This window comes from Ornithodoros turicata, chromosome 6 (assembly GCF_037126465.1).
Source record: "Ornithodoros turicata isolate Travis chromosome 6, ASM3712646v1, whole genome shotgun sequence".
In the NCBI taxonomy this organism is placed as follows: domain Eukaryota; kingdom Metazoa; phylum Arthropoda; class Arachnida; order Ixodida; family Argasidae; genus Ornithodoros; species Ornithodoros turicata.
Window position 1 is genome coordinate 44,458,867 of NC_088206.1, and position 71,895 is coordinate 44,530,761.

Sequence of the window (71,895 nt, forward strand, 5' to 3'; positions counted from 1 at the left end):
ACTGAAACGTTCGGGTGAAAGTAAATGTGTCGTGCAGCTGACCAATGCCACCTGAGCGTCCAAGCATTCCTCGTCTCCTTCAGTATGATCTGGAAATGCTGTGTGCGGCCATAAATCTGGCTGACTCAGCCATCGTGGGCCTTTCCACCAAACTTCACAGTCACGCAGCTCATGCCCCTTAATCCCTCTCGTGAGAAAGTCTGCCGGATTCTCTTCACCAGGACAATGACGCCATCTTTCAGGAGAAGTCAGCTCATGTATCTGGCGCACCCGGTTTGCCACGTAGGTCTTCCATCTGGATGCCGATCCCTTGATCCAATGCAAGGTGATTAAGGAATCTGTCCAACATACATAATCGAACTCTGTCTGCAAAGCAGTGGATACAAAGCGATATAATCTGGCAGCAAGAAGAGCTGCTGTGAGTTCAAGCCTCGGAAGTGTCTGGCGCTTGAGAGGTGAGACTCTGCTTTTGCTAAGTAGAAATGCCATGCCGCGAGAACCGTCGTCGGACAAATGCTCGAGGTAGACTACCGCACCATATGCCCTTGGGCTGGCGTCTGCGAAAATATGCAACTTGCGCAGCCTGTCGACGAATGAGTTGCTCGCTATCTCCCTAGGAACAGATATGTGCTGCAGTTCCGCGACTCCTTTGCACCACTCTCTCCACTCTGCATCGATGTCTGAAGGTAACTGATCATTCCATTGCAATCCTGCCTCCCAAATCTTCTGGAGCATGATCTTGCCCGAAATAGTGAAGGGTCCTAACAGGCCAAATGGGTCGTAAATCCTGGAAATGGTCTGCAGTACATGTCTCTTGACACTCTCCTTTTCCGTCATGGAGTCCAGGACAGACGCAACTGAACATCGTAACTGATCATGTTGAAGATCCCATATGACCCCCAAAACCTTCTTAGTCTGATTCTGTGTAGTCTCCGTTGTAGAGTTCCCCTTTGTCCTGTGTCCTGGCATTTCCTGAGGTGCTGACACTGACCACTAAATCGTCCACGTAAAAGGATTGCTCCAAGAGCGTAGCAGTCTGCAAGTAATCCTTCTCTACTTGCTGTAAATGATGCTGAATGGTCGCGGACAGCAGGAACGGACTAGATCGTGCTCCGAATGGCACTCGTGTCATGCGCCATGTCTCAATAGACGGTAGAGGCTGTCCTGCGATCGGCATCGAAGTGTACCATAAGAAGCGCAGAGCGTCTGTATCCTGTTTGTGAAGTGCAATCTGCAAGAAAGCTTTCTCGATGTCTGCCACCATGCCTATGCGATGCATTCGAAACCTTAAGAGCAGAGAAAGGATGTCAGAGTTCAAGTTTGGACCGGCGTGCAGAACTTGGTTCAGGGATAGAAAACCCGGAGCACTCGATGAGGCGTCGAATACAATTCTAACCTTCGTAGTCTCCCTCTCGCGTCTGATAACTGCATGATGTGGCATGTAATATTCCGGGGCAGCAACAGGTGTTGGTGATGCTGCATCAATACGCTCGGCATGACCGTTAATGAGATACTGTCGTATCACCTGATCGTATTCGTTCATGACCTCTTGATCTCTCAAAAGAGTACGGGTGGCGCTGCGTAAACGCTGCTCCGCTACAGCCTTGTTGTTTCCCAGTCGTGAGACGAGGTCTTCATTCCACGGCAGGCGCACTGTATAACGACCATCTTCAAATCTGGTTGTGTCCTGAAACCTCTGGAAAACTTCATGCTTCTTGCCCTCCGACTCTTCACTGTCAACAATACCAAGGTGCTCTAACTCCCAGAAAGACTGCAGCGCATTGGAGACCTCGTCGTGGTTAACGCTGGACACTTGCACATGTAGAGCGTTAGACTCGTAACCTGATTGCTTTCCCGTAGGGCCTTGTAGAGTCCATCCGAAAATGGTTTCCATACCGATGAGATTGTCACGAACTCGTACTTGTCTCCCTGCTACAACGGACCCATAGAAATCTGCTCCTACAAGTATCAGTATTTCAGGTGACGCGTCAGCGAACGTAGCTTCATCTGCTAAAGACATTCCCTCGGACTTCAGCTGAGCAAGAGATTTCCGGTCAATATTAGGAAGATTGCCGATGCAGATTTCTGGTATCTCAAGAGCTTCAATGCAAACTTCCTCGGAAGTATACTGCGACCGAAGCCTGACTTTCACTCTACGATGCAACGATTCGGTTCCGGCCTTGCCTACCGTATTGATGACCAAATGCTCTTTCCCAACAGTCGGTAATTGCAACTTCTTGGACAGTGCTCGCTTAACGAAACTTCTTTGACTTCCCCCATCTATGAGGATACGGACGCACTTCTCCTTTCCTCCGGCCGCGCAAACGACTACTTGCGCAGTCTGCAGCAGGACTATGTCCTGTCGCAAACCTGTACGTTGCCACGTGCCACTTGCGAGTACCGTCCCTCCATACCTTGGTACTGTACTCTTCTGCTTGCACAGCACAGTTAAGTGTCGTCCATTACATTTTCTGCATTTGAGGCTACGAAATGATCGGCAGACCTTTGCTGTATGATACTGTTTGCCGCATCGGAAGCATCTGTGGCTGCTACGAAGCCTTTCTTCCAACTCTGCCACATTTGTTTGTAAGTTGCAATTCAGCATCTCGTGATCATTCCCGCAAAAGAAGCAGGGCTCCGTCTTGTCACGAGTGGTAGTCGGTTTCCTGGCTTCGACGCCAAGAGCGGAGGCGGACGATAGTCTTTCAGAAGAAGTTTGCCGTAACTTCCTCTGGGTCGTCTGAATGGGCCTCCTCGTGTCGTAGACACTATCTCCTGTAGCCAGTGGCAGTTGCTCCCTGCACTCAGCTTCCATCTTGATAAAGTCTAGCAACTTCGTGAGAAGTATCTCATACCGATCTTCTGCCGATGTAGTTCCAAGCGATTGTTCGTCGCCGTGAACTTTCCTCTGGAAGCTGAGAATCATATCTTGCGGAACCGCTTGTTGTAGAACAGGAAACAGTAGAGAGCAAAACGACTTTGAGGTAGTACCCAGCGCTTCTAAACTCCTCATATGAGCCTTCACTGTGTCGTGAAGACGTCTCAGTTCGAGAACATTGCGGGAGAAGCGTACTGGCTGAAGACCTAGCAACCGCTTCAGATGAAACTGTACCAGCATGTTTGGATTTCCAAATCTTTCCTTAATCATCTTGACCGCAGTGTCGTACATATCTCCCGTCAGCTGGAGGCCCTTTATTGAAGCTGCAGCCTCGCCAGTAAGAAACGCTGTCAGGTAGGACATCTTCTCGTTGTTCGACAAGGAAGCATTGCTGTCTACCAGGGATTCGAACCTTATCCAAAATTCCTGCCAGTGCTCTTGACTGCCATTATATTTGAGGAGTTCCAACTTCGGTAACTGCGGTCTGTGACGGCTATCTCCTACAGTTCGACTACGTTCTCCAATGGGAAGCGCCAGCTCACCAGGATTTCTGGACTCCAGTATGGAACCAGCTCTCAAAGACTGCGCGACGATATGTTTCTTCAGTAAGCAGGTGATGGTGGTTACCCGGTCTTGATAGTCGATCATTCTCTCAAGTTCCGCTTCAACCTCCTCGACCGTAAACATAGACTCCAACTTTCTGTCCACGTCATCCAGGCTGGCTGAGAATTTGACGATGCGCTCAAGCAGTACCTCACAACGAGTGGTGTGATCCTGAGAGCTTCCAACGACCTGCATAGCTTGCTCGGCTTCATTCAGTACAGTGGTCAATCTCTGCCGAAACGACTTCCTCTTTTGCAGGAGGAAAACCCTCGAAGTCGATTCCTGTGACGCCTCCGTCATCGTGCTGGCCTGTGAATGTCCTCCACTCTCAAGTCCCTAGCAGGGGTTCCCGGGTTTCGGCACCAAATTTGTGTAGAGGAAGAGCCAGACGATCGGAGCCAGAGCAAAACGTTTACTGAACAAAACCCAAAAGAATAATAGTGCACGCCCTCTTAGCTCGGGGATTAGCACGAGCCCAGCTGTTAATCCACCTCTTCCTTAACAGATATCATTCGGTATGATGGTTGGCTAGGAACGTGCTATGTGGTGAAGTTCTGTTTTAACAGTGTAGGAGTGTCGGAAGGTGGAGGCGAAGGTGGGAGACCCCTCATCTCAGGCTGTGAGTCGCCCTCTCCCCTTTCATGCACGGAAACCGGACAAGGTGTCTAGTACTTTTACAAGCAGAGTTTTACGCTATTTGTATAGAGGTGTGCACACAACTTCACCACATATCACGCTCTTAGCCGACCACCATTCTGAATATCATTCTGTGTCCTGATTTGTTCAAAAACAAGGAGAGGCGTCTATCTGGGACGTGCATAATATCCCAAATGTGTCCAAATAGGCGCCTCCTCCCATTTTCAGCAAATCAGCTAGGACACAGAATGATATCACTCGGAATGATGGTTGGCTATATAGGAGCGTGGTATGTGATGAAGCTCAGTTTTGACAGTGCAGGGGTGCGTTTTTCCCGCGGTTACCCACAGATACCCACACAGTTTTACGATTTGCGGATAGAAATTCGGTGTCGCTGCGGGATGCGGGTAAAATGCGGTTGTGCCCGAAATGCGTCCGCGGATAGTGCGGGTAAAGCCGCATTACCGGCATCCCCTAAACTAACCTTTTGCGACCGTACACTCTTAAAAATGAACTTCACCACATAGCACGCTCCTAGCCAACTATCACCTCGAATGATATCGTTATCAGCCCTGATTTGTTGAAAACGGGAGGCGTACGCCTTTTTTGTGACACTTATGCTGTTCATAATTGTCACAAAAAAGGCGTACGCCTCCCGTTTTCAACAAATCAGGGCAGATAACGATATCATTCGAGACGATGGCTGGCTAGCAGCGTGCTATGCGGTGAAGTTCATTTTTAAGAGTGTATATCTTTTGTGAATTGTGGCATTTTCTCCAGGCGTTATCGAGAACAATACTCAAATAAGTAAACTTTCTCACATAATGCATGGTAATTTGACATTTCGCCGGATCACATGTGGCTTTCTCTTTTCTGATTTGTTTCGCTGTTTTGTTCCCGCATCAGGCGCCGGGGGTGGCGGATGCGGGTAGGAATTCACTCACCCTGTTCACAGGAATTCGCAACTCCTGTTACTTCGCAGAAACATTCACTGCAACCCTCATTGCCCCTCTGTCACGAAAAATATGTCTGTATCTGCCATTCACATAGGGGGCGTATAGCCACAAGTTTAAAAGCCGTAACTTTAAGGTATTTAACATATTTGGAGTGATTCTGCCCTGCGTGTAGCATGTGTCATCTTTCAGTACACAGAAAGTTCTTAGTAGTTACTAATCCCTCGAACTTTAGCCCTCTCCCCATGTAGCGTTTAGAGTCACTGTATATAGGTCACTGTATCTACAGGATGTTTTAGAAAGGTACTGTAAAGCAGTAGACAAGCATGATATGCCGGTGATGTGATAGAGACTTTGTTGCTTCTAAATACCATATGCGGAAGCATACAACCGACAACGCGCTATAAATATTTTTAATTTGCCATGAAAGATGCGGCGTAGTGGAGGGGTGCGACGCTTGGTGTCAAACAACCCCCTGCACAGCGGGCAACACTGAAAATTGGTATTACACACTATTACATCGAAACTTCGTTATTTTAGTAACCATATTAATAGTTTGCCTGTTTACCTATGCATTCTGAAACCCCTGTTAAAGGGACAGTCGCATCGACCACAGATCGATTCCGAAACCACAGTGAAATGAGATTCCCCGTACTTCACTGACCATGACTCCGAAAGTCCCATTCCGATCGACGGAATACTTTTTGCATAATTCGTGTGTAAGCGGCGCTACAGCAGACGACGGATGCGGTCGTCAAGCGGAACTCCCTGCTGAGAATCTTTAGCAACGTCACAAGGAATCTGACCAATAAGAACGCGGCGAGTCAGAGGAGTCCCCGCGGCTTGCAGCTTGCATGAGCAAGGTCAGGGAGACGAAGGCGAAGGCACGTGCGGAGATGGCGGACTCGGAACGCGGAAGTGGCGAATCATGCTGTTCAAATGCCTTTAGTAATAGCTCCCGTGACGAATATACATGTTTGATGACGGCCCATATTCGACGGATCCGCTTCTTCTGCAAGTCGCTGGTGATGTACGTGCCGCAGCTGCGTTAGCGCAATAGAACGAGCCTCAGGACCACTGCTTTAGGTACGTTCATGATCGGAGTGCTCAATACTTAATCCCGTGACATTCACACTACGACGCAGGAAACAATCAAAGTGTTTGTGCGGCGTCTGTGCTCCCCAGGAACCGGATGAGCGCCTATATGCTGCAGTGCTGGTGAAGTGGCAGAGTTGTGCAATGACGGCACGCACCACACGCACGCATCACAATTTGTTCCCAGCTCTCTGTCATCGGCCAGAACTTCTGGTGGTGTATCTACCGCAGTATTGCACCGACGATCACAGTCTTCGCCTACTGTGCCCACGATAGATAGGCACGTCGAGCAATCCTTATTTTCGTAGTTGTCGTCGTTGTTTGCACACACGACGAATGCCCTATGAAAGTTACGAAGGCTCTAACCAACTGTGCAACTCAAGGGCCGGGTTAGAATTGGAATGATTGTCAGGAAATTACTGTGCTACGTGTTTAGGAAAGTCTCCTTTCTTTTTACAGCTACGTCAGGTTCACTGCTTATTGTGTGTTTACAAGCTGAGTTTGGAGATTCCTTGGACAGAGAAACAGACGACAGATACCTGGATATGTCGTCCGCATGATTCGCCAACGTTTTTCCATCCTGGTCCTATCAGGACTATCATCTTTTGTGTGCCTCATTTCATGTTCACACCTACACCATAACAGACTTGCCTAGTTTCCAATTGAGAAGTGTGAAACAGAATCTGTGTTACCACAGTAATCCCGAGAAGTGCAGGGGAATAGGCAGGAGCAATAAGTGACAGTTATACTTTTAATGGTAATGTAATACTTCTTATCGTTGGGAGTATTATAGCATGTGAGGGATATAACACGTCAAATAATTTCAGGTAACATTTCGTAACTCACTAATGGTACACTTACACCTCATTGTCATAGTAAGTGATACATCTGTCTGGGAATGTCCAAAATTTGTCATTCCCACGGAAGATTGTTCTGTCTTGATACAGCAAAACAAATTTTGATACCTGCCATTGATCCAATTTTTTTAGCACCACTGTTTTGAAAACAGCTTTCAAGACTGTAACTTCAGAGATCCTTGGCAGAGCATTACCTCTTGTCTATGTATTATAATAATTATTCTAATGACAGGCAATAAGTTACGCAAATGTGAATAAATCTTTGTGTTGACTGAGTGTTATCCATTCAAGAGCCATCGCACAAGTCCACATCCAACTCTTCACGCACAGACATTTATTATTTGCTATGCACAGACATAGTTATCAGCGTGCACCACACTGGCAATGTCCCTTGGGATCTGAAGCGGGGACTCACAAAAATAAAATTAACAGTTTCGTAAGTACTTCAATTGCAATGAAAACGGGACGGTTGGACAGTAAATTGGACGGTTTCATTATAACAGTGGTACACTGGAAAAAAACACGGGGTGTTGGGGGGGATCTGGATTGATCTCTGGGCACAACCAAGTGTAAAATTTTGGAAGGGTTAGCACATCCTGAAATGACCCTCATGCCTCAGACCCCACTACTCGAATAATGCACCTCCCTTTTTCAGTAAGAGGCCTCTTACTATCTACGGCATATCCTATCAAAGCTCACAGGACAGCAAATTTGGCCAATGCTTATGTGACAGTGCCTTGTAGAACATGCAGCTTTTCTGTTGAATTGACACTACATCTCTGGTAGCCCCTTTAATGTCTGGAGGTAGATGCATCATTTTACATTTATCCAGCAGTAATGTGTAGCATTGCAAAAAAGGAAACAAGGGCTTAATCTCAACGCTGCATCAGCATCATTCATCATCTCACAATAACGTTGTTGTTGTCAGCCTCTGCACAAAGATTTGGGTGGACCTGAAACGGACATTTTTTTTCTGTTCATTTCCTGTTTTCAAGTTATTTTGTCTTGGCATGTAGCTGTGAGATGTCAGTAGAAGCCATGAAGTCATTCTCTTTACTTCTTGAACTTGGATGAAGAAAGCACTGTTCTAGAAGATCCTAATTTGTCACAGGCGTCGTAAAGGCATTAGTGTAAAAACCAGGTCTCTCAGCCAAATTGCCGTGCACACACGTACGTTGTTTGATGCCGTTTCATGGATGGATGGGACTTGGATCAGCAGCACCTGGTCCTTCTATAACACAGAACGTCAAAAGTGCATCTCAAGTTGGCTATGACAACCGCAGCACACAAACAGTTCACAAACAGAGAGATAAAAGGAAACTGGGAAGTGGTTTATGGCGCTTATGTTACGGACAGAGGTACTGCTTGTATATAGTGCCTGTTTCTAACACCAGCACACAAACAGCGTCAGTTCTTCCTTTTAGTGATCGGGGTTCATAGTTTGCGAATTGTTCTGTGTCCAAAAATTGTAAACACATTATATGTATTTAAGTAATATACGTATCACTTGCGCTTGACCCTGTCGAGCTGCCTGCAGCTGTAATACACATGAAAACCAATCATGTCTACCACATTCCACAAACGTCACAGGTTCAGTAACAGGGAAAGTTTCATGATAACGCGTCCGACAACGAGAAAAGCCAACACGTTCATATGAATGGCATCATGTTCTTTTACTTGTTTATTGTATTTTATTTATCTAGTTATTAACCATAGGTTAGGGGATACCTTACGTTGTACCGATTTCGTCTTTTGCTGCTAAGTTATACTCACGCGCAAGAGTGACAGATCCGATTGGGAAACTACATAGACATTGTGACTTACTGTCGAAGTTGCTGGCTCGCTTTGTTCGTGGAACACTGTCGGAACGGCGTCAAGTTCGTTCCTTTTTTGTGTCAATCCAAGTTGCACTTGCACGATGTTCTCATCCAGGTACACATTATCGGTGAAATGCGAGGAGCGTACACGGACAGCATGAACACTCCTTGCTTCTTCTGCATACCCGCTAGTGACGTAGCTGCTTCCAACTTTCGCTTCGTCTGGGGTCTGGCTGTAGCTGTATCCTTGGCGTGCGATATCAAACATCGCGGTTTTCGAAGGAAGTTTTCCTGGATTCAGGAACGCTGCGTCGGTTTCCAAACGACATCTCACGCCAAGGATGCAAGCGTAGAGATAGTATGCGCGTCACTAGAAAGTGTCACATGTGAATACGGGCGACGTGCCGAAAAAAACAAAAAACAAAGCAGCCCCAGACTTGGCGGCAGACGACAGCGTCCTTCAAAGCGGATTAGCCAGATTCCACCTTGCGTCACGCGATGTTGTTGGCGCTGGCGCTTTCGAGGATCAAAACGAAACCGGATCTTTTAAATTCGATTCCTCATCGCCCGGCCCGTTTTGGAAGGAGAAAATTTGGCAAATAGCTCGGTGGTAGTGTACCGAACACGTTGGTATTGGATTCGTAACCACGGTTCCGGATGCGACAGTCCCTTTAAGAGGTTTTTTGCGAAGTAACCCAGCGCTGGCCGCTGTTCGATGGAGGCTCTCCCTACTTCTCTGCTGCGCCTGCGCGCTCCTTCTGTTCGCGACCTCTGTCGAACGAACAAACTCTCTCTGTGAATCTGTGGACAAACAAGTCCTGACGCTGTCTGGCTTCTTGAACGTCTGACACATTTTTTTCAACGGCTCAGCATTTCATTTCAGTTCGCTTATCCGTTTATCCTCAGATGTGGATCGTTGTGTGGATTACAGGGGCGGATTTTTATGGTGGATTGTGGTGGATTGTTATGTCGAGCCGAGTGTTATACGCATGCAATGTGGTTGCCGCCGTATGTGTGAGGAGTACGAATTCATTTCGAATACCTAGTACAGTGTTGCCCGTAATCTTTAATTGTAATTTTCTAATTAATTGCACCGTTGATTGGAATGAAACTTGCGCAGTTTTTGTCCTGGTGGCTTGGACTATCGAATAGCCACACCAAATGACATTTGATCGGTGTTGCTTTACAGTACCTTTAAAGCGAACGCGTAAAATATTAGCGTTAACAGAACGTGTGAATGAGCTTCCCACTCTGCCTGGCGTCCGCTATATATGTTCTCGTATGTCCCACTTTCAATGTGCCTTTGGCAGATACAGGGTGTTTCACCTAACATGATAAAAAATTCTATCTGGCGACGTACTCGCCTGAGGATTGTGGGACTATCGGCAATGACCTTCTGGAAACTTTTGCCACCATTAAGGAAGGCTTTGGACAATTTTTAATTGTGGGAAATTTATTTTTTCAATTAAACTTCGAAAATTGCCAAGCGACCCTCACTTTTTTTAACAGAAATATGAAGTCCTCCACGGATAACCACAGCCCTAACAAAAACTGTGCACAGTATCGCAACAGAAATACTCGAAAAAAAAAAGAGTCAGTTTTTCGCTTTAGCCCCGCCTGCTCGATTGTCGCAAAGAAGAACGCACGGGGGATGCGGTTAGAGGAGGAAGTGTTCCCGCCTCTTGGTTCCGGCTTCTTGGCCCGACGCTGTGGCCCGACGCTGTCTAGCTTCTTGAACGTCTGACATATTTTTTTCAACGGCTCAGCATTTCATTTCAGTTCGCTTATCCGTTTATCCTCAGATGTGGATCATTGTGTGGATTGCAGGGGAGGATTTTATGGTGGATTGTGGTGGATTGTTATGTCGGGCCCAGTGTTATATGCATGCAATGTGGTTGCCGCCGTATATGTGTCAGGAGTACGGACTCATTTCAATACCTACACTCTTAAAAATGAACTTCACCACATAGCACGCAACTAGCCAACCATCACCTCGAATGATATCGTTATCTGCCCTGGGGGCTTAATCGCTTCATCGTCGTTACGGTCGTTACAAGCTAACGAGTGGCGGGACATTCAAAAAGGCGGGCTGGAAATTTAAAAAGGTGGGCACGTGATAAAACACGTGCACGGCGCTCTTCGCGCGATACGTGAAGGCCGTGGTACACGTCACGCGCAATGTGTCACGTGCACACCTTTTTGAATTTCCCGCCACTCGTTAGCTTGTAACGATCGTAACGACGATGAAGCGATTAAGCCCCCTGATATGTTGAAAAGGAGAAGCGTACGCCTTTTCAACAAATCAGGGCAGATAACGATATCATTCGAGGTGATGGTTGGCTAGTTGCGTGCTATGCGGTGAAGTTCATTTTTAAGAGTGTAGTACAGTGTTGCCCGTAATCTTTAATTGTAATTTTCTAAATAATTGCGCCGTCGATTGGAATGAAACTTGCGCAGTTTTTGTCCTGATGGCTTGGACTATCGAATAGCCACACTAAATGACATTTGATCGGTGCTGCTTTACAGAACCTTTAAAAGTTTCAGGATATCGCCATGTCTGTGGAACAAAAACCCCTCACCCCTCCGCGCCAGGGAGGAGGAAAACAGAGAGTGACAAGTGCGCGCGCAGGCATGTAAAGGGAAAGCGACGCAAGAGGGCGACAGCTGCGTGTGTGGCAGGGGAATCAAAAGCAAGCGCACATTAGGGAGCTTTAGCACATCAGTAGCGTTCCAGGGAAACAAACCAAAACCAAGCAGGAAGCTTTCCAGTCCAAGATCAGCAACGTGACGCCGACCACTTCAAAGGAATCAGGTGCTTGGCGTACCATATTTTCTGAACCATAGTCTTAAAGTTCTTCCAGTCTGCTAAATCTCTTCTAATCCTTCCAATCATTCCAATCCTCGCTACTGTACCGGCGCCGCGATAAGTAAGCAAACGAGGGTGGTCAGTGTGATGCTACAGAGACACCGACGCCCCAAAAGTGCGTTTTTGGAATTACCTTGATACCATTACGATAATTAAAAGTTGAACGGGATGAGCTGCAGAACTGTCGAAATGAGGGGAGACTACACGCGCGAACCACAGAACACACTAAAAAGACAGCAGACCGAGGGAATTAAGACGTTTTCAACTTGAAGTTTCCATTTCCAGCCAATGTTTGAATATTCGAATTCTCGACGTCGCCAACCGCTCTAAAAACGCTATTTAGCACTGTTTTCACGATCTAAGACGTTTTAAACTTGAAGTTTCCATTTCCAGCCAATGTTTGAATATTCGAATTCTCGACGTCGCCAACCGCTCTAAAAACGCTACTTAGCACTGTTTTCACGATCTAAGACGTTTTAAACTTGAAGTTTCCATTTCCAGCCAATGTTTGAATATTCGAATTCTCGACGTCGCCAACCGCTCTAAAAACGCTACTTAGCACTGTTTTCACGATCTAAGACGTTTTAAACTTGAAGTTTCCATTTCCAGCCAATGTTTGAATATTCGAATTCTCGACGTCGCCAACCGCTCTAAAAACGCTACTTAGCACTGTTTTCACGATCTAAGACGTTTTAAACTTGAAGTTTCCATTTCCAGCCAATGTTTGAATATTCGAATTCTCGACGTCGCCAACCGCTCTAAAAACGCTACTTAGCACTGTTTTCACGATCTAAGACGTTTTAAACTTGAAGTTTCCATTTCCAGCCAATGTTTGAATATTCGAATTCTCGACGTCGCCAACCGCTCTAAAAACGCTACTTAGCACTGTTTTCACGATCTAAGACGTTTTAAACTTGAAGTTTCCATTTCCAGCCAATGTTTGAATATTCGAATTCTCGACGTCGCCAATCGCTCTAAAAACGCTACTTAGCACTGTTTTCACGATCTAAGACGTTTTAAACTTGAAGTTTCCATTTCCAGCCAATGTTTGAATATTCCAATTCTCGACGTCGCCAACCGCTCTAAAAACGCTATTTAGCACTGTTTTCACGATCTAAGACGTTTTAAACTTGAAGTTTCCATTTCCAGCCAATGTTTGAATATTCGAATTCTCGACGTCGCCAACCGCTCTAAAAACGCTATTTAGCACTGTTTTCACGATCTAAGACGTTTTAAACTTGAAGTTTCCATTTCCAGCCAATGTTTGAATATTCGAATTCTCGACGTCGCCAACCGCTCTAAAAACGCTATTTAGCACTGTTTACACGATCTAAGACGTTTTAAACTTGAAGTTTCCATTTCCAGCCAATGTTTGAATATTCGAATTCTCGACGTCGCCAACCGCTCTAAAACGCTATTTAGCACTGTTTTCACGATCTAAGACGTTTTAAACTTGAAGTTTCCATTTCCAGCCAATGTTTGAATATTCGAATTCTCGACGTCGCCAACCGCTCTAAAAACGCTATTTAGCACTGTTTTCACGATCTAAGACGTTTTAAACTTGAAGTTTCCATTTCCAGCCCATGTTTAAATATTCGGATTTTTGACGTCGCCAATCGCCCAAAAAACGCTATTTAGCACTGTTTTCACGACCGAAGAGTCTCGTCAACCTCGAGACATAGCGGCAAGCTGTCCGTAGTTGAGAACACGATAGACGTGCTCTCTGCCGACGTCCCTCGAAGTCACCATTCGCGCCTCGAGTTCGCGTCGGGCGTAAACAAGTGGGAATTAGGTATTAGAGAGCTCCTACCCGACGCCGACCTGATCATGTTTCGCGTTTGCTCGACGTGCCCACGTTCACTGCGCGCCGGCAAGGTTCCGGCACTCGCAACGTGCCAAGGCTACATCTATCCGCCCATGCCGACCGATTTGCCAGAGCCTGACTTGGTGAGTGAACGACTGATCTCTCCGCGAATGCCGTTTATGCAGATCCGGCGCCTCGATCATGCCCTCATGCGCGGTGGAGGTCAATACAGCATTAAGGGATCAGCTTTAATGAGGTTTTGTATGTATTTGTCCTATCTATGTGTTCCAGCCTCAGAACATCAGTTTCTCATGTTTAATAACCTCGAAGGAGAGATAAGATTCAGGTTAGCTGGTTGTACATGATGGAAAGAAACACAGTCGAGACAAGGAAAAACACGCGAAAACAGACGTTGTTGTCCTGTGTACGTCTCTTCCTTGACTCAGAGTTCCCTTCCAGCAATTAATAACCGTTCTGCAAACATGTCACCAACATTTTACAAACTAATCTGCAGGCAGTCACAGAAGGTGTTGCGACATCTAGCGGCAGTGCCAAACATTTTGTCAGCGTCAGCAGAACTCACTAACAGCTGCCGCTGAAAACCGCAACACATTCCGTGGGCGTTTGCAAATTTTTTACCATTTGATCCCTAATGAGATGCCAAAATTTTGTCAAATAGGCACTCGATGCATTGCTTTCGTACCAAGAACAAGGAAAAACATTGCATATATTCAGGATTTTTACCGAATATTTTTAAGATTTTCAGTGCAGTGCTGCGGGCATATTTCGGGAGTTTTTAGTGGATGTTTACCCGTGCTCTGTTCATCACACTGAAATAAACACCTTGTGTACAGACTTTAATGCGTCCTCACCCAACCATGCACAGGCACAGCTGACGCTGGAATTCGCGTTGCAGGAGTCGTGACCGTCCTTGAAAGTTGCTTGCTGCTCAGCGGTGGAATATTATTGATATATGTTGCAGTGCTATGTTAATCTCATTTCGAGGATGAAATGCGAACAGGATGGCCGAATGTGGCCAACGTGGTGTTGGTCACGCACAGGTTTGGAATATCCTTCCGACTACCGGCAACCTTTATCGAAAGGGTAGGATGATCGTCTCGGATGAGCTTGTCCCTTTGCTTCCCCACTTGTAGGGACGCCTTGCCGCCGTTTTCCCTCCTAACGAGCCGTGGGCAATCATGTTTACCCTCCACTGCATAACGTATCATATATGATACTAACACAAATTTGGTTGACGTTCACCTGAAAACCTCACAGATTTTGTTAAAATTCGAATATTCTTATTTCAATTATACAACTGCATTGAGAAACAATTTGTTAGTGACAGAACAAAAAATATGAAATATAGGGTTAAGGAGCCCCGCTGGGGATATGTTGCTGACTTGCGTGTTTCACGAAGGTCCCCCGGCTGAATAATTCGTAAACAGGTGGCGCTATCGAAAGGCTTTCTTTTCAGTGACGTCCCTCAGACATTGGCCAGGAACTGAGCAGTGAGCGGCTCACTTGCATATACGCTCATTAAATAAATATAACTCCTACCTTTTAAATTTTACTTCGAATGCTTTCGAAACCTCTGTTTTTACACTACTGCGAGTCTGTACAGGGTGTTTCTTTTTAACTGCAACAAATTTTCATAAAAAGGGGAGTTGCCCTAGGACGGTTTTACTTTTGTCATTGAATTAGTCGACGGGACTGCTACTAGGGGTGCTAGACTTGTCGTACACTCTTAAAAATGAACTTCACCGCATAGCACGCTCCTAGCCAACCATAATCTCGAATGATATCGTTATCTGCCCTGATTTGTTGAAAACGGTAGGCGTACGCCTTTTTTGTGACAGTTATGAACAGCATAAGTGTCACAAAAAAGGCGTACGCCTACCGTTTTCAACAAATCAGGGCAGATAAAGATATCATTCGAGATTATGGTTGGCTAGGAGCGTGCTATGCGGTGAAGTTCATTTTTAAGGGTGTATCTTGAAACACGAAGAAAGTTCAAGAAATGGGAGGGAAGGCAACCATTGGATGCTTTCCGTGGCCCACGTGAGCGCTCCTGACTGTCAATCAAACCTCAGGTCAAGGCTACCGAGACGCGCGCACGTTGAAATATTTTCATGACGTCAAAATGACGTTTTGGTTGCCCGGGGAGACGGTGTCTTTGCAGATTTCACCAATGTAAATAATTCGGGAGATATGAGGAAAGACAGCCCTTGGACAGTTTCCCTGGCCCACGTGACGGCCCGTGTTGTCAATCAAACCAAAGTTCAAGGAAAGGGAAAATGCAGCTTTTTGCAGAAGTGCCGTGACGTCAAAATGACGTTGCGCAACGTTTTTTTCCACTGAGAAAAGTTCAAGGAAAGATAGTGGCGAACTTCGAAGTCTGTTAGAAAGATTGCGGCCGCTTTTATTGCCGTGCCTTTACTACTGCGCCTCTGACTCCACATTTATCATGAGTATCGTTTGAAATGCCAAACGAGGATTTTTGCCAGTGTTACCGACTGTAGAAGAACACTGTTCGTTCGCTGCGTGACCATCTGCGAAGAGCCTACACTCTCAGAACAGAACCGCATAGCATGTTGTGCGCCAACTACAGACACGAATGATATGCTTATCGCTTCCGATTTGAAGAGAGAGGGGGACATAGGCATTTTTATAGCAATTATCATATATCCAAATTGCTATACGCCCCCTCGCTCTTCGAATCAGAAGGGGTACGTAATCCTATCATTCGTGTCAATGGTTTGCGGATAACGTGCTATGCGGTGAAGTTCTGTTCTGAGATTGTAGGATTCACGCAAGATGCGTTTCTCGTCACGGATAATGATATCATTGCGCACAAGATTGTTGTCTTCTTACCGTATGACACTGTACCTCCCATGGCCGCAGGTTCCGTGATGTCCTCTTGTTTTCACGTAGCTTCTTTGGTGTACAAAAACGAGATATTCCATTGAGACGCGGAGGAGGACAACAGCTTTCCTTCTGATTTAGAGATGCATCCTAAATATAAGATGCACACAACAGAGACATCATGAACTGTGCAGGACGTTGGAAAGCGTCGGTGCTCTTCTATGCAGCGGAGCAGCACCTCGAAATGAGCGCTTGCAAGTGCACGGACCCAGGGTTTTTCCGTCCCTTTTACCATGATGTGTTTGTGTCATCGCAGTGCGGGCACTAGTCTGTTTACATGCGCTCAAGTGTACACAGGGTCATTTTGAAAAAGAAGCCAGCAGATACATAGAAAAAGGAAATAGGAAACAAATAGTTTTCAACCGAAGCGTTATTGTGTTCACTGATCTCGAATACACGTATAGCGCACATGCCGATACAGCGGGTGTGTCATGTAATGTGACACAAAACAGAGGCTTAAAATTCTACTTCGGGGTGTCACTGGCGCTTGTCATCGACAAACTTTTGGTGTGACTTGCGCGCACTTGTTCGATTTTCAGTCGCGAGAAATATTCCGAATAGATCTCTGAAATGTGCCAATTCAGCACCTTTTTTATTTCGTTTGTTTGTTGTCTTTCTTTGTGTTTTTCCTTGTGTGAAACAGAAAGGGCATTTCGTTTTCTCAACCAATTTCAACACAAAACACATTACATTACTACAACAAAAACAGCCGGGGAAAATTTCCTTTGAGCAAAATCTCGACCGCGTTAATTACTCCGTCACGTAATTAGAATACTGCGGAAAGAAACGATGAGTCTCCCCTTCAGTTCCCTTGCTTCTGCTGATAGCGGCAGCAAAGTTGAAACGACACAGCTGTCTGAAGCAGCAGTGAGGAGGTTACAAGAAAAGCCGTGTCACCGGGTGCTTCGTCTGAACATGACAGAACTGATGTTCTGAGGCTGGAACAACATAGAAGGGACAAATACATACAAAGCCTCAATTTGCCTAAGAAATTAACGATGAAAGATGAAAGTCACAGTCGGCAATCCAGAAGATGTGGGTTCGACTCCTACAGCTGGCTAACCTTTTCAGTGACTTTCATCTTTCATCGTTGCTTCGTCTTTTCGACTTTTTTCCTTTTTTCGTACAACAGATTGCCGTTTCCTTCCCAAGCAGCACAATGTACTGAAAGTCGAGTGCAATAGGGGTGGACGGTGGTTAGGCCTCATATCCTCCAAATGCCCATTTCCACCGACGTCCCAAATCAACCAAAAGCTCGTTTCATCCGAAAAAATGTTCGGAGCTTCTGGGCTTTCGGTTGATCTGGGCACGCGGGTGACAGTAACCCATATCCCCGAAATATGACCCAAAAGGCTACAAAAAGGACCTCCTTTACTTTTCTTTAATGCTTTCTGTTAATACAGTTCAGACGTTCAGAAAACACTCTATTAACCGTCTGAAACAAACCATAGAATAAGCTTGCAAGCAGTAGGAATACATGAAACCAACATGTCGTCTGAACTGTCAAACTCCTCAGAAGGCGCTTGAGGTTTGTGTGTTTTCCGCCGTCCCGCTACATGTTCCAGCAACAGGACATACCATTCCCACCATGTTCTTTTTCCGTGTCTCATGAATCATGACGCCGACCTCCATGAGCTTCCGAAGGTAGTGCTTCTCCCGTGAGCGACGAGCATACGAATAAAATTCATTTTAGAAATATCTGTCTGTTCAGATCACTTCTTGAACGCGATCTCATTTGTGAGTGTCGTGTCCCAAGCTCAGGCTTCTTTAATTTGGATTCCGTGCATCAGCTCTAATTTTTATATCAGTCATACCTGTTACATCTAGCGGAGTTCCAGATGCTAGATCTCTTCGGAGAATTATTAAGCACGGGAACAAAAGAAGTAGTAAATTTTTATATCAGTCATATCTGTTACATCTAGCGGAGATCAAGATGCTAGATCTCTACGGGGAATTATTAAGCACGGGAACAAAAGAAGTAGTAAATTTTTATATCAGTCATATCTGTTACATCTAGCGGAGTTCCAGATGCTAGATCTCTTCAGAGAATTATTAAGCACGGGAACAAAAGAAGTAGTAAATTTTTATATCAGTCATATCTGTTACATCTAGCGGAGTTCCAGATGCTAGATCTCTTCAGAGAATTATTAAGCACGGGAACAAAAGAAGTAGTAAATTTTTATATCAGTCATATCTGTTACATCTAGCGGAGTTCCAGATGCTAGATCTCTTCAGAGAATTATTAAGCACGGGAACAAAAGAAGTAGCAAATTTTTATATCAGTCATATCTGTTACATCTAGCGGAGTTCCAGATGCTAGATCTCTTCAGGGAATCATTAACCACGGGAACAAAAGAAGTAGTAAATTTTTATACCTGTCATATCTGTTACATCTAGCGGAGTTCCAGATGCTAGATCTCTTCAGAGAATTATTAAGCACGGGAACAAAAGAAGTAGTAAATTTTTATATCAGTCATATCTGTTACATCTAGCGGAGATCAAAATGCTAGATCTCTACGGGGAATTATTAAGTACGGGAACAAAAGAAGCTGTAGAAGTCGGCGGACTACATACATCACGTTACAGAACATTTCGAGCACCGGATGAGCAGCTACCAAGGACCCACGTGACGGCTAGGATCACGTGACCCTCTCTGGTGAGTTGCAGGAAGTACAGCTTGAGGCAAACTTAACTGGAACGCGACTTCAATCGCCGAATCGTGTAGATAGCCACCCTGGCGGCGCTTAGAAGAAATACAGGGAAATAATGTTTCGACTGTCCTACTTATGGAGAATTCGGGTGGTCATTTTATGGCAATACGGCCTAGCGCTCGAAAATTGCTAGGTCGGCTCCCGAGCTGGATCACGTGACAGTTGCCACCCGAACATGAGTGCCAGGGATCTAGCGGTTTTAAGATCAGGATCAGGCTCGCCTCATCCCTTTTGAATCAGGGCAGAGTTCGTACACTTGGATCAAGCTTGCGGCATCGCGATCGCCCGTCTTCGGGTTCCGTCATATCTGTGAAATTGCGTGAACTTCGACGTGCGGGCCAATGAGGGCACTTGTCACCGTTGCAGTGCTGATTTGACGACACCGGATATAGTTGGGCAACCCGCTGCTCGATAGTTTCGAGAGAGCGGGAAAAAAGTGCTAGCTGGCAAATTCTGGGCGCTCGGAAAGCCCCACGCGAACATGCGAGGTTGCTTTGTTTCGACCAAGGAACATGACTGTTCGGGATCTGGAAAAAAAGTTGCCACGAAATGACCACCCGAATTCGCCATTATGCTGCGAGGGTGTCCGCCTTGGCAATAGTTGTGAATTCGGCATTACCATCAAATGTGGTTGTCATCGCGACGTTTGTTTGGGTTTGAGATGATTATGTAAAGGTGTATGCTGACCGATGTCACGCGCATGCCATGCCGTTATCTCATTAACATAAAGGCGGACACCAAATCCAATAAATTTGCCACTAGACTATGTGTATTCTCCTTTGTTTCATCAGAAATTCGAAAATGCCCCACTGAGCGAACGCGACCACCTTCGCGTGTATCAATGAAATAAAGTCATCGCATCCATGCAATTCAGCCGACATACGCCTTCACATAATCGCCGCAAACACACAAACAAACATCGCCATGATAACCACAGCTGAGGGCAACGCCGAGTCAACAGCTCGTGCCAAGGCGGACACCCCCGCAGAAACAGTGACACAGTCGAAACGCTATTTGCCTTTATTTCTCTTATAAGAGCCGCTATGGTTGCTCTCTCCCCGACTTTAGCAGAGCCATTTGGACAGAGCTCTGGACTTTAGCTCCGCCAGTCGAAGTAGCGTTCCAGTTAATTCTGCTTCGAGCTGTACATTGGATTCCCGCACACTTGGGAGCCGCAACGTCGCTGACGCTCTTTTGGCGACCACTTGCGGTTTACAGTACACTCCAAGAACAGAACTTCACCGCATAGCACACTGTACACCAACCGTTGCCATGAATGATAGGGTTATCGCTTCTGATTCGAAGAGAGAGAGGGGGGGGGGGGCGTACACCTTTTTGTGGCAATTTGGATATATGAAAATTGCCACAAAAAGGCGTACACCCCCCTCTGTCTTCCAATGACAAGCGATAACCCTATCATTCGTGGCAATGGTTGGCGCACAGTGTGCTATGCGGTGAAGTTCTGTTTTTAGAGTGTAGACGACAGCGTCAAATACGTAGGTCCGTAGCGCGCGCTGTGATTACTTTTGTGCTCCATCAGTGCCTCGAGCACATCATGTGGACATCAGGCTTTAATATCGCAATTGCAACGTGCTCCCGAAAGTCAATAATTAAAAAGTTCATTAAAATATCATATGTTAATTAGTCCCCTAACTGACAAAATATACGGTTTCGTAGAACAGCCCGGTCGAGTAATTCAATAACAAATGTAAAAGCGTCCTTGGGCAACTTCCCTTTATATGAAAATTTGTTGCAGATAAAAAGAAACACCCTGTATATGCATTCGCATGGGAGCTGGCTTCGTGAACGTGGAAAGTATCTTCAGAAGGTTGTTGGGGTATTTCCACACCTACTACTTCCAGTCGGAGGCAGCCGACTGTTCGTTATACGTACCCCAGTCAACACACATGGTGCATGGAATGCATATTCAACGTTGAGTATGGTTGTAGAATGTGGTTAGAATGTGGTCATTTACGAAGGTTACACGAGGAAATTTCAACGCGCGGACCGCACTGTGTAAATATAACGCATATTCCTCGTTGGTCGAACAACAGCAAAGAGGGGAACGCTAGCGCGACGCTGATTCTCTGTACGAAAATTACGCCACAAGGAATGTGGATTGCGCAACGTTTTTCCTGGGATAGTTTTACATCCAAATTTCGCGTGGCAAATGTACTCATCAAAACAATTAACGTTGATTTCTTATAGGTGAGTCAACAGCATATTTGTATGCGTTTCTGCAACGCATATTCCTTGCTGACCGAACAGCGGCGACCGAAAAGAGGGGAACGTTAGCGCGACGCTGATTCTCTGTACAACAACGTAAATTAGCAGCAGCCTTCAACAGGGCTTGCAAATGTCGAAGCCAGGCTGCTGTTCCAGTGTCGACTTTCCCCCTTAATCTTTAATAAACCCCCTTGTATTTTCTGTTTGTATTCTCGGATCCATTGTACCTTTTTCTTCGTATATATATATATATATATATACACACACACACACACAAGTACCTTTAAGCAGTGTTCATGCGGGAGGAGCGTACATGGGTCGTGATAAACTTGTCACGTGAAAAAAAAAAAGGAATGCACACATGTGATATAATGAATGCTAACCCAAGCTTCCATCATAGTAGGTTAAAGCGGAAGCACTTGGAGTGCAGTACCTTAAAAGTACTATCTACTTGACTGCCTCGGCCTCATTGACGAACCTGGCAGTTTGCTTTTTTTGTGTTTTTATGTTGAATAAGACAATGCACTAACATGCCTGTTGAGATGTCTGGTGAAAGTTGCAATAATTGTGCATTGAATATACAAGCAAGTCATTGCCTTAAAACTTAAAGTTGCTGGTGAAGTAGCATTCCATCACTGCTTCAAACAAGTGTTTACTAATTTTTATCGTGTAGCCATGTAAGGCTCGTATGAGCAGAAACGTCCATTTGTAACAACAAAGACAACACGATGATATGAAGTGCTTGATCGCACAAGTAGCGGTATACCTTACTTTACTGCATGTGGGTAGTTACATGTAAGGTGTACAGGGTGGGTGCTGTAACAGGTGAGTCACATTTTCGCGTGTGACGCTATACCTACTTGACAGACAGGCTTCCGCCACCCCACAGTAAGTAATTTGTGCCAGAGAAATGTACGAAAAAAGTAAGAAAAAAATAAATACGACCACGCAAACTTTCGTCTTCGTGCATTTCCTATGCGCTATACCGATGGATTGAGACGAAAGTTTGCGTGGTCGTATTTATTTTTTTACGCAGTGCATGGCAACCACAATTTTTTCGTAGGATTTTTATGTGACTGACCTTTTAGAGCACCCACCCTGTGCATATGTAAACTCCTCAGGCAGCTATAAATAAAGCAACTAAGATGCTCACACTTGCAAATGCAGGTTGCAGTGCATCATTGCAACGAGTGTTCCGTGAATTTTGAGAGCAAGCCTTGTTTTTTTCCAGGACCTGCCATTTTTGGGGTCAGCCAATAAACACATTTCTTTTGGGTATAATATGTGACACCCCTGTTACACCCATCATTGGGGTGTAGCATTTACACTCATAAGGGTGTGAGTTATCTAACACTCATCTTACACTCATATAGGGGTGTAAAAAAATTTGCTGTGAGCCTTGTTGGCTAATCGCAGATAAATGATGTAAAGAAATACAATGTAACCATGGCACGTAGAGAACGAATAGGACCCGCGTAGCGGCTCGCTTTTTTTTTTTTTTTACTTTTCCACGGAACACGGTAAAATTTGGCCCTATACGAGTTTCTATCAATCACCACCCAACTGTGTAGCAGTTGACGTTGTTTGGTATTTAGCTGTTTGCATGCACCACAAGCGCAATGCAAAGAAACCGCGGATGCCAATCTGTACAACGTGATCCACTCTCTTACCACTGACGGCGAGCGCTCCCGCAAGATGGCGCTTCGTTAGGAGAAACACATCGTCTCGGTCCCTATACAGAGATGTGAACCAGATGTTTTAAAATTGTGTATTCATTATCCTGCACAAGCCTCGCTGAGATACCACTTGAGATAATGCCCTGATCACTCTTGTTAGGGCGCTTGCAGCTTGGTCATTCCAGGCCAAATCACCCAAAGGTCGTGCTTGACCCCCTCCAGTTTTGTTCCCAAAAATTATCATGGACTCCTTACTGCAAATAAAGTTTTTCCCGAGTCTCCAAAAAATTTCCAAAAAATTTCCCGAGTCTCACGGCACTATGTTGAACTGCTGGCGATTTAGGCCAGGTCAAAGTTCGTCAGAATCTCGAAAACCATGCTGGGAAAAAAGTGACCTACTGAGCAGGGTTTTGCGTGTAGGTGGACGTTAGTGGCATAGAATGAAAGAGCGTGTCCTTAACATTCTGCGAATATCAAGTTTTTCCCACGTGTTCCATTTTCGGCCATCGTAAGAGAGCTGCTCTTTGGCGCTATTTCTTACAACTTTGCGTCTTGGTTAGGGCACTTTTCGCACAAGCTGGAGGAGCAAAAAAATTCAACGTATTCTGGACCTTCCATACTTCAAAATCACATGTTTTGAAGGCCAAGCATGTAATACCTTTTGCCACATTTAATTCCAAATGTGGTACTTTTGGCAAAGTTGGCCAATTCCAATGCCATTTTTGAAAATGAAGCGGTCGGCCGAGAAAAATCCAAATGGGTGGAGATGACAAATCAATATCAATACTAACGCATATTAAAAAATTAAGAAGGTACTTTTTGATAAGGACCAGAAAATATTTTTTATATTCCACATGGTTACACGAGGGCCGCACGAGACGGCTCCCTGTGAGGCGCGCGAAAAGGTCGCGTGCCTAGGTTTCACAAGCCGCGTCCTGCGGCCGGACATGAGCATGTCCCTTTTTTTGCCAGTCCTTTTGTCAGTAAACTGCGTAGTTTTTATTGTTATCGGTGCATTGGTAAGTATTGTTAGTAGGTGTTTCTCAGAGTCTTTCATTCGCGGCGTTTTAAAGTGGTAGTTTATGATCGTCTTTCTCACATGTGATGCATGCCGGGTTACCAAAAAGGTTGTTATTGCTCCACGTTTCTTGCTGAAGTCGTTGTGTCAACATGTTGAACAATGGCCGAAGTAGGAATGTCAGGAGGCACTTCTGAATCTCCTCAACACCTTAGGGAAGTCGTTGTTTTCCTTCGCTATGGTTGTCTAGAGCTTACACTTCAGCGTATATTTAAATAGCTGAAGGCAAAACGCGCACAACGTGCCAGTGAATAATGTGACAAATGCTCGCGAGTAACCGTCAGCAAATCCGAGCGTGCAAAATGATGGACTGCGGTATGAAAGTGCGTGGCACGCACGGAAACTTCAGTCGGAGCAGCGTTCAAGATCTACCTTTTCGCCGTACAGAGGAAATTGTAGTGGCCACTTTTAATGAGATACCCTGCCAATGGTCGCCTTTGCTTTTTAACGTTTGAAAAGGAAACCGTTGTGCATTCATTTATGTGGGTATATTTTTGTTCTTACTTCAAACTGTTACAATCGCGAAAATAAAATATGTAGACTGTCTGAATTGCAAATAAACAGTTTTTATCATTCCAGCCTGCTTGGGTGATTATCAGCAGCCACCTGTTCGGTGTGGATAGATTAGCAAGCACGACATGAACGTCTCGGGCTAGTACGCGATAGTAGCATAGATGTGACTTAGCTGTATATAATGTCTGTTCTGGTCCTCCATAACGGATAGGAAAACTTCACCACACGAAAAAACGTTATTCGCCGAATCAAGCCTCGCGCCCCAGCGTAGCTATGTGTAGAGTGGGTGGGCATAAAAAAAAATATTTTCTCGCCCTTATCAAAAAGTACCGTCTTAATTTTTTATATGCATTAGTATAGACATTGATCTGTCATCTCTACCCATTTGAATTGTTCTCGCCCGACCGCTTCATTTTCAAAAATGGTGTTGAAGACGGCCAACTTTACCAAAAGTACGACATTTGCGATTAAATGGGGCAAAAAGTATTGTGTGGCCGGCCTTCAAAACATGTGATTTTGAAGTATGGAAGGTCCAGAACACGCTGAAGTTTTTTGTCTCTTCGAGCTTGTGCGAAAAGTGCCCTTAGCAAGGCGCAAAGTTGTAAGAAATAGCGCCAAAAAGCAGCCCTGTTTCGCTGGCCGAAAAGTAAACACGAGAGAAGAACTTCATATTGGCAGAATGTTAGGACCACGCTCTTTCATTCTATGTCACTAAAGTCCACCTAGACGCAAACCCCTGCTCACTAGATAACTTTTTTCGTAGCATGGTTTTCGCGATTCTGACAAACTTTGACCTCGGCTAAATCGACAGCGGTTCAACATTGTCCAGTAAACTTGAACATAGGGTTCAATGGACCAATCCCAACATGCACCTGGCACTTGTCCATAGCGGACCCCCCCCCCCCCCCCTCGGAAAAATCCTAGATCCGCCCCTGGTTGTTACAGCAGCAGCATCCACACGTGATGATGAACAGTGCTGTTTTTGTGTTTTATCGTGTATTTTTACTGCTTCACTGTATGAAAATTGCTTGTTTAGCATTGTTCTTTTATGCAGTGCTTCTGTGCTGTGACAGTATCTACTGCGACGTAAGAGAACAAAACTTGCAATCAACATTTTCTCTTAAAAACTAATGCACTGTTGTTATTACACTTCCACAAGGAGGAACACGTACAGTGAACTTCTGTCTCACATGGAGCCCTGGAATGGTCCCAGTGATTACGACGTAGGAACTATAGGTAGGAAACTGATGTGGTAGCTCAGTTTTTCGCCCTGTTAACCAGGTAGGGCGACATATGAAAAAAAAAAAAAAAGAGAAGACTGCATGTCTATCTTCGATTTCAGATGTATACCCACGCTGCCTCTTCAAAGCGTAGGCACTCCATTGCAATCCAATTTTCGGACCCGGTAACAAAATCTGCTCATCGACACCCCAAAGCGCTATCTGCCCAACGTCATGGTCTCGTCTGAGAGTTGGGTCGGAGAACAAGAGGACGCCAGTTCAAATCTTGTTTCCTTGAGGACCCCTTGCAGCTTGGAGTATGGAAGCAAATTCGGTGCTTCTAAACCTCTCAAGACATTCACCCAGCTTGCGAAAAGACCCGAGCTGCTCTTGATGTATCCAGGTTTGTAGCACGAGCATCAAATAGCTTAACGGGCATTGGCAGAACTCCACCATTTCCACGACGTCTTCTCCAGTCCTAGCCCCGTACACTCATCGGTCTAATGTTTTGACGTCGAAGATTCCTCCACAACTGTGGCAGTGCAGTGCAAGAGAGCTCAGGCGGGGCTAGAGCAATGCACGGGCCGGAATTACTGGCAGACCCGGCCCGTACCCAAAGCTACGATGTCTTACCAGACTCTAGTCCGACCCGGCTGCCTAAAACTCACCCCGGCCCGACCTGTACCCGGCGCTAAGGAGGCTTACTCAATCCAACTGTTGTTACTTTTAAACTTGTAATGTAACAGTTCCTGCCTGAACTCTTTCAGTCCATAGCAATGTAAACAGTGGTGATTGTGAAAGGGCTCGCCGTTGTCGGCCTCACAGAGGTGGGCAACGTCACCGCTGACGCCATTGGAGAACGTGCGTCCTGGGCCGACTTCTAAGGGAACTGTGCCGACATATGCCTGAAAGCGTCTGAGGAAAACCCAGGAAAAATCCCAGACAGCAAAGCCGGCACCGGGATTCTTGTTTCCGAGGGTTTGTTTGTTTACATTGCTCTGGTACACGGGTTCGAATCCCAGAGCAATGTAAACAAACAAACAAGAAAACACCCGTCGGCCAATGAGGCTTTCGGCGGACTCCGGAGGCGCCAATCTGAAAAAGAAACAAACAAACGTGGTTGGTGGATTCGAAAGATTCGATTCGCCGTTTTGGGCACTGGGATTCGGAATCCCGAATCTCAAATCCATGCCTAGGATTCAAGGATTCGAGGGTTCGCGGATTCGGTTGGTACATCCCTAATTTTTACTAGGGATGCGCCAACCGAATCCGCGAATCCTCGAATCCTAGGCAGGAATTCGTGATTCGCGAATCCGAATCCCAGTGCCCAAAACAGCGAATCGCATCTTTCGAATCCACCAACCACGTTTGTTCGTTTCTTTTTAAAGGAGCATGGAAATCATTTGGAACATATATTTTTCACCACATTGATATGAAAATACTACCTTCACAAACTTTCACTCAAAATATTTCCTTCGAAAAGTGCGAATTTCCTGACAAAATTAGTTTGCAAGAATGCGCTCCGCGGCGACAGTCTCCCCCAAGCCGAGTCTGGCTTGTGGTGACGTCAGGCGGCCGACACTTCATTGGCTACCGAAAGCGTCCGCTCCCCGCCAGAATCGTCTGCTACACTCTTAAAAATGAACTTCACCTCATAGCACGCTCCTAGCCAACCATTATCTCGAATGATATCGTTATCTGCCCTGATTTGTTGAAAACGAGGGGCGTACGCCATTTCTGTGACACTTATGCTGTTCATAATTGTCACAGAAAAGGCGTACGCCCCGTGATTTCAACAAATCAGGGCAGATAACGATATCATTCGAGATAATGGTTGGCTAGGAGCGTGCTATGCGGTGAAGTTCATTTTTAAGAGTGTAGCTCCGGAATCGTGGCGACTTACCGACTGAGACGCTGTTGCTATTTATTTGCGTTTGACATTCACTCGCGTTCTTACATGATTTATCTCGTACGTTTCGGATAAAACAAGACTGCGGCAGTGTAAAAGGTGTGGCTAGGCCTCTGTGTTGCCGTGACGGCCCTGGTTGAGGTGGATCGCACGTGGTTGTGGTTTCTTTTCCGATTGTGCTGAGGTGTTGTTAGTTAGTGAACAGTATTGTGCCTGTGTCTGCAGCATATATATGATACGACTAAATACATTCCTGTGAGTTGGAGATTTATTCCATGTGCCATTGTTGTATGCTGCGTATGACCATTCAAAAAAGAAAACGCTTATTTGGCCATGTGTTTTAGGGTTTCCCACAGATCGTTAGCAGATGAACTCTACTGTCTTTATTTTGGTATCCATGTTGTTGTGCTTGTGGAGACGTTGCGGTCCTGGTATCAGTACGATATGGTAAGCGCAATGTTACACAGCTATGCATTCATCGGTCCGCTCTTTCGCCTCGGAGATGCCAGTGTCCATGCGGTTCAGAGCCCATAGTGTTGACCACAACACGGAGAAGTCATGATGGTCGACGACCTCTTCAAGTGAAAACACTGGTCACTGCACCGCGTCACTGCGCCTGTAGTCGATGAACAACATGTTAAACAAATTACACTTAGGAAGAAGTACATGCCCAGACACAGGGGCGGATTTAGAGGTCTGTCATGGGGGGGGGGGGGGGGGTCTTGAGGAAATTTCGTGCTTTGCGGCACAGCATCATCCAGGAGATAGGGTTTTTACAGCACAACATCCCTGTAAACCACAAATATCCCGGCGATGTCCGTGCAAAATCGTGAAAAAGATATTTGGATATCCCAGGGCTTATTTCAGAGAGCCTGTAGACGTCACATGTACGTCCAGGAGACTTACTTTGTCCCACGGTTTTCCACATTCAAGGAATGTTGCATATACATCACCACAGGATATTTGGATATTTCCAGGATGTGGTTAAATCCCTGAGCACGTGTCAACGCTTGATGGGCTCTGTACGGAACGGACATAAGTGCCATACCCCACCGCCTAATTGGGCAGTAGACTAATCGAGGCAGAAACCACTTGGACATCCAACAAATATTTCCAGCAACAGTATACTGCAAGCAATACTGCCCGCGACCGCGACACGGTCAATCAAAGCAGACCGCGTTAGCCAACGTGCTCTCACCCTTCCCATCCGACACATACGCGGACTTGAAGGAAGACCAGAGCAAATGGATAGAGCACATACTGAAATACAAGATGTCGATACCACGTTCGTTAAGTGTGTATTGGGGCGTGAAGCATTTGTGACGGTGAGGGGATGCGACTTTGCAAATAACCCGTCTATCTGAAGTGTCAAGGTATACCGAATAGCGTTTCTAGCATTCTTTCTTGTCAAATACCATGTTTTAAATTCAAGCTATTGTCTATAATGTGATTACCTGCTGACTGGAGCTGTAAAAGTGATCGAATCCCTCTGTTATGTGACGAGTAGTTGTGCACACACAAATGTTTGCAAGGACAGCAGCACGCGGGCGATAAAATATATAACGATTTTCATGGTTCCCCCACGCGTAGTTTTTCCTGATCTCAGCACCCACACAAAAGTTGCTGTTACAACAAGATGTCACAAATTTGTCCATATATCTCCAAACGATCTCCAGGGGACATTCCTCTGACGTTCAATCCAATGATCTCTGAGATCTGCAAGCTACTTCTTCCTTCCAAACATCAAAAGTGGGATATCTTGCAGACATACCTGGGATATTAGGTATTTGTTGAGTAAAACCGAAACGCGAATGTCGTTCTGGGACGTCCTATGAGTATCGTATGGATATCCGGATATTCAGGACGTTAGCGACCATGTAGGGATGTCCCAGTGATATTAATGGTTTACTGGAATGTTGCAAATGTGTCGCATCAATCTTAACTCAACGTTGAAGTGTTGCAGTGATGTTTCATGCCCACATTAGTCGTTGTAGCAATATACTTGTTTCAATGTTCATGCTATGACTGAAAGATTGCGTAAAGCTAACATTGCGATGATGTTACTGAAGCAATGTTGAATACGGTACACTCAGGTAATGTGGCGTTTACATTGTTGATGCAATGTTTTGCAAGCAATGTCAATGCCATGTTGCAATTGCATTTCTTCCAAAACGCTTAATCAACAACGTGAATTCAACGTTGCTGCAATATATTTATTTCAATGTTTTTGCCGTATCTCAAAAGCTGCGTAGAGCAGACAGTGTGATTGTGCTTCCAAAGCAATGTGCGTGTGCTACACTCAAGAAATGTCGCAGTTACATTGGTGATGTGGTGTTTGGCAATCAATTTTAATGCAACGTTGCAATAGCATTGCTCACAAAACAGTGCATCAGCCACTTATTCTTAGCGTTGCAGCACTATCATTATATCAATGTGTCTGCTGTGTTTCAAAGGATGCGTAGAGCTAACAGTGTGATTCCCATGCGAGAGCAATGTTGCACTGCTACATTGAGGAAACGTCGCAGTTACAATATAATAGAAATGTTACCTCTAGGCAACGTCTGAAGCATTGCAGCAACATCGAAGCAAACGTATTGCTGCAATGTTGCACATTTTGCATGCAACGTTGCCGAAGCACTTGCTCCGAAGTGCTCCAGTAACACAATGTTTGCACGATTTTGTTCTATCTAAAATTCCCACCAATAAACAATTCCCGTGACGTTCACTCGTCATTTATCAGTTTGTTTTTGACGACGTGTTCAAATGTTGCGGCAACGTTTCATGCACAGATGGAATGTTACCACAATGCCTCTAGTTCAATATTGGAGCAGCATCTTGAGACGATGCATTTTACAAACATTACGATTATGTTGCTCAGGCAATGTTTCACGTGCAGTGAGGGAACATTACAGCTATAGTGACCATTATGGGTTGAATAGACCTCTGCCTGAGAAACGTCATCATGACGTTGGTAAACAAACTGAAACCGAAACAAATCGGAAGGGGAGGGCCGGGTTCCACGAATGGGCACTTGTTCGCTGCCTCCTATTGAAAAGAAAGGTACGACCGAAGGTCGCGTCCTTTTCAGGGACCGTCGTAATCCCCTCAAGACCGTAACTTTCGGACGCGACGTTGTTCGCCTCTAGTTTCGAGCGTAGTTCAACTCTACCAAGTTGGTGGCGTTGTCGAACACTATGACATATTTGTTTACAAACAGGGAGAAGTCTATATTAATTCAGACTGTGAGAGACATATTCTGGGACAATACTGCGGACGCACTATGGGAGATGACTATGGGCAAAATGATCGAGACGAAGACAACATAATCTCAAATTGATCTGACCGAGAACTTGAAATTAATTGCAATCCATTCTTACGCGCATGTGAATGCGCGCTGACCCTCGATATATCGTTCTCGCATAGTGTCAGTGCGACAACAGCCCTTGAGCCCTCGCGTGACATAGTGGTTAGAATGATCGCCTTCCGTGCAAAGACTGGGAGGTAACACGGGTTCGTATCCTGACTGTGCTGTCTGCGGTTCTCCCAGGGCTTCCCGGTAGGCTTTCCAGACGAATGTCGGCACCATTCCCCTGAAGTCTGCCCAGGAGCAGGACGATTACTGAATATATAAGCATACTGTGCTCACTTGCACATACATCACCAAGACTGTATAGTGCTCCTCCGGTGTTGCTGTTGTAACGTTGCTGCACTGTAAAAGAACTGGTTATTGGCAATGTTGCATCAACATTGCAATATCAGAGTTTTTGCAATGCTGTTTCTGTAATATTGTTGCAAAATAACGAAGCCGGTCTTTAGCAATGTCACATCAGCATTGCAATGTCACGTTTTTGCAATGTTGTTTCAATGACATCGTTGCAGCATAACGAAAGCGGCCATTAGCAGCAAAATATCAATATTGCATGGCGATATTGGTGCAGTGTCACTGCAAGAATTCTGAATTTTCCTGGCTTTTTAAAATCCTTTTGAAGAAAGGATTCGAAAGATTCGAGATTCGTAAGATTCGTGGATTCGCAGAACCTTTCTTGGATTCAGATTCGGATTCGGATTCGAGAAATTCTGGATTCGTCCCATCTCTAATTTTTACCCTTTACAGATTTTTTTATAAAAAGCTACGAGAACAGCATAGATGTAGTTACTACAGTTGAGATACACGGCCAGGCGGACATCCTCTGGAAGAGAGTACGTCACTATATAAGGTGACTAATTACATAAAATTCACTAATTAACTCTTTATTGGGGAATTTCTGGCAAAAGCGAGATAGCGGAACGGGGGACAATCATCGTTGAAAGCCACACTATCTTTTAAAAATCCAGAAAAGAGCGCGTGCCATGAAATATCCATCGCTGAATTTCGGTATGCAAATGAGCGTGTCTCAGGAGCGCATCACCTTCGCCGACTGAGGGGGAGGGATACGTTTATTAAAAAAAAGAAAGAGAGAGAGAGAGGAAAGGTTAGTCAGACATACGCTGACTTCTATTCCTTAAAAAAGAAAATAAGTTGGACTTCAAACGAGAAAGTGGCCTTAGAGGCTGGTCGAGAGGCCGGAGGCATGAAGGAAGCGCAGGAGTGCAGAGCCGTATATTAAAAGGGAGTCTGGCCATTGAAAGGAGTCACAAAAAGAGGCTCGACTCGTCAATCACAGTTTCGCTCCACTGATTGGTTTGCTCTTTATCAAGGGGGTCGCCATGACACCTCACTGCCACCCAAAATGGCGACGAAAACAAGCACAGTGAAGCGAGGATTTCGTGACAAAAAAGTTTCGCAGACTACTCTGATTTTACGCTGCAAATGTACATCCTCATATACGTTTCTCGGAAATCAGTTTCAACTGATGCTCATCCATCGATATCTAACCGAAAATAATACGTTTTGTCGCCGGTGTTAGGCCTAGTGAACACGGCAACCACAACGAAAACATAACAAAAACGGCGCTGTGCTGTACAATCTTATATTTAATTGCTGGATTTCATGGATATAAATATTCTTGCCTCTTATATTCCAACTATTCATGTAGATTTGATTAAAAATCCTACCGACAACAGAGTGTGTCCCTGAGGTGTAACAGAGGTGGTTCTGCCGGCAACGGTACAACGACGGAAGCAGACGACAATTTCCGACGTGCCTTACGCTCCCTAGGTGGCCTCATCAAAATTGGCACCAAAAATCCACCAATTTTGCAGATTGCGAGAGCTATCCATTTCAATCCCATCCAATCCACTTGCCACCCAAAATGGCGCTGCCCATGTTGGATAAGGGGGCAAATAGTGAGGATAGGCTGATTGATAGCGCCCCATATTTCAAGACTTCATTGGTCGGAAAGCTGAAAAAGTGGGCGGAGCTTCAGGTATAGGCATGACCCATTAATGGCCAGACTCCCTTTTAATATACGGCTCTGCAGGAGTGTAGTCGTGACCGCCCCCTGGTTGTGCAGGACTGCGCCGAGCAGAGTGACAAAAGAGAAGTTAGGGTAACCAAGTTGTCGTAAGTGCCGCTGGAGGACGAGTCGTTGAGTGATATATTGGTTGGAGGATAAGAGATAATGCTGAGTGTTGGCTTATCTGAGCATGAAAGTGGTTTATTTGGCCAGCAGATTGGTACCTGCTCCAATCATCTCCATCGCTCCAGATCACGTTCCCTCTGACGTGCAATGAGCGGTGTGCTCTCTGCGTTCCCGGTCGCCGCGGTTTCGGCTCATTTGCATATCAAAATTCGGGGATAGATATTTTAACGCGCGTGCGTATTTCAGGAAGGGATTTCAGGATTTTTTAAACGTAGAATGGCTTTCAACGAGGATTGTCTCTCATACTGCTATTTCGCTTTTGCCCGACGTCTCCTAATTAAAGAGTTAATTAATGAATTTTAGGTAATCAGTCATCTTGTAGTTGCATACTTTCTTCGAGAGGATATCCACCTTGCCGTATAACTCAACTGCGAAAACAACATCTATGCTATTCTCATAGCTTTGTATAAAAAATTCTAAAAGGATAGAAATAAACACCCTGTATAATGTTTGAAACGTTTTCTACATAATTTGTTAGGTCGTGCTTAAGCTAGATAAAAGTTATATTAATGGTTACATCTATAATAAGAATATACTTTGAAGTTCCCCTTCAGCGCCCGAAGTGCCGTTGTTAGGTTGAACAAGACTGTCGCAGAGCTGTTGTGCAGCGTGGGTAGGTATGTACGTAGTCCAGTCTTCAATAGAAGGTACGTTTTTGAAATAAAGTGGGGCAAACGTACCGACACGAACTTCGTGCAACAGCTATGCAACAGCAGGTGCAACTTATACATGTTCACTTTACACAAGCGTTGTCGTGGTTGCTTGCAGGAACTAATAGGGTTGAGGAGACAGAATGACTTTATTTCAGTTATTTCATTTTCTAAACTTGTGATCCTCTAGGCCAGTGTTTCTCAAACTGTGGGTCATGTCCCCAAAATCGGTCATGAGCTTTCTTCTGGGGTTAATGGAGGGCCCAACTATATGTTCATTTTGCTCGCCGTAACAGAGATGAATTTTCGGTTTTGGTGCCCGTACTCTTTCAACGCCGTTTTCTTTAAAAGTCATATAATCATATATATGGAGGCCGATGCACTGTTTACCATCTTCCTGGTGACATACAAGAGGAATTCTTGGAACTCATCAACAACAACACCGCAGCCAAAGAGGAGATCCAGGAATAGCAACAGTTCAGCAACTCTAATTGCTCGGCCAAAATGCTTTGCGCTTGCCCAAGACCAACAATTTCGCCCTGAAAATTATCCTTCCTTTCTCATCAACTTACGCCTCTGAAAGTGGTTTCTCGACTCTCCTAGTAATCAAATCATACTCCAGAAACAGGTTGAATGCTGAAGCAGACATGTGATGTGCCTTGAGCCACACAGACCCACTTATTAATTTGCTTGTATCAAGAGCAAATACATCCTTCTCATTAAAATACATGATTAAATCAAACCTTGTTAAAAAACATTAATAAGCATTTTGGTAGCTCTCTCTGCTGTGATTAATGTCTTTTAAATAAATTAAAATGTAAATGTATCTGTGTCATTGAAAAAAGTAAAATTTCAGAAGGATTATTAAGGTGGGTGGTCATGGTAGGTTTGGTACTATACTAAAAGGGGTCACGTACTGGAGAAGTTTGAGAAACACTGGACTAGGCGTATTTGTCCGTAAAACATAACACGCAGGTCCCGATCGAGATAAAACAGACTTTGCCTCCAGTCACTTGGGTCCACCTCTATAGCTCCCTACAAGAACTTTAGTTCTTAACTCGAAGACCCGTTGCCTATCGGTTGCCTATCCATCCAGAACTTCTTCGCTGGCTGTTTTGGTTATTGGCTATTATTATTTGGTTATTGATTATTGGTTTTTGCTATTTAGTACTGTTACTACACTCCTATTTTAATACTACTACAGGTACGATTGGAGACGCGTACCGCTACATGGTTCGAGGATTCCTAGTTTCTGCAAATTATGCACCACCAGCGTAGAAATTGGAATAAAAGTTGTACTTGCTTGTACATGCTTGCATTGTTATCAAGGTACATGAAGACAGGTAAGCGAAACTCCCACAGGGCCCTGCGCTTTCAGAAGGATATCAACGATAGCACTGGATGATAGAGACCGTGAGCGCCATCCATCCGGTGCGCGGACTACTACGATTGTAAACAAATGACTACGTCAGAGATGACATCAGCGGTATAAATAATGAGCAGTGCATATTAGCCATAGTGCGTTTACACGCGCGCACTTTGGCTGCGTTCTATTCCGAACATCTGACATAGACATGCAAACAACTCAGGGAGGCGTTTGAGGCTTACTTGTCTGTGTCGTCCCTAATTGTTGGTCTGCCTCGGCCAAATCTCGTTGTTTATTTCTGACACAGACATTTCAAAGCCAAACCAAACTTTCCCTTTTCCTGACCAAACCATGCATACCAATCGCCCTGGGCAAGAACAGAGAAAAAGAAATCGTATCAGCAACTGGTTTAATGACAATTCGAAATGCATCACACCTGTTGACAACTTCACACAAGAGCAGTCATCGTGATGACCACACAGAAATTAAAGGTTCTCTAAAGGTCAATTTCTCACCTAGCTGAACATACACGTAGTTATTAGCCGTTTGCATTGTTCGAATGAGTGGCCATAATGGGTCTGTTGCGAAAACATGACATCGTTGGTGCTCAGCTGATTCCTGCTGGCACACACGCCGATATCGTAGCCGGTCTTGCCACGGTGAAAGTTTTTTTCTTTTTCCGCGAGGCTTGCAACAGGGGATATATTCCAGTCATTTGTTCATACGTGTTTATCTTGGCCTGCAGGTCCGAGATGTGAGCCTCCTGTTTAACCAAGAACGTGTACTAACTGCGTATTACGATGCATAGACGCACGGATATAGGGTTGCACGGGTAAACGAGCACAGTGTGGCACATGCGCAGAGGAGTGGTATACGGAAGGGTACTCTGCTCGTTCTGTTTATGATTCTGTCGTACACGTATGGGTTGCGAAACGGGTTTTCTTATATTGAAATTATGAATAAACTATAAGTATACATCCGAATCATGCGCGTGTCGTAAATATTTTTGTTTGTTGATCGTACTTCTACTACAAGACCCAGGATCGCTCGCGCATCATGAAGATGGCCGTGTCGATAGGGCTGACGTGGTATTGTCGTTTGCTTTCGCTACCAGTCTACATTTACCTTGGTGCTGTACCTATAGTGGCGTCACTCGTAGCGCCGCTACCGTATTCTTACTTTTTTCAGTAGCGAGGTAGCGATCCCGCTACATTTTAAAGGTATGTAAAGCGGTAGAGCTGCAATCTCAGAAAATTTATCTATTCGATATAGCCCGAACCTGAGCTCTTAAACGTGAACCGCATGGCCCGAAAAGCGTCCAAATTCTTTCCGAACCGAATTCGGGACCGAACTTTTTTCGAGGAACAGAATTCCGAGACGAATTCGGCCCGGTCTGGTCAAGCGAGATTTCTCCTCCGAAATGGGAAGTGACGCCAACCGAAAAAGTAGAAGGATCCAATGACTATTCAGCCGGAAGGAGAACCATAGCAACGATGACGTAACAATCGGGTCGACTGTTGCCGTGTATGCGACTTCTACCCCTGGATTATCTCATTGAGCTGGATGGTTGAAAGGCGATGTTCCCCTAGGCCAGAAGTCTTCGGCCGAAATTCGGGGTGCATTCGGGGTGCATTTCGGTATAGCAACAAAACACGCCGGCTCGGTCCCTAAAAAGTTCGGTCCCGATTTCGGTTCGGCCAGTTTTCGGACAGATTTTCGTGCCATGCGGTTCAGCCTTTACATCACAATTTTCGTCCCAGTTGCGCTCATAGATTTTTAGGAAATTAAAATTGACGGCAACACTGTATCGAAATTACTCGTTAAGTACGGCGGCACAACCACATTGCATGCGCATAACACTGGCCTGTTCCACTCACCTATCTCTAAAGTAAGAGGCTCGATAGCGGACTGAGGGTGCGACCGTACTATGCAAGCCCTTTCACCATCACCACTACCACCACCGTACTATGAACCGTACGGTCACCGGCCGCCATCTTGGGAAGCTCAAAACATTGCCGTCCGCGACTGCAGCTGCATATTCTGCATGCGCCTTTACGTACCATTTTTATGGTGTCATGGCCGCCTGCTGTGGTTATGGGTGTACTGCCCGTACTGGCAAGCATGGAGGAAGGAAACACAGGAGCGGCCGTTTCGAACAGATTTCCGTGGGACCCCTCTGGCGGTCGCTCCTGTCAAATCCGCCATTACTTCCTGTCCACCACGTGATCCTTTCTAAAGTTTCGGTTTGGCAACGCTTTGTTGCTCCCGCTGCTTTTCGTGCTTTTCTGCATTCCCAACGTCATTTATTCTTAAAATGTGAGCACTATTGTGGAGACAACGTTATGTTAACACGTTCTTACCACGGCTGCAGCTGTCGTTCAACAGAAAGCAGCTCTGTCACAAGAATAACGTTTCATTCGTAAGTGCGTACTTGCATGATCGGTTGCTTTGTACCTCTGTCTGTGAGAGGTCATCTTGAATCGTTCGTTTGCAAGTTGGCGCTATGCTACAGCTGCAGATTCATCTGATTTCCTTCGTTGTTGTACAAGTTTGATTACTGGCATGCTTTACCACTTCAGCAACAAACATAAAAGTTGGCCACGTCGTCACACAAACGTCGCTGCCACGAATGATGTTTCTAGTCCTCCGTGCTTGTCCTGCAGACTGTGACCGGTCTTGTAGTAGCAGGGTAAACCAAGAGTAAACCTCCGAACACACACAAATAAAACTGGACGCGCGGCGTTCATCACAATGCAGGTATCTGAGCTGCAAGACAATCACGACTCCCGTCGTCTGCCTTGGAAGCTAGCCTGCGCATGCTCTTGGGGTCACGTGAGCGGTCACATGGTAGACAGGAGCATCCCAGAATGCAATGCGAGGGCCGGCACGCCCGTCCCAATGGGACAAAGCTGGAAGGGCCGCTCCTGTGTTTCCTTCCTCCATGACTATACTAGAGACCTGGATATCCGCAATGCTCCCAGCACCGGGGTAGTAGTTCTGGCAATCGCCGCTTGGCTATGGGATTTGGCGCTAGCTCGCACTATTCGTTACCACGTGACTTGTCGAAACCGCGGCGATGTTGGTAGGCTGTGTTGACAACGACGAAGCAGTATAAGAGAGATAATAGCGCGTGCTTAGCAACAGCCTGTGTATCCCTGCGTAGCAGACTAAAGGTGGTGGCAAGGGTGATAGTGTAGCAGCCCGCATCGCCATCGTTAAGCCGCGGCCTGCACGCTGCACGTTTTTCCACTTTCGTTTTTGGTGGCAACCGTCACTGGAATAAACCCTCAGTTCTTTCCCGCAAATTGTGGTGTGAACACCTTGTTTACTTCGCTCCACAATTTCTGGTGACCCGGAGAAGAACACCGCTGCTATGAACCCTGCTGGCGACCAGCAACACCCTCCGCCTGGCGCAACCGCCCCCGCTGCTGCTGCGATGCCTCCCATGTCCGACGCCACCGCCGCCACTGTCGCCTCGACCTTCCTTTCGACCTGGGTTGCCCGTTTCGGAGCCCCAGCTGTCGTCACCACGGACCGTGGCGCCCAGTTCGAAGCGAGGCTTTTTGCCGCTTTCCTCCAACTCCTGGGCACGCGACGGATTCGCACCACATCCTACCATCCGGCCTCTAACGGTATGGTAGAACGCCTGCATCGCCAGTTAAAGGGTGCCATCATGGCCCACGAGGACACCGCCCACTGGTCATCTGTCTTGCCCGTCGTCCTCCTCGGCATCCGCGCATCCGTCAAGGCCGACCTCGGCTGCAGCGCGGCCGAACTGGTGTACGGCACTACCCTCAGGCTCCCGGCTGACTTCTTTGACGTAACAGAGGTCTCCGCTCCCCCCGGAACTTACGTCGACACGCTTCGTCGCGCTTTCGCAAACGTCCGTCCTGCCTCACCTCGTGTTCCCTCGCCCAGATCCTCCTTTGTCCCCCAGCAGCTGTTTTCTGCCTCGCATGTCTTCATGCGCCGTGACAGGATCCGCCGCCCGCTTGAGCAACCTTACACCGGCCCTCACCCCGTTCTCCGGCGTTCGGACAAGTTTTTTACCATCTCGGTTGATGGCAAAACAGAAACCGTGAGCCTGGACAGACTCAAGCCAGCCTTTGTGGAGCCACCCGGACCCCCAGTAGCCCTCCCGCCTCCCTTCCCCACTCAGCCTTCTCTGAGCGCCACCAGACATGTCACTTGGGCTGACCGCTCCTCTCGGAGTCTGGGGGGGAGGCAGTGTAGCAGCCCGCATCGCCATCGTTAAGCCGCGGCCTGCACGCTGCACGTTTTTCCACTTTCGTTTTTGGTGGCAACCGCCACTGGAATAAACCCTCAGTTCTTTCCCGCAAATTGTGGTGTGAACACCTTGTTTACTTCGCTCCACAATTTCCTCTCCCCAATGTGGCCTTGCAGCGGTCACTAACGTAACTCGCCCGTGACCCGTCTCTCCCATAGGATATCGCCAGCTGTCCAGGTCTCTAGTATAGAGTAGGTCGTGGTTACGCTTACGGCTCCTAATGATTACGCACATCCGCACGTCTGGGCATGGAGGAAAGAAACACAGGAGCGGCCGTTTCGAGCAGATTTCCGTGGGACCCCTCTGGCGGTCGCTCCTGTCAAAACCGCCATTACTTCCTGTCCACCACGTGATCCTCTCTAAAGTTTCGGTTTGGCAACCCTTTGTTGTTCTCGCTGCTTTTACGCTTTTCCAAAGTCATTTACTCTTAAAATGTGGGCACCACTGCGGAAACAACGTTTTGTTAACGTGTTCGAACCGCGGTTGCGACTGTCGTTCAGCAGAGAGCAGCTCTGTCACGGGAATAACGTTTCCTGTAAACACGTACTTGACCAGCTGTTTCGGCATACAGGCGTACCCCTGTCTGTGAGAGATTCATCTTGAACCCTTCCTTTGCAAGCTGGCGCTGTGCTACAGCTGAAGATTCAACTGATTTCCTCCATCGTTGTACAAATTTGATTACTGGCATGCTTTACCACTTCAGCAACACACAACACGCGGCCACGTCGTCAAACAAACATCGCTACCGCGATTGATGTTTCTAATCCTGCGTGGTTGTCCTGCAGAACCTGACCGGTCTTGTAGTAAAAGGGTAAACCAAGAGTAAACCTCCGAACACACACAAATAAAGATGGACGCGCGGCGCTCATCACAATGCAGATATCTTAACTGCAAGAGAACCACGACTCCCGTCGTCTGCTTTGGGAGCTGGCCTGCGCATGCTCTTGGGGTCACGTGAGCGGTCACATGGTAGACAGGAGCATCCCAGCATGCAGTGCGAAGCTGGCACGCCCGTCCCAATAGGGAGCGTGCGACACCTAAAGGGGGCGCGCGGTCTCGCCGCGACAGCGCCGCGAACGGCAGTTTCGGTGTCGTTCGTGGTGATGGCTTCTGTTGTACGCCCATTGATTTAATAGGTCGCGGATGTTTTGGCATGTGCGCGATGGCTACAAACATAGTTTTGAGGACCGGCTTTCGCAGAGTTGATAGTGCAGGATTTTTTAGAGGCGCAAACGAGGAGAAGGGGGAGAAACTGTGGAAGAGCAATCATGTTTTTGATGTGTCAGAGGAAAGCAAGGGCCATCAGTCGTCTGTATTGAAAGGACGCTGCGTGCGGCAAGCAAACGTGAACCTTGAGGCATACTCGGTCGTAATTGAGGTACGTAACGTTTTGCTTGACACAGCGATGCGTTCCTGTAACTTACTTCACATTAACATTAGCAGGGAAAGTAAGTTATGTCTGCACACAAATGCAACTCTTGACTCAGTGACTTTCATCTTTCATCGTTGATTTCTTAGGCAATTTGAGGCTTTGTTTGTATCTGTGCCTTCTATGTTGTTCCAGCCTCAGAACATCAGTTTCTCTCTTGTTCAACAATTTTATTTCTTTCAGCTTGATGTACGAAGACAAATTAGTCAAGCGCATTGTAAATGTAAAGGTGGAGTGGAAGGTAAGTGTAAACACACGGCAGCCCTCGTAGCGTATGTAAACAATGAAAATCCAACCACTCAAACCTCACAACCGAACAAGTGGAAAACACCTTCAAACAAGCAGTTGAAGCTCTACACAAAAGGTGTCGAATTCACGAACATGTTTCCTCCAAAATCTTCTCCCGAAATTTGCACAGCACCCATTCCAGAAGAAGTTATAAATATGAACAGCACACAAGAACTGATGTTAAAAGCCTATTTGCAACTCAAAGAAAATTCATGTTGCCTCGAGGAACTGATGCCTTTTATAGGGTGGCCCACTCCTTGCTTTGGATCATCAGAGTGTACAGAGAATGACTTAAAAGGCACAGAACACATCATGATAGATGACTGTATGTGTAACTCCATAGCAGTGTCAACTGTGCAGCAAAGCATGTGCCCCGAGTGGCACTTGTTGAGGAGAGAAAGACTTTCAGCAAGTAGCAAAGCACATAGAATCAGGGTACGCCAGGCTGACTTTGAAGCACTAGCACGTAGCCTCTGCATTCAAACTCGGTTTAGCAGTAAAGCGTGTAAGTATGGCAGTGAGACAGAAACCACAGCCAGAAAAAAGTATGAGGAGCGAGAAGGTTGTAGGGTCATTCGGGTAGGACTAGTTATTAGCAAGGTCCAGGGTTGGCTTTGCTGCAGTCCAGACGGGTTAGTGCAGGCAGGCGACACAGTACTACTGGAGATAAAGTGCCCATACCGGTGCCGTGAGCAGCCTATTTTCGACAAGGATGGTAACTTCTTTGTAGACTATCTTTACTTTGTTGATGGGAAGGTGAAGCTAAAAGAAAGCCATCTGTACTATACACAAGTGCAAGTGTCCTTATACGTGTTGAACCTGACCCTTTGTCATTTTTTTGTGTACTCACCAGTCCAAGTTGTTAATGTTAAAGTGAAAAGGGACGACACCTTTCTTGAGACACTGATACCAAAGATGGAATGGTTTTATTTTAAATTTTACAAGGCAGAACTCATAAGTATGTACAGGTAAAATATGTAATGCCTACTTATGTAACCCAGGAATTTTGTCTAATATACTGTGTGAGAAAGACCTGATGCTTTATTATAAGGAAAAGGCACTGTGATAATATCTAGTCACTTTCTTTTGTTCACTAGTCAGTTATTTTACCAATGTGCAATAAAGAACTTATTTTGTTAAAAGCAGTGTTGTCTTTGTTTGATTTCTATTTTACAGCAAGGCACACAATGGGTCAAGTACTGCTCGCGGCACAACTGTCTGAAATCCTCATTCGACGGTTGCCCGCCTCCTGAAGTGTTGTATCATTATGTTTGACAGTGGCCATTACAAGGATATTTGTCGGAAGAAACAATCTTGCAACACCTAGAAATTGCACATAGATAAAAATTGTTCTGACGATTTCATACAGTTATGTCGCAAGCTGCAGATGGTGATTTACACGTGGAATGTCAACAATGGAAGGCAATGCTTTACACAACACTGTTCTCTTAAACAACAAGAATTAGCAGAGGCAGGCTGCCAACATGGACGAAACAAATATGTAAGCCTCCAGTTCCCAGAATCAATTAATAAACCGACTCGGGAAAAGGTGCTGATGCCAGGAATCAAACCTACACCCTCCTGATTTCCTGTCAAGGGTGCTACTCTTAAACCATGACAGCTGGGCTTTCTTCTGAGTTAGGGTGCCCAAGTACAGAGCAGAAGGGCAACAAATCAGGTTCTTTCCATTCTCACTCATGCACAGATTCATACACGAGGCAGGGCAATATCTTGTGTAAATGACGAGAATTAGCAGAGGCAGGCTACAGACATGGACGACACAGAATCAGTTAAATTACATTGCCTTGACTAATGCTTCTTTACCTTGGACCAACAAGATGACGCCCTGCCTCATGTCTGAATGTATGAGCGAATGAGAAAGATGTAACAGAGAATGGGAGGAATGTGATTGGTTGTCCGTCCTCTTCGTACTTGAAGCCTTCTAACTCAGGAGAATGTGCTGCTGTCGTGGTGCAACAGTGGCGTCCCTAACCAGAATTCAGGAAGGTCTAGGCTTAATTCCTGGCGTCAGCACTTTTCCCCTGAGTCATATATTTCTCTGTTCTCTTTCTTCACAGATTTTTAAATATGGGCTTCTGCATGTTTGCAAGAACGCAGCATAGAGTTACTATTTTGTCCACATGATTTCTGAGCTCTTGGGGCAACTTTGCATTCAAGATGTTAAATATTTTGATTCTTTGAATGCAGCGTTCTACGTGAACACGATGGGAAGCTATCTTGTAGGTACGTTCCACTTCTAAAGTTGTGAATTGCTCATTCATTCGAGCAAAAGGTGGGATCTCCAGCGTAACCTGGCGTGCATCTAGGTCACACCGGATATGGGGAAATCCTTTGTCAGCCATCACAAGATCATTGGGTTCGAGCAAGTCTAGCAATCCAGAGTTTGCTGTAATGTAAGTGTCACTTGAGCGCCCTCCAAAGACACGGGAAACAAATGATATGAAGCCGCAAGGGGTCACACCAACTAGGAATTTCAATGGGAAGTTGCTCTTGTAGCTGCTCCAGCAATTAACTTGTTCACTGACTTCAGGGGGCTTTTCAATTGGCACTTCTGTACAATCTATGATTACCCTGCATGTTGGGTACTTTTCCCGAAAAGAATGGGGCATCGTCTCTTGCACTACCTCTCGTGGAAACCATATTAACCACCCTTGCGTCTTCGAATACAATGTGTCCAGAGTGGCATAGAATGTGCGGGAAGCTGTCGTGCGGTGTACACTGAAGAGGGCACCCAGCGCAGCAAATGTCAGGGCATGTTTCATCTTCATTAAGAAAAGCAGAAGGCGACTCTCACGGCTGATGTCCATTGCACGTGGAGTCTTCACCTACACACACACAAAAGAAAAAAGGAAAGAAAAAAGGAATACCAGTTAGCAGAGTGTAATTATTTCTCTTTGTATAACTGGAGAAGTATCCTAACTTCTTTGGGCTCGTATATTGGGTTCAATATAAATTTTGCTTTTGCTGGTATTACAAGACCCTCGAACCTGTGTCAACAACCCCAGCAGAACTGCGAAGCAGGTAGGAGACACTCCTGTCAGGTCCTTTAGGACTTCAGCATGGTCGCTTTCAGATGTCACAGAGTCGTAGCCACGGAAGCCTCTCGGCTGAAACTGATCTGCATTTACGGTTCCAATGCCTTTTTCACATGTCTCTTTTGGGGGCATCAGGAACGAGCTGCATTGTACAGATGCCTCAGAAACAGTCGCGATAAGTGCACAACTGAGGAAAATACCAGTTGTGTTGCCACAACTTTCGTCTGTTTGTGTAGCAACCTAAAAGAGACAGGCTGATAGGTGCGTACATTTCACGCATGCCTTCAAGTATTTCCTTTTGTACATACCTCATGCATCTGGCCAGCATCTGCTTCACTCAGAAAAGATGACACCAACGTTTCATTGCATGGAGCCTCATCTGGTGTGTCACTGTAGCACATGGCGTCATCAGTTCCATCTGCATTTGTCAAAATGGCATCATCAGCTCCATCTGCTTCATCTGTATTCGTCGAACGTACAGGAGTGTATGCCCGCTTTCTCCAGCTTTGTAGAAGAATCACATTTTTGTCAAATTGGTTTAGTTCTGAATTCATGTAGCCGCCTTCACCGAAATTAAATATTCAAATGTTTGTGAAAGGAAACGAACAAAAAGTTGTGAAATCACAAATGTGGCTCACCGATTGTAGCGGTTGCTTTTGTCCTGGACAATCGTGCTCACGTTGCGGTACGACGACGGAAAGATGGTCGGGGCGTAGGACGGAGAAGAAGGGTCTGTCGACGGTTTACCGCCCACAAAGTGAGTGCTGCATGTCTTTGACCACATGGATGGTTGCCACTCAGTTCCATCGCCACTACAAAGAAGTTCTGCAATTTAAGCTCATAGCCTTTTACAGAGCGGTATGCGACATCTTGACACTCACTTGACACGACGTACGCTGCGAATCCACCGCTCTCTTTGATCTTGGAAGCACGGCCGCGTCGAAAACCGAAAAAACTTGGTTCCTGGCGGGCACTTCTTGTATGTGTTGCTACAATTTACGATGCAACAGTTTGTGCGAGACATTCCGAACGTTCCGCGTTGCTCCGGCTATCGCAAATACACACTGTTGTCTGTAATGTGATCACAACGCCTACCTCCGCCTCCAGCCACGTCGTGGCGCCACCAGTTTGTCGCACATTTCCTCCTGTGTTTCCTTCCTCCATGCTGGCAAGGCACCGGGGACGACATTCCACAAGGAAGTGACTGTGGCAAGGAGGACTGTAAAAGCGGAAAGAAAATGTACCAGCTGGTTCACCCGCTCCTCTCAACAGATGGCGCTGAGAAACATGCGATATCACAGGCTAGGTGGCGCAAGATACCGCTCGCCTCAAGGTCGAGTATCTAACACGATATCCAATCAAAGCCGTTTCCTCCTTTCCCTTCCCGTCTCCAGTTCCTGCCATGGCGCGCGCCGCGATTTCATGATTTCGCCAATTTCGCCTTCCCTGCGCGCCGAAATGTAAGAAATGCGAGATGCATTTGTAGATTGACAATCAGTTTTTATTACCAATGTACATGTCAGATACAACAACAAAAGCACAATCGCAATTGTTTGCACGAAAGGATTTGCTTATTTTCTCATGTACACGAACACACAGCAAAGAATATATCACATATGTAAATTGCGAATCAAAAACTATCATAATAGAAGAGTGTGCTAGGGAATAGAACAATGAAATTAATCGAAAATATACAAGTGGCAAGCAGCAAAGATTTTCTGTATCACTGGGGAAAGACTGGAAAGTATAAAGTGCGCAGAGCAACAAGTCTACACATTTGTAAGCGAAAAACAATGCGTATGTGCAAATACTGGTTGCTCCATAAGTGACGTGTAACACTTCCAAATTTATTTTGTGGTATCGTGATGTCACAGATCAAAGTTTGAGGATCTCGTATAAAGTTTGAACCTTTGCATTATTCCCTTACATTTGGTTACCATCCTCCCCAGTGCCGGATTTACAGTGGTGGGGGCCCCGGCGCACTGTGCTGTGGGGGCTCCCTCGTGTATTCTATGTCTATCCAATGTGTTATTCGGGGTCGATATCCGTGGACGGAGGACAGATTTTTACCAAGTTTCCGTTTCAGGGATGCGTTTCAGGCATGCAAAACAGATTTCCCTTGGACAGGACCTTTACTGGTGGGGGCCCCTTTGTGGTAGGGGCCCCGGGGCAAGTGCCCCGTCTGCCCTCCCCTAAATCCGGCACTGATCCTCCCTATCATAAGGTGGGAGCAGCACGTCATAATGTTGACTGTGGTAGAAAACAGAGAAGCACAACAAGGGGCTAAGCAGCACAACAAGTATTCAAGGAGCGTATATTTGGTGTCACTGCTACATGTGGCATATCTAATGTTTCTGAGCCTCTCTTGGAGCAACTGTTCGCTTGCAAGTGGACACCTTTACAAGTTGTCAGTTTTGAAGCTGTAGATGCTACAGTAAACGAAGACGACAGAACTTCAGCACAAACTGGTCTTTACATGTGTCACTGCAAAATGGAATGCCGAAGCTGTGATCACACAAACGTGCAGAAAGCAACTTGAGAATACCCGTTTCGTTTCGAGAACACCCTTCCTTCACAGGTTGCAGAAAGAGTACCTCTGGTCTTGAAACACACTTGAGACAGTTTGCTGAAGGTAACGTGACGCCTGTAAATAGTTCCCCAGGTACATCATCAGCAACAAACAAGGCAAGAAACTGGTTGTGCGAAACAAAGCTGTGGTCTTCGGAAACCGGTGCTTCTGAACAACTGTACATGATGATTCCTTTAGGAAAAAGTGAACAAGACGGCCAGCTATGTAGTAGTGAGAATTGTCCTGTAGAAGTCTGTGTTCATCTGTGAAATACTCTGTCGTGCCTGAATCCACATCACTCAGCATATCCCTATTCTGTTCTTCATGTTGAGTGCTCACAACCGACGACACAGGATGATGCAGCAGCTTTTAAGGCTCAGAAGGTTGTGCGCAACCTACAAGAAAAAGTGCACTTCAATGCAGTACACAGCACATGAGGAACCTAAACGGCAACCATAACAATTACTGCTCTTTGCGCTGACTCACGTAAGCAATGTCGTGCACAACACTTGTGTGGTAAAGACAGCTACATGCACATTGTGGCATGTCACAAATTATGTGGGACAGAGGTGAACAAAACGCAACCCTGGACAGCTGCCACAGAAGCAGATGGCAGGTCAGTGGCACGATTCGGGTGCATAGGACTTGATGCACAGTACACGACTGGGAAATCGGAAAGCATGTTTCATGTTTGTTCTGGGTGTAACGTCTCCTCAAATCACCAGGAAACCATATTTGTAAGATGTGTTTTTGATTGCCACAGAGTAGCATTCAGCTCCTTGTACTACACTCAAGAACTGCAAAATGGTATATCGAAGCTCACCAACAAAAAGAACAGCTGGTCGCACCAGTGAGATCTACATTTCCACGTTTTTCCCCCCTACATGTATCTATCTATCTGTCTGAAGCTCACTGAACTGTACATGTCATGAAATATTATGCAAAATGTGTTACCTAGAGGCAGTGATGGGCAAAGTACCTCAAAATTATACTTAAAGTAAAGTACCAAGTACAGTACAAAGTACCCAATTCCAAATGTACTTTAAGTAAAATACAAAGTACTAGGCAAAGTACTTCAAGTACTCATCAAGTACATTGCCAATTTAATTTGTATCACTTTGGATTTCGCTGTTTAGTATCTGTGTCTTGCTTTTTGTGGGCAAAACTTCAGCGAACATTCTTGACAAATGCTCTGAAGCCATAAAGTCCTAGGTTAAGTGCTAACCCGCGGATATCAACTTAATCAGATGGCATAATTTGCAGTTACATGTAGAGCGGTAATTAGTCAGCTGTGCTGGGATTATGCAAAATAGTATTACACCCTGACTGATACCCCTGACGACTCAAAACAGCACATAAAAAAAAATTCATTCAGAGATGGTCGAAGTTACATTCATAACTCAACATCGTTCTCAACGTAAATTCGACCATCTCAGAAGCAATTTTTTTATGTGCTGTTTTGTGTCGTCATGAAGAACGTTTGTGAGTAAAATTAACGATGTCACGAGTGGGGTGGCAATCATAAGGCCGAAACTCATAAGGCGGAATTATCAGAAGGCCGAAAATCAAAACACCGAACAATCACAAGGCCGAAAACCAGAAGACCGAAAAATCAAAACACCGAACAATCAGAAGGCCGAAAATTCAGAAAACCGAACTATCAGAAGGCCGAAAAGTCAGAAAACCGAATTATCGAAAGGCCGAAATATAAGGAACCCAGGATACGAAAACTTTTATTCCAACTGCGATAAAAAATTAGCTCTACAAATTAAGTAGGATAGACTTGCTGTGAATTAATACAGCAAATAAATTATTTCATCGAACTTCGCGTTAATAACGTACTTTCGATCACTTAGGGGAAAACAAAAAAAGAGGAAAAGTAGGCATATGAACCACTGAGTTATTGTATGTGTTTATTTTACACAATGGCAATAAGTTAAAATGAAAAAATACGAGCTATGCGATGCTATTTCCCATTCTCATCCCATTTGCAACAACGGCTTCAACCTCGGTCATTCCTAAAACCACTTCCCTATCATCAGCTCTGACTCAAACCCGCGCCTAATTATTCGGCCTTTCGATAAGTAGGGTGAGTAGTCGAGTGAATGACCTGGGACAACTGATGACTATTCTGGAAGAAATCATATACTGTGCTCCTGTGTCAGGGGACAAGCGTGGTCATTATACAGTCCTTGAAATAGAACGGTACAGAAAGTTGCAGGCGAAGCAAAAAGAAAAAAAAAATCCTACAGATCTTGTCATAGATATCCTATGTAGGGGTAAATTCACGATGGTCATTAACTGGGTTTAAGTTATTTCTGTATAGCAAACGATTCAGACGGTTGCTTGTTCAGATCACGTTCAGGTCACCAAATGTAGAGAAACACCATCTCCTCTACAATCCGTTCAGTGGGTGATACAAGTCATTAACTGGTATTCGAGTCACTTTCTTTTTGTAGTAAACATGTTGTAATTTTTTTTTTCTCCAGTCAGTCTATTCCTGAGCACCAAATGCTACGCATTTCAATTATTCAATTTCTGATACAAGAGCCAGGAAACTTTTTTTATAATCTTATGCCAAGAACAGTCCCATTCAGGGTCTTCTGTCTTTTTGGCCTTTCCATTTTCGGCCTTCTGATTTTCAGCCTTTTGACTTTCGGCCTTCTGACAGTTCGGCGTTATGATTTTCGGCCTCTTGGCTTTCGGCCTTATGATAGTTCGGCGTTATGATTTCTCGGCCTTTTGGCATTCAGCCTTCTGATAGTTCGGCGTTATGATTTTCGGCCTTCTGATAGGCTTCCAGATATGTGGCGTCAAACTGCTTAGGAAGCGCAATGGTCGAAATGCCCACATCTGAATTTTTCACACAATTATTTTTAACTACTTTCAGCGGCAATATGCCTCCTAGGGACAAGGCTTTAATATATATTTGAAAGAAAAAAATTGGAGAGGTCGACCGGACCACCCTGCCTGATCCGGCGTGAAATCACACAACACGCAGGTAGTGCTATCTATGTGTTTTCGTTTTCTTGTTGTCGTTTTAGAGCTTTTAGAAGGGTGCATTCTTTATAATCTTTGGTGATTTTTTGTCCGGAGTTCAAGTTTCGGTACTTGAGTACTTGATGGGAAAGTACTCGGAAAAAAGTACTTTAAGTACGGTACAAAGTATACGATTTAATATGTACTTAAAGTAAAGTACAAGTCCACAGAAATGTACTTAAAGTACTACTTGAGTACTTGGTACTTCAAGTACTGCCCATCACTGCCTAGAGGCAAGACTTTGGTAACAATTCCTGAGGCAGACGGGGCCGACATGGATGTCACGTGTTCGTCACTAAGTATGTCTATGAAACAATTTGGTTGCAATATTAAATGTAATGTGACATAACCTACAGCACTGTACCCACTACGCAACTGGGGAGTGGACAATCTAGAAGAAAAATGATCCAAACTTTGGCTCTATATAAGATGTCAGGCATGTGGTTTGCAGAAACAGGTGTACGAATCCCCATTTTCTCTCTCTCATAGCTTTGTTTGTCGGTGCTGTTATGTTTTCGTTATGCTATAGCCGAGGAGGCATCCAGCCTGTGTTTGGACTTCTGGATGTCTTCGGCTTTCGGTTATGGTATGTTGTTTTGAGCCCATATAGTTCCACTTCATTATACTGACACAGAGAAGGCTTGGCGCGACTGAGCTCCTGTAACGAATCGAAGAATTCTGCCGAAAGCAATACAAATCATTGCGTACATGTTCTGAAAATCAGCGACTGGCTATATTTGAGTTTAGGTACCAGCATACCTATCTTACGGAACCAGCATACCTACCAGAGAACGGAGCCGACGGTCCGTCACTCGCACAGATGGGCGAGCGTTTCCACGTAGCTTTTCTGTTGCTTTCTTCGGTGAAGTGTACGCAACATAGTCAACGGTCCTTTGGCTGGTGTTCGCCAGATTCGGACATGTTGGCGTACGTTTCCCCAGAAAACACCTTGAATTCATATAAGAGCCAATTTCAAAAGTGCACAAACCACGACATACTAGATTATAACAACCATGTCGTGGGCACTGATCTCTATAGTAATAGGCTGGATAGCGGATTGAGGGTGCAACCGTACGGTCACCGGCCGCCAGACATGTACAAAATACTGCGTAAAAGTATTTAAAATAGAGTACAAAATACTCAAAACTGCAAGTAATTTGAGTAGAGTACTAAATACTCTAAGAAGTATTTAAGATACTCTTTACAGTACTTTAGTATTAGCAGTAAGTGAAACCCGTTGAGTTTGAGTTTGAGTTTGATTATAGAAAAAAAAAAAGGAAGATATTGAATTCGTCACTGACGAATTCTGCTACTCCCACAAGGAGAAAGAAAAGGAGAAAAGGAGAAAGAAAAGAAAAGAAAAGGTGAAAAGCTAAAAATAGAAACACATCACCCCTCCCAATCACCGAACTGTACGTGCATATGCGTAGCTACATCCCCTACAAGTGAGCTGAAGTGCAAGAAACAAAACTGCAACGGGGAACTCGACGACACATGCCTAGCATGCGGTCCTAAAATACAGATTCCATCTCACTGCTCACTATGAATTTGACAAGCGCTGACAATGCCGCATCTCTCTTCCCGGGTTCCCATACACCCAGCACCTTGACTATATCGAAGGTTCTATTGTCCAAGCGGTCTAGAGCAAACTTCAATGTAGCCCTTTGGGATGCATATCTTGTGCAGTGCATAACGATGTGTTCCGTGTTTTCCACAGATGCACACACTGGACAGTTTGCTGAACTAGCCCTGCCGACTTTATGGAGAAACTGTTGACCGTACGGAACGTTAAGGCGAAACCGATGCAAGAGTGTTTGTATAGGTCGCGGTATGCTGGACGGAACACGGAATTTCAGATCCGGGTCAATCTGATGAAGCAAGGATGACCGCCTGTCGACTTGTAACCATTGCCTTCTGCAAATGTCTTCTGTCAGCAATTTTAACATGTGCTTCACATCTGACGTGGAATATATCACCGTGTGTTCCGTTGACGATAGGTGCGCTATGTCCGCCATCTCATCTGCAGCTTCATTACCGCGTATGCCAACATGTCCAGGAATCCACTGAAGCAGTATGTCGTGGCCAGTGTCTACTGCTTTCTTGAATGCGATGAGAATGTCCCGTACTATTGGCGCCATACAGCCACTTCCCAAGAATGATGTTATGTCTTGGAGGCCGGCCTTTGAGTCGCAATATATGACCCATTGCGCAGGCTCCTGGCGTGCGGCCACATACTGCATTGCAAGCTGCATGGCTACCAATTCCGCAGCTGTCGACGATGTTCTGTGGGAAAGCCTTGCCATTCCTTCTCTACTATGCTGTGGTACAACAAACGCTGATGAAGACCCAGACGTTGACGTCGACCCGTCTGTGAAAATTGCGGTCCTAGCACGATGGCTCTCCATCAGAGACAGACAGTACTGTTTCAACACTGGGGATGGTAGTGAAGCTTTTTGGTGATATACGCCAGGAACAGTCAGCGCGATACGAGGAAGTTGCAGTGTCCACGGAGGATCGACCGCCGTTAATGTCAACTGTGCTTTTGGTAAAGCACTGCGATATGGAGCTATCACGTTGATGAATTGCGAATTTCGACGTGCCACCTTCCTTGCAAGGGGGTGTTTGTGATGCCGCGTGCATAGACGAACGTAGTGCCGCACTGTTTCCTGCGTCCTTAGTACATCTAATGGAAGTTCTCTGGCTTCTACTGTAGTTAGGACATTTGACGTTGCACAAGGTACACCGAGGCAGACTTTTAAGCTTTTCGATAGTACGCTTTGGAGTGTCCTCTCTGACGTGTCGCTTATTCCATGCAGTACGGGCAAATGGTAGGCCATCATTTGCCGAATAAGTGCCTTATGTACGGCGAGAAGAGACGCTGTCGACATTCCCCAGCGGGAGCCGCTGATGCGCCGTAGGATGTTGATGCGTGCGTCAGTTCTTTCCCTGAGGTGTTTAATGTGCGCAGCCCACGAGAGCTGCGAGTCGATTATTACTCCCAAAAACCGGTGATGAGACACTCTCCTTACTGGCTGGTCGTCAAGCTTCAATTGAAAAGTCTTCATTTTCTTTCGACTGAATGGAAGAAATACAGTTTTCTCGACTGATATGTCCATGCCCCTCTCCGTTAAGAAGGAGACCGTACAATCTAAGGCATTTTGAAGACGCTGCCGCAATGCGGGCATCTGCACACCAGAGCACCATATACAGATGTCGTCGGCGTACATACTAATGTGCACGTTCTTCGGCAACCGTTGCGGTAGGTTCGCCATGACCACGTTGAACAGCAGGGGACTCAACACGCCGCCCTGTGGCACCCCGCTTGATAGGCCATGACTGTCACTATTCCCGTCTTCGGTTTGCACATACACTGACCTTCCTGCAAGGTAGTCTGCGATCCACCGTAGAGACCGACCTTGTATTCCTAGGCTATACAGATCATATAGGACGTGGCTGTAACTGACCGTGTCGTACGCCCTTTTGATGTCTAAAAATGCCGCCGCTGTCGTGCGACCTTGCGCGCGTTCATGTTCTACGAAGGTCACCAGGTCTAGTACGCTGTCCATAGTGCACCTGCCCTTTCGGAAGCCAGACATGCATTCTGGAAGCAGCTTTTGTGTCTCGATGACCCATTCCACTCGACTTAGCACCATCTTTTCCCATTACCTTACACACGCAGCTCGACAAGCTAATTGGCCTGAAGGATGCCATATCCCTGGGAGATTTCCCCGGTTTCAGCAAGGGCACTACTCTGGATATTTTCCATATCGCAGGAAGTTTGCCCTCATTCCAGCTCTTATTGATTAGACATAATAAAGTCTTCTGAGCGTTGATGTGTAGGCTACCTATATGCTTGTAGGTAACGCCGTCGGGACCTGGCGACGATTTACATCTTCTTGAACTTGAAGCGGCGTCAAGTTCTGCTAGGCTGACATCAGCATCCAAGGCCGCACATCGCGCGTTATCGGTCAGCACAGTACTCCGTTTGGCATTTCCCACTGATACATGATATGCAGTTGTCGTGGATGATAAAGATGGCCTAGTAAACAGTTTGCAAAATTCATTTGCGGTAGACCTCTCATCAGTATCGTGATGAATAGCCAGAGCCCGGAAAGGGTAAGATTGCGAGTTTGCTGCCCCAAGCGACCGGACTACCTGCCATACACGCGTCATGGGTGTGAATGGCGAAAGTGTGGAACAGAAAGACCGCCACTGTTGCCGAGATAATCTTTGTAGGTGACGCCGTATTATACGCTGTAGCCGGCATGATTCCCGATAGTCGTCTGGGTTTCCGGATCGTCGGAATCTCCTTTCCGCTCTGCGTCGAATCGCACGAAGCCTTTCGTATTCTGCATCGACGCGTGTGTAGGTATTGGGCACCGTGATAGCTTTCGATGCAGATTCCGCGTTTTTTTTCACCGCAGCTGCAAAATCTTCAGCTGTATCTGTAGCTGCGCGGACGATGTCACGAGCTGATTGGAGTTTATAACGCGGCCAGTCCGTTACATTCACGCGTCGCCGTTTTTTCAGTGACCCTGAAGGACGGTGCTCAATGAGCACAGGCATATGGTCACTCCCCAATGAGTCAGTATGCGTGCCCCACTCAATACGATGAGCAACTTCAGTGGAGCATAGGGTGACATCTATACAGCTGTGGCAACGCAGGCCGCGAAAAAACGTTGATGACGCGTCGTTGAGAACAGTGAGGTCAAGGTCAGTCACTACACTTTCAAATATTCACCCACGAGCGTCAGTGTGCTGGCTGCCCCACAGTACACTGTGGGCGTTCATATCCCCGCAAACAATGACCGGTGCAGGAACGCCAGCAAGTAGGTCTCTAATCTGTTCCTCGGTAACCCTTACGTTCGACGCTACGTACGCACTGGTCACAGTAATGTAGGTGCTCTTGAGTCGAACGCGGCACGTGACGTATTCGAAATTTTCATTTGTCGACACCCGTATGAGGGCACACGGTATGTCCTTTCGCACGCACAACATGGCTCTACTCTGGCTATTGGGTCGACGGGAGGAGTGCACCTCGTAGCCTGACAGTTTGAAGGCGTCATCGACTCCAGGTTCACTCAAGGCCAATATTGGGAAACGATGACGGAAAATGAAGTTACGAAAATCTCCCATTTTCTGCTGTAAACTGTTACAATTCCATTGAAAAATAGTAGCAGACTTGAAGTGAAACCCGTATTCTGAACGCGGCCGTACAAATGAAAGGAAACTTCATCCGCCATACTTACGCATATCTTTTATTTGCAAAGACATGGTGTTAAGTAATGTTTGGTGAACTTTGGTGAAGTAAATTTTGGTGACATGTTCTGACACAAAACTCTGTAATCCCTCCTGTATGTCAGCTCGGATCATTCAACTCCTGGCGCGTGTTTATTGTTTTGGTGACCAAGGAAATAAATGCTGGGATTTTCTTGTACCTAATCCCCTGGGGATTCATCTGGCAATATGAATAAGAACCGTTTTCTGACGAAGGGGTCGAGCTATTGACAAGCAAGGCCAAGCGTGGGACTAGCCTATTGTACCAGATGACCAGATGCGCGAATTCCCCAAAAAATAAAGGAAAAAGGGGGTTAAGTTCCACTGAGCTGAAAATCTGGACACAGCGCGGAAGTGTGCTGTATACGGCTTGACGAGGAAGAAAAGTATTTTGACTACTGAGTAGCAAATACTGAAAAAAGTATTTTAAATACTTCATTTAAATAAATAATAAATATACTTGTCGCAAAGAGTATTGAGTAGAATACCAAAATACGAGAAAAAGTATTTAAAATATCGTATTTTGAGTACGTACTCAAGATACGTACAAGTCTGCCGGCCGCCATCTTGCGAAGCTCAAAACATTGCCGTCAGCTGCATATTGCCACTCAGCTGCATATTCTGCATGCGCCTTTGCGTAGCATTTTTGTGGTGTCATGCCTGCCTGCTGTGGTTATGGGTGTACTGCCCGTACTGGCAAGATACCGGGGACGACATTTCACAAGTAAGTGACTTAGTTTTAGTAATAAATGTGATTTATTAGTCCACGAGCGGGGCGACAAAACGTTGCTGTTGAAGCATGTGCGCGGCAGTTTGTGACTCGTATCTCAAGACGCAAGCAGTACGTTATCTGGATAGAGTCATTGTGATAGTCCAGATTTCCTGCAGTTCACGGGTATGGTCTCGGCACGTAGCAGGCGTTGAAGTGCGCTTGTCAGGTCCCAAGCAGCAAAATGCACTGAAAGTCGAGTGCAATAGGGGTGGACGGGTAGATGAAAGGCCTTCATGAAACCACAGAACATTGATAAGACACATACCGTCCACCCCTAATGCACTCGACTTCCAGTACATTGTGGTGCTTGGGGTGTGGGATCTACGGCTCAGTTTGTTGGTCACGGTATCGATGATTGCTTGCTTGTATCAGCCTTGTCATCCCTGACGTAACTGATGGCATAAATTGTTCAATGCAGGTTCCCTCACAGCCACCCACAACATTTAAAAAAGTGTGTGGTGAATGTCAGGCGAAGGGACTGGACGCCGTCGAGGACATCACTGGTCTGCAACAAACATTTTAAAGACAGGTGCTTCGACAGAACAGGGCAAACCGTTCGACTGAGGCCTGACGCTGTACCCAACAAGTTAGACTTCCCAGAACACCCAAAAGAAAGTAATAGTGCATACGTCATATGTAGAGGCCGGATTTATATGCACTAAAAGCTGGTTGAACACACATGCATGAAAAATTCATTAATCTTGCTCAAAATGTGCACTTCTAGGTATTCATTTGCATGCATTTAAAACACGCAACAAATTCACTGGGGCAAAAGTATCTTACTTTATGCAGTGTACAAAAAGCATGCAGAGTTGAAAGAGATCGAGAAGTTACCAGTCAAAAGGAACTCCCTACGAAGTTACCGTGTGAAAGTTATTCAGCCCGAAACGTAACTCGCAGTTACGGAGTTACTTAAAAAAATGAACGAGTTACTCCCAAGTTACTTCGGACACAAAATAGCACTACACAGGTGCAGCGCGTGTGAGCAGTTGAGTTCGACCCTGAGTTGCCTGCGTTGAGTTTTCGTTTATGTCCAACAATGCGAACGCTTTGCATCTTATTCCCTGTGGGCACACAATGGTTCAGCTTCATTTCAGTAGCAGCGGTTCTTACTTCCTGAACAGAATACTGTCATTGACTGAACACCACGTTTTATGACATAAAAGGCCATGGAAGAACCGGAGAGAAAGCAAGAAAACAAGTGGACGTGAGTGAAAAGCGAATTAAAAGTAACTTGGAACTTAGCTTAAGTTACTTTGGCAAAGTTACCTGAAAAAGAAATGAGTTCCTCTGAAAGTTACCACGGCGCAAAAGTAGAGAGTTAAGTTATAAGTTACCAAAAAAAAAAAAAAGGAACTTAGTGACAGTAATGAGTTGCCTCGAACTCTGGTTGAAAGTGTGTATTTGCATGAAAGTCTAGCCTCTATGAATCATGTTCCCCAGTTACGAGTTTCAAGCGATGGTTGATGATTGGAATGAGTACTGCATGAAGGGCACCTTAAAGCTGCAACTAGTCCAATACATGAAAACACTCCTGAATTATGCATTCATATGCAGTTAAAAGCCACTCCATATTGGATAGAACAGTACTAAGGTGGGCAAAAGCATATAAAGAAAAAAAGTATTGCATGAAAATTTTGCCTAAAGCACAAACTCGTATTAGTGGGACATACAAACACACCAGCCACATGTCTCTTTGGTGCGTTCCAGCATGTTTACTTTACTTAGAGACAATAAATAATTTTTCAACATCGAATGTCTACTCTTTATTCTCCCTGCTTAAGTTTGTGACAATATATGTTTGAATGCAGCCCAAATGAAAAGAATGTGATCCGTCTGATCAAAGAAGTTTCCCAGTGCTACAGCAGTATCGGACTGCACCACCTTGCCAAGGAATATACAGAGAAGGTGACAGCCAGGCCTCATCTGCGAAAGAAATTGTCAATGTTGATCATATTCAACAACCAGTAATGCACTCTGCCCACTTACTTGGTTGACTGCTTCAAACTTGCTGTTGCAACTGGACTTGTGATACTTTGATGTTGGAGCTTTCAACACAAGACCTTGCTACTTAGCCTTTTTATGACTTATTCACTCTACCTCTAGTCATTTTGAACTGTCTTTACCGCCATTTACTTCCCCAGTGCACATATTTCTAGTCGATATGTTTTTACCGTCATATAGCCTTTATATCACATATCATTCTAGTCCTTTGGAAGTGCTTAGTTCGGCATTTCGTGTCATAGCTAGTCATATCTAAACTTCCTGTGCAAAGCATAATGTTTATACGCAAGCATATTAAGGTGGTTACATAAACAAACGGGCCAAACATTCCCTGGCACTCCACACCCCCGAGCAGAAAGGAAATGGGAGAAACACGAGAAGCAACACGCTGCACACGCTGACAGACGACAAAGGAAACGTTACACAACAAATACAACACCACACAAAACCAGCAAATCACATAATCTAAGTTCAAAGTACAAAATTGGAACGACACGACCTCACACGAGTACGAAATAGAATGGAAATAACATGTATGTGACAGGATTTCACACAAAAAACGTAAGGAATCCAATCACGAGGGATTTCTGCAGCGATCCGTGGCAAAATTTTAGCGAAGCAGCAAGGGAAGCGCTCATAAACAGCAAAACTTGTCACAGCTTACATGCATTCCAATGGGCTGTAATGGCTCTTTTGAGCACCGCAATATGGCGGCCGGTTGGCGTACCCTTACATCCGATACCCTCACCCATCCGCTATCCAGCCCATAGAAATCTTACGGAGAGAGGCTAGAAGGAAAGGAGGATCGGAGGAGAGCAAAGCACTTGAATGGGGCTCTTCCCTCTCTCAATGTATGCGCTCGGAGGCAGCCATATTGAATCAGCCGAGGAAACGTCGTGTATTTCCAGCCCGTGAAAGCAGTCACAGTTCCAAAAACTGTTGCAACACTTGCTCGGTTGCTCCTCAGCTTCCGTCGGCTACATATTTTGTCAGTGTCCGCCCCTATCCAGGCTTGTAGTCAAAGCTGGTTTAGGCAGCGGCAGCGGCGGAGACGGCGTCCCCATGTGGCATCCGTGTCGTGTCTGTTTCTTCGCGTGTGTGTGTGTGTGTGTGTGTGTGTGTGCATGTGTTTTCATATATCTTACGGTTTCATGGGTTCTGGCTGTGTGTTACTGTTCCAAAAACATTTTGGCGTTATGTTTGCTGTATGCTTACTGGATTCCTTTGCATGCATGCGCCGCGGCAACAGTAGCTGATTCAATATGGCGCTCCCCTCGCCCGTACGTCCCAGTTTCGGAGGTTTCCTTCTAGCATACTCCTTAAGATTTCTATGGTCCAGCCTTTATACATAGAGATCAGTGGTCGTGGGTGTCGTGGGCACCCCTTCCCATCGCCGCATTTTTGGAAGCTAGCGGTGGCGCTTCTCATCGTCCCAGTTATTGCTTCCTCAACTTCTACAATACTTTGAATTTCAGCTTACCTTAGTATTTCTGTACAAGCGGCGGACGTTCCACAGATGTTTCATTCTGAGGTTGATTATCATCATCATTCTACGCGTTTTCATAGGAGCTATCGCTGTCGTCTGCTACGGTAGTCGTACATACGCTTCTGCGCGTTCAGAATTCAAATTTCCATCGTCCAATCGTGGCGTGCCTGGCGTGCCGATGAATAGCGCCCCTGGCGGATCGTGCGGACGGGCTCCTCATAGGGGTTGCTGATTATACTTCTGCATATGTCGCCACTACTATCAGGGTTTACAAATGCTTTTTCCTCCTTTCCGCTAGTCACATCTCAAATTCAAAGCCAAGTTCCAAAACAAAATCCCAGGTGTCGCTGCTGCCCCTGACTTCCGTATATAACCCGCTCTCCTTTACCCCACTTGTCTTTCCTCTTTGACTAGTCAGTCCTGATATTAGCCTCTTGAGCGCGATTTACGGATTTACTTTCGAAAGTTCCTTGTCCTTTGTTAGCTTAACAAGGTAAGTTTGGTTCTGTGTCCCTGGTTCCTCCAACCCAACCTACAGTTTGGACGTAGCTGTTGTGCTACGTTCTTGAACTACCCGTGACAGGTTCCCCATTTTCTTCCCGTTTTTGTTCGTTGTTTGTGGTTGCTTCCTCCACGGGATCACAACTTACACTGACCTGTCTTAGAGCTGAAAGGACCCTCTCTCGGAGTCGGAATATCACTTTTCAGAGCGGGAAGGCCACTTCGAGGCCGAAAGGCTCGACTTCTGGGCCGGAAGACCAATTTGCGGGGCCGGAAGGCCAATTCTCGGAGCCGAAAGGCCCGACTCAGGGTCGGAAGACCAATTACGTGGCCAGAAGGCCAATCTCGGGGTTGGAAGACCAATTTACGTGGTTGAAATGTGACGTGCTTGCAGCTGCTTCGTGCAGGATAGCCCTCCCAACAACGGGAGCATTGTCTGAATGAGCGATTTGTTCCACCTTCCTTCGGGCGGTACACAGCATCGATCAGCAGTCGCGTCCCTGGAAGCGCGACTTTCACCTCTGCCAGCTCAAGAATTCGTTGTGTCGGCTGTCCCAGGCGCAGACCCTCCCGCACCTGTCCCAGGAGTGACGCCAGCTCAGGCTAGCATTCCCCCCCTCCTCAGCCGCGTTGTTCCTGAGCTCCGCCCACTGGTGTCCTCAGATCTCCAGGAAGAGGGCTCCACCCTGCTGTTTGGACAAGGTCTGCTGGAGCAGATAAGGACCCGCAACGAAGCAGTAAGAGTCCTCCGCGAAGCACGGCAGTCCACCTTCGCGGCATCCCTGGGGGACCGCGCGGCATCCCTGACGCAGTCGGCCGGCTCAGTCTGCACCTGGCACGTCCCGTCGCCCCTGCCAGCCCTTTTCATGGAGGCCCTTCTCTGGTGGACCACAGGGAGGGGCTCCACGAGGTCCCAGAGGTAAGTCATCCACTTTCACCCTTGCCAGCCGGCAGGCTAGGTTCCTGCAGGAGGACTTGGCTAAATCTCACACGGGATGCCTGGGTTCTCAAAGCTGTAGCAGGGTACAACCTCGAATTCGCGCGCACTCCCCCGCGGCAGGTTCAGACCTCGCGCTGTCACGCTCAGTTACCCACACCAGCCGGGAGGCTCGCTGTAGAGGAGTTGCTATGCAAAGGAGCGATTTGAGTCATGCAGGTTCACAAAGCGTTCTTCCTGGTCCCAAAAAAGGACTCCCAACTACGACCAGTCCTAAATTTAAAGCAGCTAAATCTCTACATTTCCCACGAGCATTTCAAGATGGAGGGTTGGGATACAGTAAAGGAGCTGCTCCTGCAGGACGACTTCTTGGTCCGCATCGATCTGAAGGATGCCTACCTCTCCGTTCCAATAGCAGAGCAGGATCGTCCTTGGCTTTGCTTCCTCTATCAGGGAACTTGTTACCATTGGAATGTCCTCCCGTTCGGGCTGAGGTCAGCCCCGAGGGTCTTCACCAAGGTAATGAGACCAGTCGTGGCCTTTCTAAGATCGCAAGGGATACGTCTTGTGATTTTCCTGGACGACATTCTAATCATGGACCAGTCCCCCTCCAATCTAGAGTCTCACACACAGTCAGTTGTTCACCTGCTTCACTCCCTGGGGTTCATGTGAACCTTTCAAAGTCCCACCTCATCCCGTCCCAGCAGCTAATCTTTCTAGGCTTCGAGATTCGCACGTCCTCGTTGTCTGTCTGCCTTCCCAGAGAGAAGGGGCTAGCCATCAAGCAGTTTCTGGACTCCCTGGGCCAACATAGGGTTCGTGCTCAAGTTCTCGCAAAGGCGATTGGTCATTTGAACGCGACATCCCTCGCAGTTCTAGAAGCTCCTCTTCATCTGGGGTCCGTCCCATTGCTCCTTATCCAGGCTCTGAGAGTGGGTTCCTACGAGACCATAGTTACGCCTTCGGCAGATGTCATGCAGGACTTGATGTGGTGGCGCAACATCCTCCCTCTGTGCCCCAGTCGGAGCTTGCGCAGGAATCCAATAGTCCAAGTTATTCAGACCAACAGCTCCCTCCAAGGCTGGGGGGCCTGCTCACAGACCCATGTGATCGAGCGTCAGTGGTCCTGCGAACAGTCCTTGCTCCACATAAACGAGTTGGAGTTAGTAGCAGCCTTCCTGGGCCTCGGAGCTCTGGGGAGGGTTACAGCTTCGGGCTGCATCCTCCTCCAGTTAGACAACAAAGCAGCTGTAGCAGCCATCAATCGGATGGGGAGTGCCCGTTCCCCTCGTCTGAACAAGGTAGCACTTCAGCTATGGTCTTGGCGCCTACATCGGGGGATGACTGTGAGAGCTCAGCACATACCCGGCAACCAAAACCTGGTGGCAGACCAGGCATCTCGTTTTCGCTTCGACAGCAGCAGCTGGAAGCTTCATTCCTCAGGTTTTCGGAAGATAAACCACCTGTGGGGCCCGATCTCGACAGATCTTTTTGCAGATCTATCGAACTACCAGGTGCCTCATTACTTCAGCTGGAAGCCCGACCCAGGGGCTGCAGGGATAGATGCGTTCAGCCAGGACTGGTCAGGGACCGGCCTTTATGCCTTCCCTTCTTTCAGTCTGGTGAATCGATGCCTCCTGAGGATGTGCACGTTGCGGAGCTCTCTTATTCTGGTAGCGCCAAATTGCCCGACTCAAGCGTGGTACCCCACTCTCCTTCGACTGGCTTGCAAGGAACCTCGGGCTGTCCAACTTCCCCCAGATCTGTTGGTGAATGCCAGGGGTCTCAAGCACCCCCTAATGAGTCACGGTTTGCACCTAGCAGTGTGGAATCTGTCGAGCAGCACAGAGTTAGTTCTAGCCTTTCAGGAGACGCTGCCAACACCTTGGCAGCATCAAGACGAAAGGGTACCAGGCTGGCATACGACTCCTGCTGGCGGAAGTGGAGTAGTTGGTGTGGTGCACGGTCGGTTGATCCGTTTTCTCCCCCTTTAACTCAAGTCCTAAACTTTCTGGCTTATTTGCATTTTGCGGAACACCTGGCATTCAGAACAATCTGCAGCTATCGTTCAGCACTGTCCCAAACGATTGGTGTCTGTGACGGGTTCCCTCTGGGTGAGCACCCTTCGGTTTCCAGATTGCTTAAAGGGGTTTTCCACCTCAACCCTCCTTGTCCCAGATACTCGTCCACCTGGTCAGTCGAGACTGTCACTTCCTTCCTTTCATCTTTGGGTGATAATGACTCACTGCACATTCGTCTCCTGACCTACAAATTGGCCATGTTGTTAGTTCTGGCTACAGCCTGCAGGTCAGCAGATCTTGTGTTATTTTCTTTACAAGGCATTCAGCGCCGGGATTCTGGCTGGGAACTGCCCCTGTCTGGCCTGAGGAAAACTTCTCGCATGTTTAAGCCCTGGCCGTCGGTCTTCGCTTCTGCTCTTTCTCAAGTCCCGCTTCTCTGCCCGGTTCGGTCACTAGAATCCTACATTGCTCGCACCCTTCCTTACCGGGCTGGCCACTCGCAAATCCTTCTAACTACCCAGAAACCCTTCCAACCAGCTTCCCGGGATACTGTAGCAAATTGACTGAAGCGTACTCTGGATCTTGCTGGGGTTGACACGTCTGTTTTCAAGGCCCACTCCACATGAGGGGCAGCCACCTCAAAGGCTCAGGGAAAGGGGGTCCCAATTGCAGAAATATTGGAAGTGGCAGACTGGTCTTCCGACACCACTTTCAACCGTTTTTACAGGCGTGACTCGCGCGCAAGCACACACTTTGGAGTGCAGGTACTCAGTTAGCCGTGCCGCCCTCACAGCTTTGAAGAAGCATTTGTAAACCCTGATAGTGTGTGGCGACATATGCAGAAGTATAATTACCAGTTCTAGCGAACGGTACTTACCTGAAGTTAGAGCTGGAATTATACGATGTATAGGGAGACACTTACTATCAGGTGTCTACACCCGTCCGTTCCTTACACCCACCCAGGCTCTTCCACCATTCAATCTGTTTTTTTTTTTCTGTCTCTTTCCCTGCAGGACGGGGCAGATACTAGGGCAGCCCGGCTATCCCATGCCAACAGCAATGCCTAGTTTGGACGAATAAATATTATTTGCACTCGAATCCCTCTCGTTCCTGTCTCCTCTCTACTGACCTAACTTATCGGAAAGACGAGTTGTGTAAAGGAGAGCGGGCTATATACGGAAGTCAGGGGCAGCAGCGACACCTGGGATTTTGTTTTGGAACTTGGCTTTGAATTTGAGATCTGACTAGTGGAAAGGAGGAAAAAGCATTTGTAAACCCTGATAGTAAGTGTCTCCCTATATATCGTATAATTCCAGCTCTAACTTCAGGTAAGTACCGTTCGTTAGAACTGGTAATTGTGACATGGTCGTTATAATCTAGTAGGTCGTGGCACAAACAACGCCAAACAAATGCGCTTGACAGTGTGAGAAACATACGTACCTCTCGTCGTCGTCGGTTGGGAAGCGGGAAAGCGAAAATCCGGGAGTTTTTTTGCACCCCTTCGCGACGCGGTAACGGCCCATGCCACATTCCGCAAAGACTTCAATAAGCAGCAAACAGCAAAAGGCACGAAAAACCACAAAAACTCCAACAACGCACAAATGCAACGCACAGACGAGCACAAGACGCTAGATCCTGAGGGGTATCCATGGGGCAGTGTTGCCACACCCATCAGAGGAAAAGTATGGAGATCACTCATTAAAAAGTATGGAGATTTTCGTAAAAATTTGTAGATTGCGGTAAAATATATAATGTGCTGAATTAACATCATTTTGAGGCCGGGATATTGTGCATTTCATCGTTTGACATTTTCTATTTCGCTTTTTGCGTCGAAACAACGAAAATATGTCACGGTAAAAGTTATTGGGGAGCTGCACAGAGTGCCTTGGCTGTACTGGGGTCGAAGCCGGCTGTGCTGTCTAGTTGCTTTGCCTGGGCTTTCCTCAGATGCTCTAAGACAAATGCTGGCACAGTTGCCTGTGAAGTCGGTCCAGCACGCGGGGTTCCCCCACCCAGAGCAACACACCGGCAGGCAGACAGCTCAGAAATAGCATATACCATCACGTGTGCGTCGTTGCCAATGCGCCGGCGACTGCGCGAGGTCTATTTGCTTCCAGTGGAGGCATAAATGAAAAATCAAGCAGTTAATACATAGGCGCTATCTAACCATAGTTGTTAGTAAATAGCGGAATGCATAGTCAGCTAAAAGTATTTAGATCATGCGATAAGTCCGAACAGCTTCCGTGCGAGTGACAAGAATATCAAATATTATTCTGACTGACGTCATTTTTTGACGCGCGCATCACGAAACAAGCAGAAAAAAACAGTTGTGATTTTTCACACGTGAGCGGCACATCGTGAATCGTACTTGACAGAACAGATAACAAAATAGCGTAAATGCAGGTTAGCTGGTGCATGAAATGAAACAAGCCTGAGCATGGGAACACACAGGAACATACACAACGATCGTTGTGTATCTTCGTGTATTTTGTGTAGCCCACGTTCAAGCATATTTCATCATGGAGTAGAAAAAATCTGTAGATTGCAGATATAATCTGCAGATCTGTAGATATTGCTGAAAATCTGTAGATTTCCATAGAAATCTGTAGATGTGGCAACACTGCGATGGGGGTATCATTGCCGCGTCACTCACTCTTCCAGGTGCTTCCGCGCAAAAATGCAGCTCCTACTTCTCATTGGCTGCTGTGTGGGACGCCTTGCATTCTAGTTGCCTCCGCGGGAAAAATGAAGCCATTATTTCAATTTCACCATTTTTTGTTGTGCTGTTTATTAGTAGGCCTGTTCTTTCACACGAATGTTGCACGGACGGTCTTTTTCACGTTGTTGAAATACTGGGAACGTTTTGCCTGCTTTGTAGTTTGTTGGGTTTGTGTGTTGAAGTCGTTCAAACCGGTTGAAGCCGTCATGGCTATAGGAGCCCGTTCATATTCGAAACGTTGAAAGTGTATCTGAAGCATGCGAAGCACTTTGTAATTTGTCAAGGGTACTGTGCATCACCGCTATGTTTCTCACGGGTCATCATGAGGCACCCCATGCCAGTGATATGGATTTGATGAAACAAATCGGATTCAAGTCAGCTCTTTATTTTCGAGAAGCAAATGAAATCATTATGTATCCAGAATTTTAGTTTTTTCTGTGCTTATTTACTTCTGCTATTACGCAAAAACGCCTTACGACATTACTGTGGCGGGGATACATACAAATAAAAGTAAGCAATAAGTACGTACAGCATACAAAACGAAAAATTAAAAAGCACATATGTATAAAACAACACGTACTCAGGTCCCGAAAAAATCAGCTCTATACATCAGTTGGGCTGAATTTTCCTGTGATGATCAATCTCGATGAGATGCACGATAGGTTCCACATGGAGGATGTCTTCCCCTTATGTAATGCCCTCGGGCCTTTAAGTGTTAAATAAATGAAATGAAATGAGTACTAGCCCGTTTAATATTATGGAAAACAATGTGAAGCATCGTTCTTGCTTATTTGCCTTTTTTTAATGCCAAATCAAATCCCATTTCAAATCCGGGTTTGTCAAATCCTCTGCAAAATCCAGAAATTTGGGGAATTTGGTAGAAAACATGGCCAGGTGGTCAACTTAACAGCGTCCTGCTGGTATTCACTGAAAGTATATCGTGTCAAGTTAGCCGGAGATGAATAATGAAGCACACGGAGTTTCAAATTTAGAAATCTAACCAAACTAACGCAGACACTTGAGGTAGTTGGTACGGTGTAAAAACAGCACAAAGAAAGAGAGAGATACCCACCACGACGCCGAACGTCTAACCGATTTAATAACAGGAAAAATATACATGTACAGCAATTATTTATTATCCCAATGGGAATTTGCCGACTACCGATGATCGGCCGGCCATCGGCAGTCGGTCGGCAGACGACTTGATTGGCCAAGAATGATTGAAACAAGCATGGGCCAATGTCACTAATAGAGCATGTTGGTCAACGGACGCTGCCCCACAGCACGCCCTGACACCTTGTTGAGGTGTAGTTAAAGCCTTGGCATGCATTGTCTGGCCAACATCTGGTGCTCGTCGCGAAGAGATTCACCGAAAAGAACGCACAGCCGCTCTTTTTTCGGTAATAGCTATACATATCGCGAGATTTAAACCATATCCTGTACTCTATCCCAAGTGGAAAGTGGAAAGTGGAAAGTCCCGTACGACGGAGATACGACAGATTCCGTCGCACGAGCTCTTTGTGAATCCGACCCCTGGAGCGCGAGGGAGCTTTGAATCTCGAGGCAGAAATGCCCCCCTCACTCGGCTGCCAGCCGCTGACGTCATATGGCCGCGCCCGGCTTTTTCTTTCTTTTTTGCGCTTTTTCCGGCGTCGCGGCGCCGGCAAGCCGACCGAGCAGGAAGCGTTGTTGTTCATCGGACGTCGTGGAAAGGACAGGTGGTGAACTGAACACTCTTTAGGCGACACGTCTGCTCTTCTTGACGAAACGTTTTATGGAGTAGGAGCCTAAGCTCCGCCAGCTTCGATTTCGCCACACGAATGTACCGGAGGCTGGTAAGTGATGCTGCGAAGTGTGAACGAACATTCGGATTGAAATATAGTGCTTCTTCTTGGTTACAAATGCATATTCATGAAGACGCGGCGCAGTGACCAGTGTTTACACTTGAAGAGGTCGTCGACCATCATGACTTCTCCGTGTTGTCGTGAACACTATGGGCTCTGAACCGCATGGACACTGGCATCTCTGAGGCGAAAGAGCGGACCGATGAATGCATAGCTGTGTAACATTGCGCTACCATATCTTACTGATACCAGGAGCGCAACGTCTCCACAAGCACAACAACATGGATACCAAAATAAAGTCAGTAGAGTTCATCTGCTAGCGATCTGTGGGAAACCCCAAAACACATGGCCAAATAAGCTTTTTCTTTTTTGAATGGTCATACGCAGCATACAACAATGGCACATGGAATAAATCTCCAACTGACAGGAATGTATTTAGTCGTATCATATATATGCTGCACACACAGGCACAATACTGTTCACTAATTAACGACACCTCAGCACAATCGGAACAGAAACCACAACCGCGTAGGATCCACCTCACCCTGGGCCGTCACGGCAAAACAGAGGCATAGCCACACCTTTTACACTGATCGCAGTCTTGTTTTATGCAAAACGTACGAGACAAATCATGTAAGAACGCAAGTGAATGTCAAACGCAAATAAATAGCAACAGCGTCTCAGTCGGTAAGTCGCCACCGGAGCTAGCAGACGGTTCTGGCGGGGAGCGGACGCCTCCGGCAGCCAATCAAGTGGTCGGCCGCCTGACGTCACCACAGGCCAGACTCTGCTTGGGGGAGACTGTCGCCGCGGAGCGCATTCTTGCAAACTAATTTTCTCAAGAAATTCGCGCTTTTCGAAGGAAATATTTTGCGTGACAGTTTATGAAGCTAGTATGTTCGTATCAAGCGGTGAAAAAATATATGTTCTAAATTATTTCCATGCTCCTTTAACAAAATGTATGGCATTTGCAACTGCAATGATTGCTTTCTATCAGCACTGTTGTAGCCCTTGTGCTTGACTTATGGTTAGTTCAGTGATCTTCTATCACCATCAGGGTTTGTTCTATCCGCGGAACGCTAGTCATTGTGGCAGACATATCGTGGCCCTGATAACCTGAGCGGTATCATTCGACACCGCTGCTTGATTGCGGGTTTCTGAGCCTTAAATTCTGACTGTATCACATGTGACGTCACTCACTGTGGGTTTTACAAGCTATCGAAGGCTATATGAGGACAGGAAAGCTGTGTTCTGTTGTTGATATTGTATCAGAGCTTAAAACCTGAGGTGTATCATTCGTAACTGCTGCTTGACTGCAGGGTTTTGAGCCCTAAATTCTAACTGTATCACAGGTTAAATTACTCACTGAGGCTTGTATAAGCTATCGAAAGCTGCACGAGAACAGGAAAACGTCGTTCGGTTGTTGTAATTTGTTCGGCGCTTAAAACGTGAGGGGTATCATTCGTAACTGCTGCTTGACTGCAGGGTTTTGAGCCCTAAATTCTAACTGTATCACACGTTAAATCACTCACTGAGGCTTGTATAAGCTATCGAAAGCTGCACGAGAACAGGAAAACGTTGTTCGGTTGTTGTAATTTGGTCGGCGCTTAAAACGTGAGGGGTATCATTCCCCAGCAAACCACCGACGTCCTAAGGACATCCTCGCATGATCCTGAGGTCCTGGTCCCTCATGGATGTCACAAAAATGTCTTTAAGATATCTTTAAAAATGTCCGAATTTTATCCAGTGGGATGTCCGAGCAGTATGTCACTGGGACTTCCTGACAACATCCTACCTGGTTGTCAAATTTAAATTGAAATGCATGCATATTTTTGTGCTGAAACTATTGCAGCTTCATAGTACATACATAACACAGTTTTGAACAGTATGTTGGAAAGGCAGGTCCATGGTGATTTTGAGCATCGAACCAAAAAGTATGAAATCATTATTGAAGCGCACATGGCAGGTAACACATCAAACAACCAATATTTCACGAAACCTGTTCCTCATATCATTATTCATATCACCTGTTCACGAAACCAACATTGCAATGCATGGCCCAAGCTTACCTGAATTGAAAGAGAGCGAATTACTTTTGGAATGTAGAAACACACATATTTCAAGCTTCACTACACAAAAGTCTCGTACTCGGATAAAGTGCACCTATATAGGTCAAGCGACCAGATGTCCCTATTTACGTGGTAACATCCCCGGCTTTTTGTCCCTTGTTTCTGTGTCCAAAGTTTTGCAATGATCTGCTTGTTGATCTAACAAAAATACAGGGCCTTTATTTTTATCCTTTACAGCATTTTCTAAAAGGCTATGAGAGCAGCACAGATGCCGTTTTTGCAATTGAGTTATACGGCCATGCGGACATCATCTGGAAGAGGGTGTGTCAGTACAAGATGAGTAAATCAGGGTGTCGAACCGAACCCGAACCCGAACCGAAAACCGTACCCGAACCGTTATTTTTGCTGGAACCGAACCCGAACCCGAACCGAAATTTTCATGACACTGTTGAACCCGAACCGGAGCAGAACCGTAAAAAATAATAACGGTAACCGGTTCGCAACAAAACGGTTCGGACACAATAGAAGTCAGCGTGAGAGTTCCTCTCTATCCCAGAACGAAGACACATTGGTATCATCATCACGCGCCTATATCATAAATTTCAGAAATGTTCACCTAGCAGTCAGACGACGACGTATAGTAAGTATACTTTCAGCGTCGTTTTAACGTGTTGAAGCGCAGTTGTCCTTGTGAGTGCCGCGGCTAGCGCCCCACGCACGCGGTGCGGCGTCTATTCTTCAGAGACCAGGTGCCACCCACACGGACGAATGAAACACGAATGGAGTAGGCCAGTTATATAGCTCTACAGGACGAATATGTGATCAAATAAGCGCCCAAGATTTCCCTTTACACGTGAGCAGCACAAATTAAACAAGTCAGAAACATGAGAAGTGGAGAAGGAGCGTACGCAGAACGGTGCCTGTTTGATTGGTCGTGCTTTGAAAAGTAAATGTGGTTCTGCTTATTGGTAGCGCAGTTGTGTCGTCGTGACACATTGCCGTTGTGTTGTGGATTAACAAGCTCATAACAAGTGGATTGAGCTCGGACAGAGTAAGGCTTGCAGGCTTATTTTCGACATGCTTCAGTACGGTTTCAGATCGATTCACGCTGCGAAGGCAGTGTGCCGGCAAGTACTGTCGTCTATGTTACGCTGTCCATCTTATTAGGCTTCCTTTAAGTGTATCTTGCTGGCACTGTGCGTGTGAAAAAAAGATATTTTGGGAACAGAAAGTAGCAGGACTACACCGCTTCATCAGCGTGAACTCTAATTGCAATAAGTGTTCATCCATTTCTCATTTCTCTCACTAAAGGGCTACCTCACCGCTAGAGACGTCAATGCAGACAACAGCAGTAAGCTATTAGCCACGCATTTCCTGATAAAAGCAGTTTTATGGAACATATATAACGGAAGCGTTGAACCGGTTCGCGAACCGGTTCGGGGCTGCGAACCGGTTTGCGAACCGGTTCGATTTCTGGCCTGGCCGAACCGGAACTGAACCGGAACGAAATCAAAACAACGCGAACCCGAACCTGAACCGAACCCGTATTTTTTGCGGTTCGACACCCTGGAGTAAATACCTAAAATCCATTAATTAACTCTTTAATTAGGGAATTTTGGACAAAAGCGAGATAGCAGAATTGGAGTGAATCCTCGTTCAAAGCCATTCTATCTTTTAAAAATCCAGAAAAGAGCGCGTGCAGTGAAATATTCGTCGCTGGATTTTGGTATGCAAATGAGCAAAACCGAAGAACCGCGCCTCAGAGCGCATCATCTACGCCGACGAAGGCTTATCAGGGCCGGAAAGCGGTTTATCTGGCCAGCATATCGGTCAACTCCAATCATCTCCGTCGCTCCAAATCAGGTGGCCCCTGACATGAAATGAGCGCTGTGCTCCCTGCGTTCCCAGTCACTGCGGTTTCGTGTCAAAATTCAGGGATGGATATTTTAACGCACGTGCGTGTTTCAGGATTTGCTAGACGCGGAATGGCTTTCAACACGCATAGTCTCTAATTCTGCTATCGCGCTTTTGCCCAGAATCCCCTAATTAAGTAGTTAATTAATGAATTTTATGTAATTAGTCAACTTGTAGTTTTATACATTCTGCGAGAGAATGTCCGCCTGGTCATATAATTCGATTGCAAAAATGACATCTGTGCTGCCCTCACAGCTTTTTTTATAAAAATTCTGCAAAGCATCAAAATAAACACCCTGTATAGTACTTGGGCTTGT

At 46.1% G+C, this 71,895-nt stretch overlaps 4 protein-coding genes and 1 long non-coding RNA gene across 6 annotated transcripts in view; 2 read left to right on the top strand and 3 right to left on the bottom strand.

Annotated features, from left to right (window-relative positions):
• LOC135398551 (uncharacterized) overlaps window positions 1-837 on the bottom strand; it is a 1,167-nt gene extending 330 nt beyond the window's left edge. The window contains exon 1 of the mRNA XM_064629946.1: window positions 1-837. This exon is cut by the window's left edge and continues 330 nt beyond it. Coding sequence (XP_064486016.1) covers window positions 1-837 — 837 coding nt within the window.
• Window positions 838-910: 73 nt separating this feature from the next.
• On the bottom strand, window positions 911-3,781 carry LOC135398552 (uncharacterized). The gene has a single exon (XM_064629948.1). The coding sequence runs from the start codon at window positions 3,779-3,781 to the stop codon at window positions 911-913; it is 2,871 nt and encodes a 956-aa protein (XP_064486018.1).
• Window positions 3,782-13,592: 9,811 nt separating this feature from the next.
• On the top strand, window positions 13,593-26,037 carry LOC135397946 (uncharacterized). Its single transcript, XR_010423904.1, has 3 exons — window positions 13,593-13,652; window positions 25,798-25,874; window positions 25,981-26,037. It is a non-coding gene; the product is annotated as an uncharacterized LOC135397946 (long non-coding RNA).
• A 12,701-nt stretch (window positions 26,038-38,738) lies between these two features.
• LOC135398553 (uncharacterized) lies at window positions 38,739-39,620 on the top strand. The gene has a single exon (XM_064629949.1). The coding sequence runs from the start codon at window positions 38,739-38,741 to the stop codon at window positions 39,618-39,620; it is 882 nt and encodes a 293-aa protein (XP_064486019.1).
• Window positions 39,621-42,979: 3,359 nt separating this feature from the next.
• On the bottom strand, window positions 42,980-44,926 carry LOC135397947 (uncharacterized). 2 transcript variants are annotated; one of them, XM_064629431.1, is made up of 3 exons: window positions 44,735-44,926; window positions 44,379-44,568; window positions 42,980-44,216 (listed from the first exon to the last, which is right to left on the bottom strand). In XM_064629431.1, the coding sequence occupies exons 1-3, from the start codon at window positions 44,752-44,754 to the stop codon at window positions 43,443-43,445; spliced, it is 984 nt and encodes a 327-aa protein (XP_064485501.1). In that variant the 5' UTR covers window positions 44,755-44,926; the 3' UTR covers window positions 42,980-43,442. The 2 variants fall into 2 exon arrangements, 1 of the variants encoding a protein (XP_064485501.1); XR_010423905.1 differs by lacking the exon at window positions 42,980-44,216 and having other exon boundaries at window positions 44,564-44,666.
• Between the last annotated feature and the right edge of the window lie 26,969 nt (window positions 44,927-71,895).

Excerpts from the sequence above, each read along its gene's own strand:
- LOC135397947 (XM_064629431.1), bottom strand. The coding sequence starts at position 44,754 with ATGCTGGCCAGATGCATGAG. Across the intron at positions 44,569-44,734 it reads ATGCTGGCCAGATGCATGAG|CTCGTTCCTGATGCCCCCAA; the intron begins GTATGTACAAAA and ends TGTACAATGCAG. Across the intron at positions 44,217-44,378 it reads TGCTGGGGTTGTTGACACAG|GTGAAGACTCCACGTGCAAT; the intron begins GTTCGAGGGTCT and ends GTGTGTGTGTAG.
- LOC135398552 (XM_064629948.1), bottom strand. The coding sequence starts at position 3,781 with ATGACGGAGGCGTCACAGGAATCGACTTCGAGGGTTTTCCTCCTGCAA.
- LOC135398553 (XM_064629949.1), top strand. The coding sequence starts at position 38,739 with ATGAACCCTGCTGGCGACCAGCAACACCCTCCGCCTGGCGCAACCGCC.